The 72089-nt window shown below is 42.1% G+C and overlaps 1 protein-coding gene across 3 annotated transcripts; it reads left to right on the top strand.

Annotated features, from left to right (window-relative positions):
* Positions 1-13178: 13178 nt before the first annotated feature.
* On the top strand, positions 13179-66379 carry Sh3tc2 (SH3 domain and tetratricopeptide repeats 2). 3 transcript variants are annotated; one of them, XM_047556981.1, is made up of 17 exons: positions 13179-13301; positions 25786-25884; positions 27642-27769; positions 30719-30824; positions 32429-32572; positions 33640-33841; positions 34591-34664; positions 36820-37015; positions 43223-43356; positions 45844-45885; positions 45996-47696; positions 47802-47982; positions 58801-58951; positions 59633-59755; positions 60950-61100; positions 62920-63116; positions 64694-66379. In XM_047556981.1, the coding sequence occupies exons 1-17, from the start codon at positions 13250-13252 to the stop codon at positions 64883-64885; spliced, it is 3873 nt and encodes a 1290-aa protein (XP_047412937.1). In that variant the 5' UTR covers positions 13179-13249; the 3' UTR covers positions 64886-66379. The 3 variants fall into 3 exon arrangements, with proteins under 3 accessions (XP_047412937.1, XP_047412936.1, XP_047412938.1); XM_047556980.1 differs by having other exon boundaries at positions 62905-63116; XM_047556982.1 differs by having other exon boundaries at positions 62905-63116; positions 64648-64830.
* The last annotated feature ends 5710 nt before the right edge of the window (positions 66380-72089 follow it).

The following is a 72089-nucleotide window of genomic DNA, read 5'->3' as shown; positions in this document are numbered from 1 at the left end:
TTTCTGTTCTCTAGAGAGGTTATTGAATAAAACTGTGTTGATGAATAACAAAAAAAAAAAAAAAAAAAAAAAAATTCTGGTAAAGTCCCCCTGCTATTTTTGTTGTTTTTCACCCACCTTGCTGAAAAGTTATCTGCTTTCTTGGTTTCACTCCACAGAATAGCCAAGAAAACGACCTCCTCTATTCTGCCATCTTGAAAACCCCATTGTTTGCATTCTTGATGACTGCCATTGTGACTGCTGTGAGATGAAAGTTCAGGGTAGTTTTGATTTGCATTTCCCTAATTGCTAATGATGTTGAACACTTTTCCCATATATTTGTTGGCCATTTGTATTTCTTCTTTAATTTACCTGACCATTTATTAATTGGGTTATTTGGAGTTTAGGTGTTTTTGAATTCTTTATATATTCTAGACATTAATCCTCTGTCAGAAGAGTAGCTAGCAAAGATTTTTCTCCCATCATATAGGTTCTATTTTCACATTCCTAATTGTTTCCTTTGCTATGCAGAAAATTTTTAATTTGATGCCCTTCTCCTTACTAACTCTTGGCATTATTTTCTGAGTTTTAGAGATCCTATTGAGAAAGTCATTGCCCGTGCCCATATGTTCCAGGAATATTTCTAGTGTTCTCCTCATGACCACTCTGCCAAATAAAGAGGGCAGAAGTTGCATGGGCATTGTATAGTTGATGACCCTTGGCCTTGGATGAACTTCTCAGCCTCCCAGTCCCACCACGAGGCAGGGGCAGCATTAGGACTTGCATGTAGGCCTTATACCATTCTTTGTCTAGAATTCTCTTCACCTCGTCCAGTTGGGGAGTGATAAATTCAACTCTTGGGAGAGATCATTGAATCTTGGAACATAACAACTTCTCTCATGGAAATAGTCTTCTTTTCTCTGCATAGTTGTAAGGATGTAGAAAGGGGTCAGTAGAAGTAAAACGTTTCACCCAAAGGATGTCCACAACAACCAGTAGCCAAGGAGGTGTGTGAAAAGGAAGCCTGGGGTGGGATCTCTATGGGGCTCATCTGGAAAAGTTGTCAGGAGAGTAGAATCTCAGCTCATTCCTCTCAAGGGAACGGAGTTGAGAACTGTGAGCAGAGGATCCCTTTGTTTAAGGTTTTTGTTTTGCTTTGTTTTTTTAAAACTTCTTTAGATTCCAGGAAGGGAGATAAATAGCTTTCACCTGGAGAGTGGGAAATATTTCTAGATGTTGAAAAACCATATGGCAAAACCATTGCTGCACAACTTCCTTGCTTTTGTCTGGGCAAAGATGGAACTTTTTCAGAATGGCTTCACCCAGGACAACTGCTCTGCTCCTTACAGGTTGCTAACTGCCACCTCAGTCAGGTTCTCGCCTTCCAGAGGGCTCCTGTCTTTCTCACTTGAAAGACTCAGCAGCAAACAAAGTGAAACAGACAAAAACAGAGCTCCTATTCTTACAGTGTGGGGTAATTCAGTGCCAAGCATGAACTGGTGAGCACATTTAGAAACGTGTGTGTGTGTGCATGTGTCTCTATGAATGTGGACATATACAGTTATGAATTGGATCTAAAATCAATCCAGAAGTTCATGTTGAAAGCATGGGTCCCAGTGCAGCAAGGGTCAGAGGTGGGACTTTCAGCTGATGTTTGGATCATGAGGGTTCTGACTATTAATTAATTAATCCATTTGGTGGATTAATTCACTGACAGTTAGATGAACTAATGGGAAGGGAGAACTAGTTGGAAAAAGTAGGTCACTGGCGCTGGCCCTGACCCATGCTCATGAACTGAGCAACTTTCCTGTGCCATGCTCTTCTGCCATGACATCTCTGCCTTGGAACTTGCTGACCATGGACTGAACATCTGAAACTGTGAGCCAACTGTAAACCTTTCCTTTTCTAAGTTATTCTTGTTAGGTCACAGTAAAAAAAAGTTGACTATCACACATGCACACACACAATATGTATATAATCTTTCTTACAGAAATGGGATCACATAAACACATGTCTAGAATGCAGAGCTAAAGGTCTGGAAGTTCACTGTAAATAATCAGTAGTTGCCTTCTGAGAGGGCACTGAGCTTTGGTTAGGGGTGAATGGCTTGAAGGAGGATCACTTTTTTTATTCAATGTCTAGTTTCATGCACATGCTACTACTTATATTGTCTGTTTTTCATTTGTGTTAGCCATGGGCAGACTACTTTATAAAGACAAGATGCTTATTTTGGCTCATGGTTCCTAGTACAAGGTTAAGGGGCTGTATCTGGTGACCATCTTCATGCTGGCAGAGCTCTGAGGTGGCATAGGGCATCACCTGGAGAGAGATAGGGAGCACACGAGTGTGTCCATTTGTGTGTCTGGTCTCTCTCTTTTTAAAAGTCTTCAGGATTCAATCATGAGGGTTCACCCTAATGGAATTACCCAATTCCAGTCATATCCCAAAAGATTCTACCTCTCAACACCATAGTCTGCTTAACACCTCACAACGGGGATTAAATTTCAGAACATGGAGCCCTGGGAGACACCCAGATTATATACAAACCATAACACTTGTGTAATAACACCATTTTGAACCGGTACTGTTGCTGATTTCCCTCGACACCCTCTGTAGGGTCAATGGCTCCTTCTCTCTCTCCACCATTAAAATCTTGATCTCCGACATTGCCTTCTGCACCCTCTACCTTTGCTGCCCTTGCTCTGACTCTTCCCGAATCTGCTGAACAGTCTTCTTCTGACCTCACGTCATAGTTCATCCTTGTTCTTATGTCCCCGTCTGTCCTCTTGGCCTCCCATCCAGCCTAACTCTATGGTTACTGATTACAGAGACTCTCTCCAGCTCCTGGCTTCTGTCACCCACTGTCCTCTCACCACACCTGCCCTGCCAGCTCCCCATCATCTGGCCGTCCCTGATTCATTTCAGTGAGATGAAGGAGTTTCATCAGCAGGGAATCCCTGGACAGTTCTAAGACAGTTATTTGTGAATGCCGATCCCTGGGAATCAAAAAGGCTTCCTAAGATTATTTGTATTTTTAACTGACAGAATCTGAATGTTCCTGCACATGCTGCTGGTTCAGGCTTTTAATTAACATTGGTGTGGAGCTGAAGACTCAGGAAGGAGACTTGGGCACTTAGACTTCTGAAATTTGTACCTGGGCCTATACCTCATCCCTGACAAAGAAACCTCAGGGTTGAAACACAGTAGAGTTATTTGGGATGAGTTTAAAAAAAAGATCTGCTTATGAAGTGGAGAGTTTTATTTAGCTTATGATCACGAGGTTCAAATCCAAGACCAGGTGGCCCCTTTTCTTTGGGTCTTTCATGAAGATGGTGAATGGCAATGGTCAGAGTGGTTGGTAGAGCAAGCAGCATCTTGAGCCAGGATGCAGAGAGATAGAAGAGATGGAATGAGGTCCCACAACTCCTTGGAGGACTCACTCCAGTGACTTAAGGTCCCATTTTATAAAGGTCCTTAGCACTGCTTAATATTGTCATCCTGGGAACCAAGTTGTATTAATAGACCTTTGGGGGACATTCAAATTACACACAAATCATAGCACTGTCATATGGAGACACTTGATCAGGATGGGAGAGTGTGGGGTCACACATGGAAGGTGGTCACATTCTTGGAAGATGTGTTGCTGCTTCATGGCTTCAGAATGTGATCCTGGTCTTAAACTGTTGCTTCCTCCAGGGAGTCGTAATGGTGACAGGCAGGGCTCTATGAAGGCCACCAAGACACTGTGGAGTGGGGGAACCATTAGTCACTGGAATATGCCTGCTATAAAAAATGTTTCTTGTTTGTGCTTCTTCCTTCCAAGGGGCCTTGGACACTGCTTGGCATTGGGAACTGGTATCATCTTTCCATGAGGCTTGGCATGAGAGACCATCCCTTAAGTCAGGTCAGGAGTGTAATAGCCTCTGGGGCACCCAGACCTCTCTCCTATGGCACCCCTGTCGTGCCCTGTTCACATATGAATTTCTCCTCCTTCTCGGCTCCACCTTTTTCTCCTCTTCCATCACATATTTTTGTATTTATAATGATATCATCTTGAAACAATCTAGTTGAAAAACTTTTGATACCACAGAAGATTATAAAATAATAGTGTATCTTTTCCTCTTACCCTCATCCAGGTCCCATGTTCTGACCCAGCCATGAGAGGGCGTGGATGTCACCTGCTCTGTCCCCTGTGAGGTCTGTCTCATCATCATTGATGGGAACAGGGTGCATATTGTGGGCACTAACACATCTGTACAAACACCTCTGCACACATATTTATGATGGTTTTCGTTTGTGTGTGCATGTGTGTTTTACATAAACAGAATCAACTGTGTACACCGAACTGCAAGTTCCTTTATGTTTTGCATAATAATAGGTTTTGGGGTCTTTCCTTGACTCAGTGGTGACCTACTTCTCTTAGCTGCTAAATTACCTCTCCCACATTGGTGGGCACTCCCATTCGCCCCATTCCTCACTGTTTCCAGCACTGTCTCTGGCAGCCTCCTTGCACAGGTCTCTGGGTCCCAGCTGTGGGTCTTTCCTCCTGGAGGGACACTCCAGGTGGGAGTGGGCTCCTGGCTGGAAGGGCCCCTCCTTCCTAGCCCATTTGCTGGGTCAGTCGCCTGAACCCTAAATGTTTCTAGAAGATCAGCTGAATGGAGGGAAATTCCTTTGCCTGGGAGTGGTCAGGAGTGTCAGTCCTGGGCTGTGTCATGAACTTGGCACTTGTGTGCACACAGGATCCTATCCCAGCCTGCTCTCCAGGGAACCTAATTTTAGAACAGAAACTACATATGTTAGCAAGTCGTGTGGAAGCACACTGAGCTGAGGGGTCCTGAGGTCTGAATCTAATAAGGACAGACTCTGCCACAAAAGTTGCCTGAAAGTGTTGAACTAATGAGTGTCACTATGGACCTCAGTCTCATTATCTTCAAAATGGGTTTGGAGCAGGAGGAGGCGGGGGGCTGGCACACTGCTGTTTCAGGCCACTTTCAATGCTGGCTGTCCAGGGTGAGGCTTCAGTTGCCTGCGCTTGCTCACAGGTTTGCTGTGGGAGCCCAGAAATGGGGGAGCTGATGTGTTGGAAAGAGCAGTTGGCTCTTCCTGGTGAGGTCAGAGCCAGAGCTGGGGGACCTCTGCCCTGGTCAGCAGCCCCACCTGCCCTCCTGGAGCTGCCTGTTCCTCAGCTGACCCCTGTGAGGGTGTGTGCCAAGTCTCAGAGGAAAGCCTGCCTGGCCCCTGGCCTGTGGTTCAGGAGCCTCATTGCTGCCAGTTGCAGGGCTGCTCCCCACGGATGCCTGGTGGATCCTCTGCAGAGCAGTAAAGCAGAGTGGTGGGGACAGAGGCCCTTGGTCACACTGCCCAGGTGCCTCCCTGCCTTGCTCTATCCTGTTGGTGAGAGAGCTGCAGATCACTGACCCATTCTCCTCATCTTTAAATAAGGGGGCGAAGATTAAAAATGGGTTTCTCATGTGAACATATCATCAGAACTCAGTAAGCCTTTATCATTATTATTAATGTCCACAACAGACGCAGCTTTTAAAGCCACCGATAACGTTTGGTGAATCAGTAGACAAATGCAGGAAGGAGCTGGAAGTAAAGAGTCCTACATCATGGTCACGTTTCTGCTATGGGCTCCCTCTAAAATGAGTCCTATGGCTCATTTAACTGAAGGGTTGTTTCCTAAACTAGCTCTCAGTGCCAATCCCAGCACCATGGGTGATGACTTTAACTCAGTCTGGGGTTCTCTTCCCACATATTTCTTCTGTCACAACTCTATCCTTCAAGACCTACCCCCAACTCTCCCCCACTCCCCGCCCCCATCACCTGCCACCTCCTCCTTGGAGTTTCCTTGTTTTTCTCTTTGACAAGTGCCAATCTGTCCCTCAGTCACCAACACTCCTCTGTATGCCAATGATTTCCAAGCTTACCTTTCCAGGGGAGACCTAGCCTCTGAATGTGTGTTCCACAACCTATTCAACATCTTCAGGTAGACTTCCCAAACCCAGTAAGACTGCCCTCCCATTCACTCAGCCAAGTCTGTTCCCTCTTTCTTCCTGCTATAAGGTAGATAAAAATTCAATTATAAAAGGCAGGAAAAACCAAACCGTTCTCTATACTAGTGCATAGTGCAACACAGTACGGCCCAGAATATTTTACTTCTGGTCACCAAAATAGGTATGGGTTTTTCCCACCCACCAAGCAATTCTCCAGACCCCAGTCAAGTGTCCTATAATTTAGTTCCATTTGGATACTGTCTGCCTGGGGATGGTGTCAGATTTCATAGTTTAAGGGCTTAGTCTCCCAAGACTGCGCTGTCTTCGGATGTCTGACCTGTACTTGTGACAGCGGGTTATAAACCAGAGGGTCCAAGAAGTCCCTTACTGGGCTGGATAATTTGCTAGAGTGGCTCACAGAGCTCAGGGAAGCATTTTGTTTGCATTTACCTGTTTGTTATAAAGGTTGTCACAAAGGATACAGACGAACAGCTCGAGGAAGAGATGCCCAGGGCACAGGATGTGGAAAGGGGAGCCGCGCCTCCTGGCCCTCTCTGGGTGCCCACGTGTTCAGCAACCAGGAAGCACTCTGAACCAGTCTTTCTGAGTTTATGGAGGCCTCGCTACCCAGGCATAAGGGACTAAATCATCGGCCACTGACAACAAACTCAACCTGCAGTCCCTCTCCCCTCCCCAGAGGTCATGGGGTGGGGCTGACCTCTCCTCACATGGTTGGTTCCTCTGGCAACCAGTCCCCAACCTGAGGCTCCCCAGGATCCCACCAAGAGTGGCCTCTAGGATGAGAGGCTCCCATTACCCAGGGAATTCTGAGGGTTTAAGAGTTCTGTGTCCGACGCTCTCATCATCAGGAAATCATAGTTTTAAGTTCCGTGTGGGGAATCAGGACGGAGACCAAATATATATTCCTTGTTATATCACAGATCACACCGCCCATCACTGCCACTGCCTCCTTCCCAGGGCTCAGGCCTTCTCAGCCCCAGCTCGGGCATCAGACAAGTCTTCCTCTACCTTCAAAATAAACCAGCCTCTCACGTCTTCTCACCACCTCCACCGCTGCTGCTCTGGGCCAAGCCACACTCTTCCCTCGCTGCCTCCCACCAGTCTCCCTTCTTCTCTCCCGGCCTCCTCCCACCAGTCTATTCTCAACACAGCAGCCAGAGGATCTTTTAAGCCTTAAGTCCTATCATATTCTGCTCAAAACTCCCCAGTGGCTGCCATTTCACTCAGAGTGAAAGCCAAGGTCCTTGAGGTGGTCTAGCAAGCTCCCGGTAGGGAGCCCTGTTGCCTCTGATCCTCTCTCCTGCTCTCTATGTGCGGGATCATCGTCAGTTGTCCTCTGAAATCCACCCTCCACCCTCTCTGCCCTGCCTGTGCTCTCAGGAGGATGGTCTCTCCACGCCTCCTCAACATAGGCCTTCTCCTACCCCTTTGGCATCCTGTGGTGTTCAGTCAGTGGAAAAATGGGAGGCAAGAGCAGAGAGTATTGGTTGCTCTGGTCCCTTGGTGTCTATGGTGTTGGACAGGCGACAGATAGGTTTCTCTCTCAAAGACTCAGCTCAGGTGCCTCACACTTTGGCTGCGGCCAGTTCTTGCTAGGTTCCAATAGTCACTTCCTCTGCTTGAGTCTTCAGACCTTGGGATAGCCCATTATGGCTTCTCATTACTCTGACCTTCAGGTTCCTTACATTTGCTGATTTACTTAACCCTGCCCATGTGCATTTGGAAATAGCTCCTTCTTTGTTCTCTTTAATTACTCCTTTAAGGGTGCCCTCTGCTTCCTGCCCATTTCTCTGCCACTCAAGTTACACTCTCATCTGCTCTCACTCTGACACTTTGGGTACAGTCCTGCCACAGGGCCTTTGTACTTGCTCTTCCCTTCTCCTACCATGCTCTTCTCCTGGATGCCCATGGACGACCTCCCTCATGTCCTTTCAATCTTTGTTCAGTTGTCACTATCTCAGTGTCAAATTTTCTCTCTGTCTTTTTGAAAATTTCACTTCCTATATTCTGACATTCCATCTTTTCTTCCATAAAGCTTTCTGCCATCTGACACACTGCAGGACTTACTTGTTTAGTATCTTTCTCCATGTTCCCTCTCAGTGGAAACTCTCCTACGAGAGGGAGAGGTTTTGGTCTGTTTTGTTCACTACTATACCTTCACGACTTTTATTAATGCCTAATGTAGCAGGTGCTCAATAAATATTTGTTCAGTGAATGATGTGATTGGATAAACAGCAAGCCCTTATCTCTCACGGGTGTGAGTTGATTTCTTAGGGTTGCCCTAACAAAGCACGTCAAACTGCATGACTGAAAAGAGCAGAAATGCACTGTCTCATAGTTCTGGAGGCCAGAAGCCCAAAATCCAGGTGTCAGCAGGACCACACTCCCTCTGAAACCTGGAGGGAGACTTTCCCTGCCCCTCCCAGCATGGGTGGTTTCTGGCACCCTTCATGTTCTTTGCCTGCCAGCTGCCTTCCCTCCAGCCTCCACTGTCACAGAGAGTGCTCCTTACACATCTCTGTCTCCACACACAACGGTTGCTTTTCTTTTCTCTTCTTTTTTCTTTTCTTTTCCTTTCTTTTCTTTCTTTTCTCTTCTCTTCTTTTCTTTCTCTTTTTATATGAACACTGGTCATGTTGGATTGGAGGCCTACCCCACTCCAGTATCCTATCTTAATTTCAATAAAGACATCTACACCAACCTCATTTCCAAATAAAGCAGGTTCTGAGGTACTGGGGGGTCAGGACCTAAACATACGGGGAAGACATAGTTCGACCCATAAGAGGATCTTCTCGGTTCTTCCCTGTGATTATAGTATTCAGGTTATTATTGCCCCAATTAGACTGTAATTGTTCCAAGGGAAAAGCGTGAGTTTTATATCTGAAGGTGCAAACAGCAGCTCTCGGCTGGATGTGCTCTGCAGGCCTCCATCTGCCTTGCAGAACTGGCCATGCAGAACTCTGAAATTTTTTTGGATTAGTTTATGAACATTTAAATGTTAGGAAACTTCACCTATCAATCTGGATTCCTGGTTTCTGTGACAAATCAGAACATCTGGTCATTAGGACCCACATTGCACCATTTCCTCATCCCCGGAGCCCAGCAGGGGCTTCCCCTCAGACCAGGCTGTGTCCTTCTCACCACAGCTACACCTCTCCCTGTGTTGCCCCAACCCTGGAGCTGGGGTCAGCTGTCCCTTGTCACCTGGCAGCTTCACCAACTTCCATCAGCTGCCAGCTCGTCTGAGCTGCAGGCACCGAGCACCAGGCAAACATGGAGGGAACACGAGTAGCGGTGGGACGTGAAGTGTGGTCGGGCTTCCCCCTTTCCTTTTAACATATGCTCTTGAACCTTCCTCAGGCAAACTTTGACCTGCACTACTGCACTGAGATGCCCAGAGGCAAGCTCTCCACCTGCACCTGGCTCACAGCAGCCTTGGCAGCAGGTCACCTGGGGCTCTTGAGACACTTTCTTACTTCACCTCTGTCCCACCATGTTCTTGGTTCACACCCCCTCTCTGGCCACTCTTGTTTCTTTTGCTGGTTTCGCCTCTTCCCTTAGTCCTATAAAAATTATTGTGCTTGTAAGACTCGGTCCTCTATATTCTCTCTTCCTGGCCCTCCCTCAGAAGGTCTCTTCTGGTCCTGTAACTTCAAATACCACCTTATACACTGACAGCTCCCAAATACTTGCCTTCGGACTTAAAATAGCATACTACAGAGACACACCCACATCAATGTTTATAGCAGCTCAATTCACAATAGTTAATCTATGGAACCAATCTAGATGCCCATTAACAGATGAATAGATAAAGAAAATGTGGTACATATGCACAATGGAATATTACTCGGTGCTAAAGAAAAGTGAAATTATGACATGTACTGGTAAATGGATGGAGCTGGAGAATATCATGCTAAGCAAAATAAGCCAATTCCAAAAAGTCAAAGGCCTATTCTCTGATATGCAGATGCTAATTCACAATAAGAGAGTGGACTAGGAAAGAATAGAGGTACTTTGGATTAGACAGAGGGGAGTTAAGGGAGGGGAAGGGAATCGGGGTGGGTAGGACAGTGGAATGCATTGGTATTATTCTATGTGCATATATGACTACAAGACCAGTATAATTCTACATATACAACCAGAAGAATGAAAAGTTATACTCCATTTATGTATGATGTGTCAAAATGCATTCTACAGTCATGTATAACTAATTAGAACAACTAAAAAAAAAAAAAAAAAAGACTTGGTTTGGCTGGTGAGATCTTTTGAACTCCAGACTTCTACATCTGTCTCTGCTTGGCTCTAACTGAAGGACTCTCCTATGTCACAGTGGAAAAGCAAACTCTTGGTTTCAATAACAAAGCAAAGCTTCTCTCCCAGGGTTCAACACTGGGAGAGAATATATGACACTATATATCAGATTTATGATTCCAGTTGTTCAGGTACAGAAATTAGAAATACCCTTCACTGGGTTTCTCTCATACAGTCAATACATCTTGACATGCTTTTTGATGGTTAATGTTCTGTGTCCACTTGCCTGGGTCAGGGTGCCCTGTTGTTTGACAAACACCAGTCTAGATGTCTTGTGATGGAATTGCTTCTCAATAAACTCATTATAAGATGAAGATAGTGTAAGTTGGGCCAGAGGTGTGGCTCAGTGGTACAGAGCTTGCCTAGCATGTTTGAACCCTGGGTTTGATCTTCAGTGCTGAAAACAAAACAAAACAAACAAACAAAAAAGCAATAACAAAACACCCAGTAAGACAGAAAGGAAAAAGAAAATATTTTAAGCTGGAGTTGTGATTCAGGGGTAGAGGACTTTCCTGGCAAGTGTGAGGTCCTGGGTTCAATCCTTAGCAGCACATATAAATAAATAAGTAAATAAATAAATAAAAGAAAACTTATAAAATAATCTGCATTTTTTTTGTTTTTTGTTTTTTTAAAGAAATACATTTTGAATCTACTGAACATCCTAGCTCCACCACACGAGCACTGCAGAGCCTTGGTTGTTTACTGGTTGCCCCAGGGTTGACTGGGAACTGTGGCTCACTGCTGCACCCCAACATCAGGGGTATCGCAATTTGGCCTGCTGCTGCTTTCTCTGACCTCATCTCTTTACTTTTCCCCACTTGCTCTTCCTTACTCATGCCCAATAAATTCCTGCCTCAGGGCCTTTGCTTCTGTGGCTCTCTCTGCCTATAAATCTCGTTAGTCTAATAAACTTCTCTGAGCTACTCACAAGCAGAACAGCACTAAGTTCTTGCATCTCAAGAGAAGCAGTGGCTTTGAATGGACTATTCATTTCAGATTTGTCAAAATCCATATCTCAACCAATCGCTTTGTGGTGTCATCTATGACAGTTGGCCTTGGTCATTTATAATTTTTGATTGTTGCTGCTCTAATATAGCAGACAAATCAAGGGGAAATGAGAAGTCTGAGTATCTGAATATGCAAGTTAGATCATGGCTTCTCTTCATTAACTGATTCTCATGTAGCTCCCAGAGTTTTGAGTGACTGCCTTTGCAAAGGAACACCTGGCCTTTTATCTTGGGCCCAAGAAAACATGCTAATTCATCCTGTGCTTTGGTGAGGAAGGACATGGGACGCATTGTAGGAAATGGATACTTTAGATAGATGAGCACAGAGAAAATGTCCACTGCAGCAGGAACATGATCAAGTGGCCATGTACCCCTGAACCTCCTACCCCACTCCAGCCCTCCTCTCCCGGACCTTCTGTTAGTGGTTGGCTGGCTCCAGAGGTCTCAGTATCAGACTACTTAGTCCTTCCTCGCTGTGTGTTCTTAGCTGTGGGAGGAGTCCACATATCAGAAAGTTGCTGCTCCTGGGCGATGGAATCAACCAGCGCCGGCTCAAATCCTGACTCTGACATTCACAATGTCAGAGGGGCATTGGACAAGTTATATGCCCCTCTTTATCCATTGCCTACTTACCAAAAGGAAATGATGTTGCTTAAATTATTGCGCTGCTTTGGTGTTTAAATAAAGTGATGCATACTGAGTGCCTGACTCATGGGGAACATTCCATACCTGTGACTCAGGAGTGAGCACTGACCCTATAGCGGAACTTCAGAGGCATGCTAGAGACCAGGCTCTGGGCTGAGGCGGGTGTGTGCTGTGGCCACTCCTGGCCACTCCAGTAGGATAGACTCCAAGCCTGTTCTTCACAGGGTCACCCCAGCACTCCTCCCAGAATATAAGCCTAATTAGGCCACTGGTCTCCTTAACATGCTGTGAACTGACGCAAATCTCATAAAGCCTGCAACCCAAGCTGTCAGGACCCTGCCTCCATCCCACCCACGACTCCTCATCTTTGGATCGCTCACCATGGATCTTTGCTTTAGGCATGAAAGAACCATTGAGTGATCAGTGATCCTTGGGCTTGACTGTTAGGTCACCATGCCTCTGTGTAACTGTAGGCATTCAGTTGTGTCTTTTCCTTTGAAAGATCTCATGGGAGATTTTCTGAAATTCAGCCACACTGTGTCAGTTGCACTCCCCAGCTTCCCTGCCCATCTGAAACAGAAAAGAGATTAGTTCGGTGGGGTGAGTTTTCATGCATGCCTGTAGCCTTAAATGTGTGTGGTCCTCCGTTCCCTCACCTGTCATATGCTACATCAGGTGATTTGAGAAGAAGTTGGGAACCAGTGGCTGAGGGTTTGTGCATTCACTGGGGCTCACCAGTGAGGAGCTGGCTCACTGAGGCTGTGAGGGGCTGCACCCACAGCTCCAGTGTTATCAGATAGCCAAGGGAGGCTTTGCAGAGAGGGGCTGGGTGGGGATCAATTTCCAAGGGGTGGCAGAGGAGTCTCTTTGGGCCAAATCAGTCAGGGAGGGAGTCAGAACCAATGGCCTTGATTCTTGGAATGCTATCTGCCCTCCTCCCCCGCTTTGACTGCCCCCACAAGACCCACAGTGCATCTCAATCCCAGAATGTGAGGAATGTGCCACAGCCTGATAGGCATGGAGCAATCTGTAGAGAGGCAGGAGGAGGGTGCTCCCTGGGCAGAGGCCTGACAGGGCAAGGACTATCAGGCCTGCTGGCTGGGTGGCCCCTCCCACCCTCCTTGGCCTCCTGCTACAGACGGGATATCAAAAGCTTCATTGTGCATTGAGCAGCCTTGGTCCCTAGTGTGCCAGGGAGGAGGCGGGAGGAGGGACACCGTTGGGAGGCTCCCAAAGCTCTCTGGCCTGTGTTCCCTGGGGCCCTGGCCCAGGGAGGATGGTGCACACATGGGTGGCTGTTTCTGCATCCCCGGGGAGCGGAGTCTGCCCTGGAGCTCAGGTGAGTTTCCTGGGGGGCTCTGGTTTGTGACTTGACCAAACTGGTTGGTACAATGAAATCTCAGGGAGCTGCTGGGTTGGGGAAGTTGCTCTTTTAAGGATGGGGAGATGGTGGGCTCTCTGGTGTCTCTCTTACCTCTCTAGGCCAGTATTTGTCGGTCTGCCTTTGTAAAAATGGAGTGAAGCCTGAGAAGCATCTACTTTCCTGAAGAAAGAGACTTTGAGCTCACTCTGCTGAGGGGGAGTGCGGGCTGCTCTTGGCTGCCACTCCTAGGGTGTGACTAAGCCCTTCCTTCCTTTCCTCCCAAGATTCCCTAGGACAGGAAGAAGGTTCCGGCAGTGAGTTCCTCTGAGCCCCATGGGTGGTCATAAATTTGGCCTCTGGTCACTCAACCCTATTTTTGTCAAGATTATGTTACTAAAAAAACAGGCATTTTCCTGCATCCTACCTGTTACAGTGATATTTGGCACGTCAAATTGAGAACAAAAAGTTGTGGCTCTAAGAAGCTGTCAAGTCATCTGAGACCAGGGTGAACAGCCATCCTGGTTTGCCTGGGACTGAGGGTTTTCCTAGGTTACAGTCAGTGCTAAAATCTGGATGGTCCAGGAGAACCAAACAACACATTTGGCACAAAAGACTGTGTGTTGTGGTGCACACCTGTAATCCCAGGGGCTCCAGAGGCTGAGGCAGAAGGATTGCGAATTCAAAGCCAGCCTTAGCAACAGTGAGGCGCTAAGCAACTCAGTGAGACCCTGTCTCTAAACAAAACACAAAATTGGGTTTTTCAATTCCTGGTACCAAAAAAAAAAAAAAAAAAAAAAAGGAGAGAGAGAGAGAGAGAGAGAGAGAGAGAGAGAGAGAGAGACTATGACATATTTTGCTTCTCCAGATTTCTAGGATTTACCAGCTTTTCAGACCCTTCCCTGAAATCCTACTGTACTTATATCCCACGGGAGCAGGCATAGCATGGGGACGGACATAAGCAGGATCACTGGTCTAGAAGTCAGGGCTCAAGTTCTAGATCTGACCCATTCTACATCCCATTAGGTAGGCCTCATTGCAGTTGATCCTCGGGTCTTTAAGGTCAGAGTCATTGGGTTTGATCTTTGTTCTTTTACTTGCTTTGGGAAATTTACTTAACTTCTCTGTGCTATAGTTTGTGCATTTATAAATTTTGTGAAAGAATTGTGCTTTTCTGGTGGGGTAAAGTTTACAGGTGAAATACTGGAAACAGTCCAGCCCATGGTTACTTAAGCATAGTAAATATTAGGCCTTGTTAATCACACTTCTATGGCCCTGGCAATGGCGTTCTCTCTCAGGGTTTCATTTGGCCATCTGTAAAATTTGGGGGTGGTAAATTGACTTGGGAGTTCTGCTTCTTCTGCCTGACCCCAGCTTCAGGTATAGCTGCTCTGCTTTTGCTGGACAAAGGTCTCATGCAGAACAGAGTTCTGTAGTTCAAAATAAAGAAGCCAATGTGGAAGAAGGTGAACTTGAAGGTCCATGACACACTCATTCAATGGTTTTATTCTGTTACCTGTTTTTTATTTTATTTTATTTTATTTTATTTTTTTTTGCCATTGACAACTGGTTGGCCCCTGGATTCTCTTATTTCACCAAGTCGGCCTACTAGTTATTTCTCTCGAAGTCTTTCTTGTGGTTCTCTCTACTGCTCTCCACGTGTGCCAGGTCCTTTCTCTGGGGGAGTGGGTGCGGTGTGTGTGATATGGGTGTCGCAGGTCTGAGGCCAGTTGATTAAAAAAAAAAAAAAAATCCCCATTCCAGCTTCCCCTACTCACGCTAGAGAAAGGGAGCAAAGTCTGAGACATGTCTGCAGTGACTTTGTCGTGGTGTGACTTGGGCAGGGCTCTTACATTCTTTGAACCTGCTTTCCTGGCTGTATATTGGATCTAGTGGTAGTATCTATCACATGGACCTTTTGGAGGGATTACATTAGGTAATTCATCTCACAGACTTGGCCTGGGGTCAGTTTTGGGTAATCCCAGTAACTAGGAGCTGTCTCATTGTTAGCCAACCCCGACCACTCCCACATCTCTTCTTCCGAATTCCACTGGAGCAGGAGTCCAGGCTCATGCTTCCCTGGCTGCCTTTGCCGTTGTGTTTGTTTACGTGGGAGTTAGCTGTGAGGACCAAACTGTGTTCTCAGGGGTGAGGGAGGCAGGAGAGGAGAAGGACTGTGGGGATGAGGAGCACAGGACAGCTGGCTGACTGATGGCCGTGGTGTGATGCCGAGGTGGATGTTGGCTTTGACGGTCCTGGGCGTGCTGCATTCTCTAGTGTGGGCTCTTCCTGAGGCATCTGTTCCTGTGGTGTTTCTTGTTTGCTCACAGAAATCTCCCACTTGCACATGGTGAGAGGGTGGGTCATGGGTCAATCTCCAGGCATCGCCTCTACTTCCCCTACTCTTTGAGTTTCTTACTGTTGTTTAATAAACTAAAATCACTCCCATCAGATCACAAAGTCATGTCAGAGTCTTTTGGTCTGAAAGCGTCTAGCCTTGCTCCCTTATCTTCAACACCCTTTTGAAGAACTTTGGCAGAAATTCTTAAATAGAAGGCGTGGGAGAGATATATGTGCCCGCATTGATCACTAGTGTTTGTAACATTTCTTTCAACATTTCTAGTAAATATGAATCATCAGTATAATAATAATGAGATCACAAATGCTGACAATGGTAAATGGCATGTCACCTTTGAATTCTATAAGAACTGGGAAGCATTTTGAACACAGTAATAGTTCAGAATATTAGAATAACAAGCCCTCCGCAATGGATTTCTACTTTATATCATGTTGGTCTCAGAATTTCTATATTTTTTCCCCTTACTTCTTGAAGAAACAAAACATTACAGATACAATTAGGGTCCCCTGCAGAACTCTTTCCAATCTCATTCCTCTCTCTCACCAAAGTTGATCACTTTCATGAGTCCTGTGGTTTTGTGATCTTACTGCATATTCATGCAGCCACCATTGTTGCAGAGAATTTGCAGACTTTTAAACTAAAACAAAATGATACCATTATGCAACTTGCTTTCTTCCCCCACCAACATATTCATCTGAGATGCATCCATATGGCTAGATGTAGCTGTAGTTCTAATTTGATATTTGTTCTAGCAAGGAGAATGTTGGTTTACATCATAAAAACTGCTGATGGTATGCCTGTTGGGTCAAAGAAGAAGAAAACATGTGGGTGGAGGAAAAAGGCATGCTGGGAAATGTTTACTGTATAGTTTTCTTTTTAAGTTGGGTGTGGTGGTGGTGGGTAGGGGCAGAGAAGCCACCAGAGGAGAAAGTGGAGTGAATTCTCATGTTCTGCATGTTCCTGTCCTTGAGATGTCTGCCTGATCTGAGGTCTTAGGTGGGATAATGTGGTGAAAATAGCAGGGTCTATACCAAATGATTCGGATGACCTCTGACTCTTGGTAACTTGCTATACGATCTTCTTCAAAGCACTACTCCTCACTGGGGCCCGAGGTTCTTGACAGTAATTTTAGGAGCTTCTTTCGTCTCTTCCAACTTTCATTTTCTCTGTGTATTGCCTCCTCCCTATCTTTACCTCTCACATTCCAGGGGTCATGATGCCTTCTCTTTTTTTACTTTAAAACACAGAGCCAGGCATGGGGTCACATGCCTATAATTCCAGTGGCTGGGGAGGCTGTGGCAGGAGGATCACAAGTAACAGGCTAGCCTCAACAACTTAGCAAGATCCTGACTCAAAAATAAATAAACAAAAAGGGCTGGGGATGTAGCTCAGTGGTAAAGCCCCCTTGGGTTCAATCCCAGGGACCAGAAAAAGAAAACAAACAAACAACAACAACAACAACAACAAAACCAAAACCACAGTATCATTTACTCTATCCTCTTACTTCTCATTGCTAAGACGGCAGCTCACATGCTCACACACCCCTGGGTTTCCCTAGCAGCGTTTCAGTTGGTCTTTTTGCTCTGATACTTGCCTCTCGCTGTTCTTCCTACACCACCCCAAGTGGAGTGCTCACTTTTATTATGTCATTCTCCTGCTCAAGGGCATTTTATGACTCCCAGTTGCTTAATGAATCCATTCTAAACAACTCTTCCTGCCTTAAAGCGACTTACCGATTTTCTCCTATAAACACCCACCTCCCTCATATGTACAGGCTGACCTCTAGCATCTCAAGTGCATACGAAGCTCATTCAAGCCTGTCCTGCTGATCTCTTTGCTGGTAATCTTTCTTTCTCCTCACCTATATAGATTTGCCAAGAAAATGAAAACCAAGCAATAAACTGGGTAATAAAATTTATAAGATGCATATCTGATACTTATATCCAGATCATATGTTTTAAAAATCTTCTTAAATCTCAAAAACAAGAGGACATCCCAATAAAAATGCAAAGTGTTGCTACATATACTTTCATGCAGAAAATATAGAGACGATAAATACACACATGAAAAAATGCTTAACATAATTAGTTATTAGGGAAACGCAAATTGAAAAATAGATAAAACTGCATACCTTCTGGAATGGCTAAAATTAGAAAGACTGACGATATCAAGTGTTGAGCAACTGGAACTCTTGTACATTGCTGTTGGGAATACAAAATGGTATAGTCACTTAGGAAACCAGGTTGGGCAGTTATAAAAAAGATCCCACTGGTTTTGTTTTGAATTGAGTATTAACAGCTTTTTCTGATCAATGTTACTAAAGATGAAACCAGCTTACATGAAAAGTAATTTGTTGATTCGTAAATGAAAAAGTCCAGTGGTATTAGTTTTCTTCAAGTAAGGTTTGATCAAGATCTTTAAGTGATATTCTCAGGAAGCTCTTTCCTCAGCTCTGTTTGAATCTGGATAACCTCAACCTCAGCAGATTTCACCCTGTAGCAGGATCCCACCGTTTCAGGCAGTCTTAGTCACAGTTTCAAGTGCCATGAAAAGGAATCTCATGTCTAAGAGTGTTGCAGTTTCTAGGACTAATCCTCAATGACTTAGGTCTCATGGACATGGCACAGTATAAGCTGATTTGTGTAGGCTTGAATCATGCGCGTACTTTTGGAGGTAGGGATGTAGCAGAGCCACAGGAGTTTTATGGACAGGGTTCACATGGATCACCTAGCTAATGATGAAGCCACATGATCCATATGAGTCCAGAGCTGTCTGATTACCCTTTGTTCCCAGCCATTTCTCTTCCTGCCTTCAGTGTTAGGAAAAAAAAAAAAAAAAAAAAAAAAAAAAAAAAAAGCATGTCCATTACAGAGTATTTGGTAAGCAGACAAAAGTTTAGTGAAGATAATAAAAAATAATAAGTGATGAAAAATAGCTCAGTAATAACTACCACAGGCCTTTGGTTTATTTTCTTTCAGTCATTAAAAAGTTTTATATTTTTTCTAAGGTACTTCATTCTGTGTGGTAGTTGTTTTTATTGCCTTGGATTGTCTCTGGTTGTTTTTCAAGGCCCAGCTCAAGTCCTAAAATTCCTTTATATTGAAATACAATTCCTTGTGTAAAGAACTCTGTAAACTGAAAATCCCTGTGCAACTATTACTCCGTTCTTCCTGCTGCAGAACTCACTCTAGTCTTTCGGTTTCCTTATTGTTTGTCAAGGAGCTGTCCTTCTGCTTCATGAATTTCAAGACCCGGGCTCCCAGTTGCCTTGAGGATTCTCACACTCCAGGAAATTTCAGAAACAGCCAAGGTGCTAATAAGATTGCAATTGTCCAGACTCCACCCCTAGATACAGCCAGGTGGAGTAGGTGGAGAAGAGCTCCAAGGATATTTTTAAATTCAGCTTTTTAACTAAAGTTCATGATTTGTATAGAAATGTGTATGAAATCGTGTATACAGCCCAGTGGATTTTAATGAGATAAATAAACCCATCTATATTATTTTGTATGGTTGTAATTAATTCGATCTCATTGAAGTAATAGATTTAATTATATGTAGCATCATTTACTTATTCATTAAGTGTAGATGGACATTTGAGTTGTTGCCAGGGTTTAGCTCTTGTGAATAGTGCTGTTCTGAATGTTTTAGTGCATGCTTTTGGTGAACATCTGTGTGTATTCTTTCAGGTGTATAGACAGGAGTGAAATTGCTGAGTCTTAGTGTATGCAAATTTTCAACACCAATTGATACTTTCAGTTTGTTAATGAGAAAAATTTCAGAGTTTATCCTCATACTTGTAGTGCACAGGAGTACCAGCTGCTCTGTGTTCTTACCAACACTTGCCTTTATCCAGCCCTTTCATTTTAGCTGGTCTGCATAGTGGTTTTCCATTGCAGTTTAATTTATACTGTTGGAATTGGGCACATTTTTATATCTTTATTCATTGCTTGGATATCATCTTTGATGAAATGCCCATTTAAGTCTCTCGTCCATTTTTCTAGCAGCTTGCCTACCCATTTCTTGAAGATTTTTAGCATTCTTTGTATACTCTAGGTTCAAATTCTTTAATGACCAAACATATTGTTAATATTTTCTTCCACTCTGCTACTTGCTTATCACTCTCTTACTTGCATCTTTTGTTTAATAGAATCTTAAGTTTAATGTATTATAGTTTATCTATTATTTTTCTGAGGGCAACGTTTTTACCATACTGCTTAGGATTACTGCCATCTTTCAGTCCTGCAGATAGTCTTCTATATTTTCTCTGTGTTTATTTTATTTGATTTATTTTTAATTTTTAAATTTGTTTTAATTACACATGACAATAGAATGCACTTTGATACATCATATATGATGGAGTATAATTTCTCATTCATCTGGTTCTACATGATGTAGAATCCCCTCGGTCATATATTGATATATGTACATAGGGCAATAATGTCTGATTCATTCTACTTTCTTTCCTAACACCCATACCTACTTCCCTCCCTTCAGTCCCCTCTACCTAATCTAAAGTAACTTTATTCTGCCCTAGATACCCCCCCGCCTGATTGTAAATTAGCAACCACATATCAGAGAAAATATTCAGCCTTTGGTTTTTTGGGATTGGCTTATTTTACTTAGCATGATATTCTCTAGCTCCATCCATTTACCAGCAAATGCCATAATTTCATTCTTCTTTAAGACTGAGTATTATTATATCATATATATATATATACTTATATATATATATGTATCACTTTTGTCTTAATCAATTCATCTGTTGAAGGGCCCTGGGTTGGCTCCATAGTTTAGCTATTGTTGAGTTGAACTGCTATAAACATTGATGTGACTGTGTCACTGTAGTATGCCAATTTTAAGTCCTTTGGGTATAAACCAAGGAGTGGGATAGCTGGGTCAAGTGGTGGTTCCATTCCAAGTTTTCTGAGGAATCTCCATACAGCTTTCCAGAGTGGTTGCACCAATTTGCAGTCCTATCAGCAATGTATGAGTGTACTTTTCCCCCCATATCCTCTCCAACATTTATTGTTGCTTTTATTATTGATAACTCCCCTTCTTATTGGAGTGAGATGAAATTTCAGTGTAGTTTTGATCTGCATTTCTCTAATTGCTAGAGATGTTGAACATTTTTTCATATATTTGTTGATCGATTGGATTTCTTCTTCTGTGATGTGTCTGTTCAGTTTCTTATCCCCTTTATTTATTGGGTTATTCATTCTTTTGTGTTAAGTTTTTTGAGTTCTTTATATATCCTGGAAATTAATGTTCTATCTGAGGTGTATGTAGTAAAGATTTTCTCCATTCTGTAGACTCTCTCTTCAAGTTATTGATTGTTTCCTTTGCTGAGAAGACGTTTTTTAATTTGAATCCATCCCTTTTTGATTCTTGATTCTACTTCTTGCACTTTAGGAATTGTGTTAAGGAAGTCAGATTCTAAGTCAACATGGTGAAGATTTGGGCCTACTTTTTCTTCTATTAGGCACAGGGTCCCCAGTCTAGTGCCTAAGTCTTTGATCCACTTTGGGTTGAGTTTTGTGCAAAGTGAGAGATAGGGAGTTAATTTCATTTTGTAATATGTGAATTTCCAATTTTCCCAGTACCATTCATTTAATAGGCTATCTTTTCTCCAGTGAGTGCTTTTGGTACCTTTGTCTAGTATGAGATAATTATATTTATGTGGGTTTGTCTCTGTGTCTTCTATACTGTACCATTGGTCTATATGTCTGTTTTGATGCCAATACCATAACATTTTTTGTTACTACGACTCTGTAGTATAGTTTAAGGTCTGGTAGTGCACTCTTCTTTTTAAGGATTGCTTTGGCTATTCTGGGTCTCTTAATTTTTCCAAATGAACTTCATGATGGCTTTTTCTAGTTTTATGAAGAATGTTATTGGAATTTTAATTGGAATTGCATTAAGTCTGTATAACGCTTTTGGTAGTATGACCATTTTGACAACATTAATTTTGCCTATCCAGGAGCATAGGAGGTCTTTCCATCTTCTAAGGTCTTCTTGAATTTCTTTCTTTAGTGTTCTGCAGTTTTCTTTGTAGAGGTCTTTCACTTTTTTTTATTAGATTTGCTCCCAAGTATTTTATTTTATTTTTGAAGCTATTGTGAATGGAGTAGTTTTCCTAATTTATCTTTCAGTGGATTCATCACTGATGTATAGGAATGCATTTGATTTGGGTGTTAACTTAATAATCTGCTACTTCACTGAATTCATTATTAAGTTCTGGAAGTTTTCTGGTGGAATTTTGGCTCTTCTGAATATAGTATCATGTCACTGGCAAATAATGATAGTTTGAGTTCTTCTTTCCTATTTGTATACCTTTAATTTTTTTCTCCTGTCTAATGCTCTGGCCAGAGTTTCCAGGACTACATTGAATAGAAGTGGTGAAAGAGGGCATCCTTGTCTTGTTACAGTTTTTAAAGGGAATGCTTTCAATTTTTCTCCATTTAGAATGATGTTTTTAGCATATATAGATTTTTCAATGGTGAGGTATGTTCCTACTATCTGTAGTTTTTCTAGTATTTTGAACATGAAGGGGTCCTGTATTTTGTCAAATGTTTTTTCTGCATCTATTAAGATGATCATATGATTCTTGTTTTTAAGTTTATCAATGTGATGAATTATGCTTATTGACTTCTGTATGTTGAACCACCCTTGGATCCCTGGGATGAACCCTACTTGATCGTGGTGCACTATCTTGTTAATATGTATTTGTATGCAATTTGGCAGAATTTTATTGAGAATTTTTGCACCTATGTTCACCAGGGATATTGATCTGAAGTTTTCTTTATTTGATGTGTTTTTGTCTGGTTTTGGTATCAGGGTGGTATTAACCTCATAGAATGAGTATGGAAGGGTTCCCTCCTTTTCTATTTCATGGAATACTTTGAGGAGTATTGGTGTTAATTCTTCTTTGAAGGTCTTGTAGAACTCAGTTGAGAATTTGTCTGATCCTGGGCTTTTTTTGATTGGTAGGCCTTTGATAGTGTTTTCTATTTCATTACTTGTAATTGATCTGTTTAAATTGTGTATGTCCATTGATTCAGTTTGGGTAGATCATATGTCTCTAGAAATTTGTTGATGTCTTCAAGATTTTCTATTTTATTGGAGTATAAATTTTCAAAACAGTTTCCAATTGTCTTCCATATTTCAGTCATGTCCATTGTGATGTTTCCTTTTTCATTATGTATTTTAGTAATATGAGTTTTCTCTTTTTCTCTTCATTAGTATGGCTAGGGACTTATCAATTTTATATATTTTTTCAAAGAACAACTTTTTGTTTTGTCAGTTTTCTGTGTTTATTTTATGCAGGTATCTTTTAAAAAGCAAGTACCTAAGAAATTCTGATGCATATAATCCAGTTTTGCAAAAATTTCAGTTTTCTGCCCCAAACCTCACACATCTTTTATAAGTCATGCACCCTCTGCCCCACACCAGGGTCACCACCCTGGGTTTCCCCTTTTGAGGTTGGATTCACTTTGCAGGCCCTTGGCATCAGGCCACTGTCTCTTCCCCTGGAGTTCTGCAAGGAGGCACTATCATGCCTGCTGGGGCTAGAAGTCAATGAGTAATTGGGTGGTGAAGTCCTGGTGGCTGGAGAACAAATGTCCTGTGGAGGAACAGCAATAACTTGACACCTGCTGATTGCCACAGAAGAAAGAGAACCCTAGATTACAGACCTATGTTTCAATGCAGACCCTAGCATCTGGGTTGCGCAAGATACTCTGACTTATAAATGTTAAGCAATACAAACTAAAAATTCAATGAGGAGAAGAGAGAGAGAGAGAAAGTGGGGGGTGGGTAGGGAGAGAGAGAAGACAAAGGGGAAAGAAGGGAAGCGGGGGGGGGGGGAATGGGAAAAGGAAAGATAGTGGAATGAATTTGACATAACTTTCCTGTGCACATATATGGGCATACCACAGTGAACCTCACCATTGTATGCATGCACAAGCAATTAATTTAGAAAAAAAATAACCATGGATAAATGGTAGAAAGATCAGTTGAGGGAAGGGAATAAGGGATAGGGGGAGGGAAGGGAAAGGAGAGTTACTGAGGACTGAATTAGAACAAGATGTATTCCATGGTTTAATCATTATGTCAAAATGAATTCTATTGTCATGTATAACTGAAAAGAACCAATAAATAAATCAAAAAATTTACGTAGAATGCAGCAAAAGCAAAATCAATAATTTAAAACTAAGACTGAATTTTTTTGCCAAATGTTAATTGAAAGAAAAAAAGAAAGAAAGAAAGACAGACAGACTTTGTAGGTTTGCTATAGCGTGTGGTCAAACTTTGCCCTAAGCGAGGCACAGTCAGCCATGTCAGGTGTCATCCTGGGATAAGTGGCAGAAGCATTACCTGGGAACATGTTAGCAAGGCAGAACTTCTGCTTTCAACGACTGAAGCAGAATCTGCATTCATCAGGATCCCAGGTGAAGCACCAATCCTGTGTGTGATTTCAAATTAAATCTATTTGGGGTAAAAACCAAACAAACAAAAAGCAACTATGGCCACACTATGGACCACAATAATTGGAATCTCTGGAGATGAAGCCTAGGTATTGGTATCTTTAGAAAGCAACCTGGGTGATTCAGACAGGCAACCAACATTCGGAAGCACTAATTTGGACAGGTCTTCATTTATAGATGGGGAAAATGAAAATCTCAAAAAGTATACAGGTGAAGTGTCTTTCCCAAAGTCATTTAGCTAGTGTTAAGAGATCTGATTTGTGCTCATTCTTGTATCTCATGATTCCCAAACCAGTGTTTTCTTGCTTCAGTTGCTTCTGGTTCCTGGGAGGCAGAACTACAAAATGATCCTGTTCAACTGTAGCTCATTACTGCCAGCTTTCCAGCTAAGCTGCTTGGCTTTCAGCACTGACAGCTAATAAGATTTACTGGATGAAAAGCTGTTAGCTGATGGGCTCCTCCTTCTGCTTATTCAAGCTGCAATCCACTTCATTCTCCCTGTACATCACCCCAAACTGCTAACTCCTCCCACTCTGAAGAAGGGAAGGACCTCCCCTCAGGTACCAAAATCTCCCTGCACAGGCACAGAATGGAGGTGAAAGCTCTTGGCAGCATTAACCGGCAGTGAGTGTGACTGCTCCGTCCCTGTTGCACTCTTGGGCTGTGTCATTCGTTAGAAGCACGGGTCCAGAACGCAAGACCTTGCTTGCCTGCTTGTCTCTGACCCAAAATTTTACAGGAACCTGGGAGGATAAAATGACTGACTCACACATGGCTGTTGAGCCAAGATTTATAAACTTATTTCCAGGACCAGGTTATGCTTACAGGATTCTGACCCCATGGTATAGTCCTCCAGTGACCAAATTTAATACTTTAACAACTTGAGTTCCCTTTTTGTAATTTGGGGATACCATGAAGGAGGCCCACATTCTCTGTGAAACTCCCTTCTGTTCTTTAACATCTTTTTCTTCCTGCTTTACAATTGCACTCTTCTCTTTTTGACATTTTGCCATCAAAATAGCACCTCTCACCCTCCATAGCCTGTGTCTTGGTCTCCTTTCTTTTCCTCCTCATCCTGCTTCTACAGCTTCAGAGATGGGAACTTTTCAGAGAGTAGGAAAGAGAGGTCCCAGATAGGATCCTATTTAGTGACCAGACAAAAGTACTGTCTGGGGACAATCACACATTTCAGGACCACTATGACTATGCCCAAGTGATCTCTCTAAAGATGCCATTCTTGCTCACTCTTCTCAAACCCTCCCATTATCTGTCTATTAACCTTGCAGTAATCAGATCCATAATAATCTTTGTAACTCTATGCAAATTGAGCACCTTTTTTGTACCAAACCTTAGAACTTGGTTTGACCCTTGGGTGGGAATCTGCTTTGCTAATAACATGGAGACACCCAGGCTGCAGGATTGAGATAGCATACATGACAGTTCTTTGATAACCTCCAGCTGCAAAATAATTTTAAGGCAATGGTGATAGCAATGAGAATTCTCCCACGTTACCAGTCTTGGGAAAAAAAATCTCACTGGACCAAAACTTTCAGTCATGCTTACAACTTGTTTATAACTTGCCTACCTTCTACCAATGAGCTTTCATTTTTATCTTCTTCAGGTAAAGAAGGTCCTTCCAAGGAGCCAATCATATCAAGTGAGGGTTTATCCTCATCCGAACACAAAGAAAAATGCTTCCTGCCACAGAACGTGACACCAGGTATCTAAATCCCAAAGATAAGCGCTATTTTTAAAGTTACCTTCCATATAGAACATTTCACTAACCTTCTTGTCTCTCCCATCAGCAGACTGCCCCCTCCCACTCTTTTCAGGCGCCGTCACCAAACACATCTTTGTAAACAAGACCTTCTGATATGCACCTGCTCACACACCTTCAACACTCTCCATTGCTTTCAAACTTAACCTTGCCCCAGCTGGTACTCAAAGCTCTTCATGACCTGGCACATGTTAGGAGCTCCATACATATTTTCTGGGTTAGAGAATGTATATCATTGATCAGATTTTAAGTTACTTGAGGGAGCCAGGTGAATTTCGAAAAATAATTACATGTTCAACATATCTCAAATAGTTGTTTGCACATAGTTGGGACTCAGGAAATGTCTGATAAATACACAAATCATTAAGTGAACATTTGGAGGTCACATTTACATTCCATAATACCTAACAGTACCTTATATGTAATACGTTTTGGATAAATATTTGTTAAATAAATGAATAAATGAGCAGAGTTGAATATGCAGGACAAGACTGGCTGAGCAGAAGGGCATCTGTATGAATCTTTGAGCAGCAGAAAAATATTTGGAAATCAATGTGAGGAAGATTTTATTCTCAACACATGTCTTGCACAGGACCTCTTTAAGAGACTTCAATGAGGCCCACAAAGCAAAGGTTGCCAGTAGAGAAAGCTATATCTGTGCTGAGCCCAGTGACAGAAACTCTGAGGTCTAAACTCTAGAAGATATGATTCCTGTTGTACCGTGGCAGGGACTATTTTTGAAGGCAAATCTCAAGTCAGGAAATCCCTTGTATGTTTCTCTCATTTTCACGTGCTCACTGATAAATGGAGACACCAAAAGTTCTACTTAATAGGTGGGAAACAGGCTCTTAGGAAAATAACTTTATTGCTACAGAGATGTGATGAGGAAGGGGATTCAAACTGTAGTCCTTGTTTGTAACCATCATGTACCACTAAATAATGGGCTTTAATATAATAATCAATTACCTTTCCAAAATATTTTTTCCCCTGGGATATAAAATACAAATTTGTGGGAAAGTTACATCTTGAACCATGGAAATAGATATTGTATAATTATCATACCAGGTTCTTTCTATTCTGTTTCAAATTCTGTCAAACTGCTTGGTTGATAATGAGACAACTCTTGCCTTTTGTTTTTTGCTATTGTGTCAATCTGCTTATCATCTGTTAGCTTGGGCCCTGGGGGTGGGGGACCACCTGAATTACCATCTGTTGTTTCACAAATGCAGTAGAGTCAGCATTTTGCCTTATAATGCATTAAATCAATGAATGGATGGTATCTTTAGGTAAACCAAACCGATTGCAGGCTGAACTTGTTTGGCTTTCAGTGTTTTTCATCATGATGCTGTTTCTGGGAAGGTCGAGGCATGAGGAGGGAAGATTTGGCACTAGAGCAGTCGCAGACAGAATCAATCAGACACATTACCATGATTACAGGACTGGCTTCCAGAAGGACAATAGGGCACAATACACTTCACACTAACATTGGAGTGAACTTGCTTTACTGCCCGCCTGTCTATGCGCAGGGTACTGTGGGTTCCCACCTACAGTATTCTGCCGTATCAGTTCCCAGTGGCTGAGATCTCAAAAGCAATTTGCTTGTTTGAATCCTTACAGGGTTTGGGGAAACACTGGGGGCTCTCTGATTATTTTTTCTTTTATTGCACGTCCAGCCTGACCTTTCTCCCTCTGTTTTTCAGATCTGACGCTCTCCTTCTGTGTGAGGAGCCGCTCCAGGAAGTGTGTAAACGGACCCTTGCAGGAATCTGCCCGGAAGCGGCTCTGGGCGCTGGAGAACCAGGACCAGGACGTGCGGGCGTTGTTTAAGGTGAGTGAGAGGTAAATTCTGAGAGCCTGGCTTGTGTTCTGCGGGGTCCTTAGCATCTAGGACAGAGCCTGGAACAAAGTAGGCCCTCAAAAATACATCTGGTGGACAGGCAGAGTGAGTGAACAATCAGCTGCACAGTCTCTGAATGAACATGTATAATTCTTTGCTTAATAGGAATGAGAAGAAATTCTGAACAGGGCAACTAGAGGTTGCTGAGTTAGAGAAAATTTGGTTTCAAATCTGCTACTATTTGTTGTAGGATCCCCAGCAAGTTACTCTGTGGAACGGGAATCATAACACCTAACTCATGAGTATACATTTTTCTAATGTGGTAAATTTGAACTTTATTTTTGTTACTGTGATACAATATATGTAACATAAAATGTTCCATTGCTGTCATTTTAATTCACTTATAACATTTGGTACACTCAACTTGTTCATCTTCAGAAATGTATTACCCCAAACTGAAACACTGTACCCATTGAACAATAACTCCCCAATGTCACCTTCTCCCAAGGCCCTGGTGACTGCTGAGCATATATGTTTAAAGTAAAAAAATTGCCAATCAAAAATCAATAACTGTAAACATTAGGATGAGAGGAGAAAAATGCCATAAGGTAAATAAATTACTTCATTTTTCATAGTGGGTAGAAAATATCTTCAGTTGTTAAACCAAGGGGGAAAGGTATGACTAAATTATCTACAGTTCGAGAGGTACTAACTGGGAGAACTAAACTCTGAAATGATAAAATTTGTTGCAACTAGTGGTGAGGGAAGGAGAATATCACTTTGTGCAACAAAACTAATATATTTATTTATTTATTTAATTTTGGTAGTGGGATTGAAGCCAGGGGTGCTTTACCACTGAGCTACATCCCCAAACCCCTCTAACTTTTTATTTGGAGACAGAGTCGCACCTATTTGTTTTCACAGCCTCTGTATTAATTTAGTACATGAAAGGATAAAAGTGCTCTGTCATTCAGCGAAAAAGATAGTGTCTGGTTTTTCAGGAGGAGAAAAATGAGACAGTACCTGTAAAGAGCTGGGTACTGTGCTTGTGTGGAAGTATATACTCCATAAAAAGTAGCGAAAGGTTTTTACATTTTATTTTATTATTTCAACCCTGAAATTCAGGAACTTTTAGATATTGGATGCCCATTGATATGTTTGATTTCACTTTAACTTGAGTCACATTTGATTGGTCAGGAGCAGGTTACATTAGAGAGCTGGCCTGCTGGACCAAGGCTTGGGCTGGAAAAGCCTGGGCCTGAAGCTGAGCCTGGAGCCAGCTAGATCTGAGATCCAGTCAGAGCTCTGCAGCTTACTCACCACAGGTGACTTTGGGCAGGTTTCTTCACCTCTCTGAACCCCTGCCTCCTTGTACTTCAAATAGGGGCTAATGCCATTTTTAATTAGATCCAAGATATCATGGATTATAACATGCATCATTCTTTCCTGTACCTCTAAGAGAAAAATGGTTAACTGTTATAAGAGCATATCTTAGAATGGATTAAATGTAATTGCACTCTCTTCTAAGGGTTATTGTGGGTATTAAATGAGGTATTACTCATAAAGCTATTGGTGGAGTGCCTGGTATCTAGAAGATCCTCTGTAGATCGATTTTTACCTATAATCCCTTCCCTGATTACAAAATCAATATCCTCCAAGGATCTGGGGCCTCCTGGGATCTGACATGGAGGAAGTACAGAGCCTAATATTGCTGAACTAGGGGCTCTTCTTTTGAAGCCTTCTGTCTCTTCCTTCTCTCTAGTCAGGTTCCCTAAGGATAGGGGTCAGGAGGTTGGTTTTGATGGCAGGACTTGGCCTGGAAAAGGGATGTTCTGACCATAACTAGTTATAGTCAACTCCAGAAATTTGGGAAAGCAACAGAGAAAGATTTAGGGAAAATTAAGTGTGGGCAGTGATTCAGGAATAGGTTTATTATTATTATTATTATAAAACAAGAGGCTCATAGGCCTTCTCTTGCTCTGCTTTTGAAAATGATGTAAACTGGAAGAGTCTTTCCAGAGGGCAGCTGAGTGCCTGCATTTGGAATAGAAACTGCATATCCTTGCATTCCCACTTGTACTCTGTGAAATTATTTGTTTCAGAAAAATCAAGGATGTACACAAATATTTAGCTCTAAGAATGTTTATTCCAGCACCATTTCTGATATTAGCAAAAACTAAAATAATCCAAATGTAAAGCCATAAGAAATTTTAAGAATTAATTGCATTAATACAACAATGGCATATGTAACCATTAAACCTTATGTAGACTACTTAATGGCATGAGAGATGTTTCACTACATATCATGTAGCAACAGAAGAAGAGTGCAAAAACAATTTATGTACTATGATTCTCTTTATATAAAATAATTACATGGCAACTCTTGTGTAGAAAAAACAATTTATTAGTACAAGAAGGTGTTAACATTGATAATCTCCAGGAGAGATTATAGATAATTTTTACTTTTGTGTGCTTTGGTTTTTCTGTTTGTCAGCTTTATAAAAATAATCATTTGACATAGGTTCACAATCAAATTTGCTTCAAGGTTCCTTCTATGATTAACCCTCTTTTCCCACATAACCTTTTTTTTCCCCCTACACAAAAGGTAGTATTCTCTGTACATGGTTCTATACCCTGGTCTCCTTGTTGCTGCTGTTGTTCCATTTATTTTTAGAGTCTGTATTGGTACACAAAGAACTTCTTCATTCTCCTTTAATACTGAATAATGTCATAATATTCCACACCATGGATGAGTCATATACCATTTTAACTACATTTCTTTTGATTAATATTTAGCTGTTTCTGTTAGGGGTATGTGTGTGTGTGTATGTGTGTGATGTAAACTTCCACACCACAGTCAAGAAGTTCATCCAGTCTTGGGTCTACAGCTGAGTTTGTCAACTTTGGTCACACCAGGTTAACTCATTACTCTCTTTTCAGGACCTTTCAGCAAGGTTGGTGAGTATCCAGTCCCAGAAGGCCCAGTTCATCATCACCTTCAAGACCATGGAAGAAATCTGGAAATTCTCCACCTACCTGAATTTAGGTATGACATGACAGGCAGGTGGAGGACCCACTGTATAGTTCAGTCAGTCTTTAGGGCTTGATATTAAGGAAGTGGCTTGGTCTGATAATTAAAAGTGAAAGAGTACCAAAGACAATGGTTAACTTTTGAAATATCACAAACTGCCTGAATCTAAATCTAAAGCAAATACTAATTATTACTCTAAAATGTCAAGTGAAGAAATTCACTTCCTTATATCCAGGGAGAGATTTCTTTATTCGATGATCAATCAATTAACAAGAATTTGGACATCTACCAAACTGAAAGTACTGAGAGATGTGAAGTTGATGTTTTAAAATGGAAAACTGGTCTTGAGTAAGACCAAATAGGTGCTCAAAATATTAAAATTTTAGATGCTTACCCCATGTATTTGGAAAAGATCAAGGAGGTGAGAAATTTACCTACTAATGTGGCCTCAGCAGCTGAGTATTCTAAAAGGTAAAGAAAGATATGGGTGTACCATGGCAGTATCACTGTGGTGAGCAGTGGTTCACCTGTTTCTTCAGGGAGAAGATGCCCAATTGGTTTCAGAGCCAAGCCAAGTCTTACAAAAAGTCCCCTGATTTGATGAACATTGGATGTATCCCAAAAAATTCTGGGCTCACCACAACATACACAGGGAGAGACAAGGTACAGGGCTAGAAGGTCAAGATGACCCATGGCTAAAGGTGTGACTTTTTTTTTTTTTTTTAGTTGTAGTGATTTTCTCTCTCCCCACACTACACAACTCCTGTGACCATAAAAGATTCTCAGTATCCAAACTGTGCTCCACAAACCAGCAGCATCTCTCTCACATATGACCTGTCAGAAAAGTATAACTTCGGTCTCCATCCTAGACCTACTGAATCAGCATCTGTGCTTAATAAGATTCCCCAGGTGTGCAGTTTCAAGGTCAAGAAGTGTTGTTATAGGAGTGCACAGGCCTACATCAGTGTGATGGGCATTTAGGATAGAAAGAGGTTTTTGTCTCACAACAGAGAGAGGACACCTCCAAAGAAGCAAAACATTAACACAAATAATTCATGTTTAGAGACATGTTAAATAGCTACATATAATTTTTCATATTTTATATAGCTTTTAGTCTGTTTTTAACAAGACAGAGCTTACTGAGCATTGGTTAAGGGGCAGTGTCAGAACAGGGAAGATGAAGCCTATCCATGGACCATGGAGAAACTTCACAGCCTCTATGTCACTGGGGACATGGAAATTTGAACCTCAGGTCAGGAGCATTGAAGGGTAGACCAGGAACCCCCAGACTCAACATGGTAAACTTGGAGACCTCTGTGACTATTAGAGAAAGTAATTTGGTTTGGTCATTTCAGTGCATTTATGGAGACCCACAGTATGCTGAAAATGGTAAAAAATCACTTAAATGTGACTTGTATTTCCCAACAGATGCTGCGAAGAATCAATTCATTCCCTAGAAGTTTCTAAGTGGCCTATTTTGCTGTCCCATTTTACTTCCCGTTAGGTGGCAGGTTGGGGATGGGGCCTTGGGTCACGCTCAGGATGGAGCTCACTCACTTTGTTCTGTAGCCAAGCACAGAATGCATCCAGCTCAGGAACCTTGTTGGCTTGACTTCTAGGCTATGTGTCCACTTGTTTGGAGCACCTTCTCTTTGACCACAAGTACTGGCTCAACTACAGATTGGTGGAGGACACAGAGATCCAAGTGACTGTAGATGATGAGCACCTGGAAACCATGTACCTGAGTCTCCTGATACAGGAAGGTGAGGCTGGCCATAGGCCTGGGGATGGGCTGTCATCTAATTATTTGTTATGGGAGTCCCTGAAATAAATTGGCTACAAAAGGGAGGCAAAAATCATTCAAACAGGGGAATATTCACAGATAAACCTACTGTTGTAAATGTTCTAACATTCCTTTCAGTTCAACACTGACATTACAGCAATAGCCATGTTGGTCAGTCTCACTGATTGACGTTAGAGCTACCTGGGGAGTTTTCAGAAGATGCCCATGCCAGGGCCCCCCTAGGCCAATTTAAAATTCCTGAAGTTGGGGCCCCAGTCATTGGCAATTTTTTTCTTTTTAATTTCTCATGTAATTCTAATGGTATATCTAAGATTGAGAAATACTTATCTAAACGTGTGATATAATTTGATTGCAAAATAAAATTGCAAATCTTGAAAAACATAAAGTATTTGGTGAAATTAACTAAAGCGATGTCAAAGAATTCCTTGAAGCACTCCAAGATCTGTTTACAAATGAAGACACCATCAGATTGGCAGATGGTCAAGTCAGATGACTTAATAGACACATTGAAAGAGCCATTTTTGCATGATATTTTTACATCAATGCATCTCTTTATGATTGCATTGCACAAATCATGCATGAAAGAAAGAATTTAATCTTGCATTATTACAAAACTCAGGGTAATGAATTTACCTGAATCAACTTATGCTTTGTTGGGTCTAAGCTTAAGTGTGAAGTTGCAATTATAATTCAAGTTCTGTTAAGTGAAAACATATTTTTGTGTTTTTGTTTTATCTCTTTTTTAAGTAAGGACCCAATTAAGCCTTCCTTATTTTCACAAATTTCTCAGAAATGTTGGTGTCTATTTTAAGTGAATTCCTTCTCAGTGGCTTTTTGTTTTTTTTTTCTTTCTTTCTTGCCAGTGTTCCTGAGATCACAAATGACCTCTTACAGTGCCTCCCCCAGGATAGTCCACTTTACTCTCAGGAAGCAAAGCATTTGGGTTCTGATAGAAATGTTATTGTACATGATAATCCTTTTTCACTTCCTGCAACTCATTGGAAAGGGCTTTTCTCATTATTAAAGGCCACTTCTTCTGCAGAGCCCTGTGCTCCTTGGCTCAGCCAGCTGAGAAGGAAGGGGAGTGTTTGACACTTTGCAAGAATGAGTTAATTTCTGTGAAGATCTCTGAAGGTGAATCTGAGTGGGAAGGTGTGTCCTTGGTGACTGGTCAGCGGGGCCTGGTGCCTTCATCAGTCCTGGAGCCTCTGCCTGTCCCTTTTCATCAGTGAGTAGCCACCCACTTCCTGGGAGAGGTTCCCAGAGCAGATTGAGGTCTGCACAGAACAGATGAGGCATGCTTTCAGAAATGGGCTTCCACAACACTCGGAAGAGAATAAAATCTGAGTGGATTTTTCTCGTTTTATTTTTTTAAAAGTCGAGATTTGTACAATTTGATAAAATTGGAGACAACTATAAATTTCAGATGGATCTTGTACCTAAGAGAAAATATACCCCATGGCCTCCCATGCAGTGTTTTTTAATGTATGGACTGGAGGACACTTGTATTGGCATGACCTGGGGATTTCATATAAATCAGACTCTCTGGTCCCCCTCAGACTCTCTTGGGATTGGGCCCTGAATCTGTATGTTTAAATAAACTCCCCAGATAATGTTTTTTTTTACTGAAATTTGAATCCCTGTTGAAGATACTGTAAAAGCAAACATATAGTGTGATAATAAACACTGTCCCAGACCGTGGACTCTAGGTTTGTCTGGCAGAGAATCTGTCAGTGAGAATGTAAAGGGATCATTTGTTAGTTATTTAACTGACAAACTAATTGCAGGACCAGAAAATACCCCAGGTCTGCTGGACCCCTCTCCTTTTCACAGTACCTGGTAGAGAGTAAGTTTTCAATAAGTGTTTGCCCTCATTAAAATAAGACAAATAACAATACTCATGATCCTTATTATCATTTTCCTAATAGACTATTATTGCTCATTCTAATTTTTGGAAATCTATGTTTCCATTGGCAGATGGTTCCTAAAGAATTATCCAGGAAGCTGTGGTCTTTCCAGGAAGAGGGATTGGACAGGCTCCTATCAGATCGGTATGACTGAGTTCAAAACACAGTATTATTAGGGAGATGATGTTGTCCTGCCTCCTAATTTTATCTGCAGGTTTGGAGTCAGTAGTGAATTCCTGTCTTGTTTCTGCTACTGACTGGATCTGGGGAAGTCATGTCTGTCTGTACATATGGGTTTTCTTGCCTGTGGAATAAGAGGTCTCAAGTCAGGGTTGTAGCTACAAATGCCTGAAGGGACAGGCAGGATCCAGGGATGTGTACAGGGCTTAAATGGAAAGCATTAGGAAATGGCAGGATGATAGGGATTTAAAGATGGACAGGTGAAAAAACACAGACAAACCCTGTTGTGGGCCAATTTAAATATTTTGTGAGCCAATTTGACTGACAGATGGTCTGTTTTCAATCTCTGGGTGAAAATTTTTCTAATTTTTCTTAAAATTGTTTGAAACCTTGAATTCAGGAAGAATGTGAATGCCAGGCACATAATGGAGACTAAGAAAATATCTGTGGAATGAATAAATGAAATAAATGAACACAGACATACATGTATATTCATCTATGCCTGTATTATAGGTGATCTCTACCTGTATATGTGTATACACACACATCTGTGAGCATGTATGTATCCACTGGCTAATGAGTACCTAGACTATACCTTCCTATCATTGTCATCCCTCAAGTTCCCTTCCCCACATGTTCCCGGCCACACATACCTAACAAAAAGTGTAATTGTGTAAGTTCTAAGCCCCAAAAAAACTTAAGAAAAAACTAGAAGGAATTAAGGAACTCAGACATTAGAGCTAATCAATAACTGACCATAAACAAGATTTTTAGCTTTCTGAGGCAATACAGCCTTGTAGTTAAGAAGAAGGGAGTTTAAAGTCTTTTCTGGGTTCATATTCTGCTGCACAACTTAAAGCCATTGGGCCCTTGGCCATTCACCTGTCCTCACTATGCTACTACTTCCTCAGTAATAAAAATGAGATGAAAAGTAAAAAACAAACAAACAAACAAAAAAACCCAAACAAACCTTCAAATGTTGTCAAAAGAACTAAACAGAATGACCTCTGTAAATCACTTAGTACCTTTCTTTTCTCACTATAGATGTCATGGTAACTCATGTTGGCCCACAAAATGGGAATTTCTGATCTTGAAGACATAATTGATAGAAACTTGATGGAAATGTCTGAAAAGAATTGAGCCAGTAGTGTTAGCAAAGGAATAAAAGCAAACATGGAAATGGAGGCTGTTATCTCCAGCAGAGTAGAATTAGTGGGAAAAAGGTAAACATGTAGCTGGAAGTTCTAGACTGAGTTTGCTACCTATAAACTTCTTGCACACATCATGCTTAGTGCTGCTTCTACTTTGTAATCTATACAAACGGTTTTTTAATGAGTACCCTACCTAAATTTTAGGACTCTTGAGAAAATCTGAGAAAATGACATAAATGTGCTTTTTAAGTTGGATAGTACAACACTCATAAAGAATGTCATTATTAGATCCTAATTTGGTAGCAAACTGGGCAATTCCTTTTGTCAGGAGAGACTTTCAGTCCCTCTGATCATCAGCACTTTCCATTCTCTAAGGAGGCTGACATCTACTGAGGGTTGACTAGATATCAGGCACTGTGCATATTGTCTCTTTGACTCTAACATTTATAAGCATCAGGTTATAAATCACATCTTAGCTGTTTTTTCCCCATTTCACAGTTGGGTAGTCTGAGAGTCATAGTGACCAAAGCAGCTGGAAGGACCTGTAGAGAGATTCTGGTTTAGTGATCCTTACACACTGGTCCATGGAATTGTGCCATCCATGGCCAGGTGTTTACATGACAGTGGCAAAATCAAACCAGGACAATGCTGTGAGCTTTCCAGTTTTCCATAGGCTACATTTATCCAGTTTTAAGACATATCCAGTTTTTGGAGACTATCTTTCTTATGTGTGTTAAAACATCTTTTCTAAAACAATGATGGAAGTGCATTGTAGTTCCTCTTTTTCAAATGTCCTACTTTGACAAAATGAGAAGCCAGTCACCCTGTGTCATTCTTGGCAGTTTATTTTTTGGGGAATTTTACTGGTCTTTTAAAGTTGCAAAGCCTGGGTCCCCTGTTGCATTGGCAGGTAAGGTAAAGCTTGGCTGCTGGTGCCTTATTTATGACCTCTGCCCCATTTTCCACAGGCAGAGGACGATGCAAGGCCTCAAATGATTATGAACGGAAAGAAAAGGATGAACTGAGTTTCTGCCAGGGAGAAAGCATCGAGATTGTGGGTTTCATCATCCCTGGGCTTCAGTGGTTCATTGGGAAGTCAGTGAGCTCAGGGGAAGTGGGCTTTGTCCCCACCAGGAGCATAGATCCTGATTCCTGCTCTCCAATGTGAGTATGCATGAGGGTGTCATCATCTTTGAGAGCCAGTTTTAATAGGATATTAGAAACAGGTGTGAGTTAATAGATTATATTTGGACTTAGGCAACTCACATCTTGCCCCACAGGGCAACAACTTTCAGGACCATTAAATTAATTTAGTCAACACATGTTAGCTGGCTTGGTTGTAAGGGTTGCACTGCTCCCATATCACATTCTCCTTACTCACAGTTCCATCCACTGGTCTCTGCTGCTACCTGTGGGACCCCATGCACCACAGTTTGCACATTTGGTAGGGAAGGGGAAAGAGAGGAAGGAGATGGGGAATAATAGACGGGAACAATATACCTCGTATACCTTGTATACCCCCAAACACTCTCTGGATTGCAGATGTTCCTTTGTTTTGTTTTTGGTACAGGGAATTGAACCCAGGCATGTTTAACTACTGAGTCACATTTCCAGTCCTTTATATATATTTTACTTAGAAATAAGGTTTCACTGAGTTGCTTAGGGCCTCACTAAGTTGCTGAGTCTGGCTTTGAACTTGTGCTGCTTCTGCCTCAGCCTTCCCAGCTGCTGGGATTACAGGCGTGTGCCACAATACCCGGCTGGGTTGCAGATATTCTTGAGCTACAGAGGAGGGTGAATTTTGAGCTCAAAGGAATGGCAAGCCCAGTAAGTGGCCTCAAGCAGTGGGCAGTGGCCTGGGGTCTCATGGGTATTGTCCCTGTGCGCTGTGCCTGTGGCTGCCACTGGGTGTCACTCTGAGCCTGTGTTCTTTCCATTGGGGATTTCTGAGGATGGTCTCAGCTTTTTTGAAGTTCTCTTCTACATGGGTTCCCTCCATATTCTTCCATGAAGTGTGTGTGTGTGTGTGTGTGTGTGTGTGTGTGTGTGTGTACCAAACTGGCACTATATTGAGAGAGGAATTCCTCCAGAGGTTGTTTCCTGTGTCAGATTAGCCTATGCCTCTGATATATCGGGAAGGGCCCTTGTTGGTCGAGGAAAGTAAAATTGTGAGTTTCCTTTTCTCACAGTACAGATTTTAACTCCAGCTCTCTAGTTTCACAATAGTAGCAGCTGGAAAGCTAGTTCTTAAAACTTGCAGCAAGCATTTTGCCCAAATAGACATAATATTTGGGTTTGGCCAGAGTCACATGGGGGAACTTGGAGCTTTTGCGTGTGACAGAAAGTCACATCCTTTTTCTTTTACATGTTGAAAAATATTTGAGATTTATTTGTATATGTTTTATAAGGCAAAAGACTTCAGATATCTTTTTACCCCTTCTTACTTTTTATCTTCTGATCTTGATTCCTGCTCCAGAGACAAATGCTGCTTGAAGTTGCTATGTTATCTTTTCAATCTTTTTTCCTGATACTTTAAAAAATAGGTAATTGTTTAAAAGGAAAAATAGAATATGATTTTACCTACTTAAAATTTTATATAATTTGTTTTCTGCAACTGGCATTTTTTCAGTTAACATTGTAAATTGAGGATTTATTCACATTGTGATAGGTATAATTCATTTTAATAGTATTACTTAAAGGAAATGTATAAACTTGCATGCCCAAATTAAAAAAAAAAAATAAACAAGATTGGCAAATTAGTGCACTCAAGATCAGGAAAAAAAAACATAAAGAAAAGCCAGTATTTCATAGTATTAAAAGTTTTAAAAATTCTATCTTTTGTTATATCCCCACTTTAGTCTTCATATTATTTGTGTCTTTTTTTAATAATTCCGTTTCTTGTGGCAGCTATTTTTGCTGTTGAGAATTTCGTTGTTGGTTTCATAGCTGTTTCTTTGCTGGTAGGCAGTATTTTTTTCTTAGTTTCTCATTTCACTCTTTGTCATTGATGATTTACAATTATACCATGATACATCTGGATGTGTTATACTCTATCAAAAATTCATAGCAGGTTATTTACTTCCTTCTTCAAAAACTACATATTTTAGTAGTTATTTCAGAGAAGATGTGTAAATTGTAAATACTTCTAGTAATTAGTTCTTGTTTGTCTCAAATATACTGGAAATATACTCTTGGATGATAATTTAACTAGATACAGACTAGCACCTTCAATGTGTGAGGGAAAATTTTACTATAAATTTGTGAGCCCATTTTTTCAGGGTTTTATTTTATTAGTCTTTTTTTTTTGGTGTTTATTTATTTATTTATTTATTTTTATTTTTTACAGACTGCATTTTAATTCATTGTACACAAATGGGGTACATCATTTCCTTTCTATGATTGTGCATGATGTAGATTTAAACCATTTGTGTAATCATACATGTACATAGGGTAATGATGTCTGTCTCATTCCACCATTTTTCATACTCTCCCTCCCTCTCATTTTTATTAGTCTTTTTAGACAGCCATTTTTTCTTTTGTTAACCCTGTTTTCTAAATTACACTAATTATAACATTTACCTTGATTTTTAATTTTTTTGTTTTTATTTCATTAGTCTATGTTCTTATTATTTATATTTAATTCTTTCATCTCATGAAATTGAACAGTGAAGTAATAGATAATTGAACCTAGAAAGGAAAATTAGGAGAAATAGAAAATGTAAAAAGACCTATAAACATGAAGAAATGGACCTCCTGTTAAAAGTGATACTATTTTTATTTATTTTGCTTAGGACTTGGTGTGCTTCTTCAATCAGAAGACTCATATCTTTCTTCAATTCTGGAAAATTCTCAGTCATTCTCCCTTTGAAATACTGCCTCTCTCTCATTCTTTAATCTCTCTTGTGGAGTTCCTCTCAGAGGTACGTTGGGCTCATTCTATCCTCAGTCTTATTTAATCAGTTCTTTTTTATAGTTCACCCTCTAGGCCACATTCAGGGTGATTTCCTCAAAATGATCTTCAGTTTCACTAATTTTTTCCTCTGCTATGACTAAACTTGCTGTTTAACATCCTCAACCCTAAATGCCACATCATCCTTAATTTCTATGCCTTTGTTTTCTTTATGTATTTTCCTAATGTTCACATATGGTTGTTTCTCCTTTTGAAATGTTTCATATTTTCATTGAGGTTTCTATTTATTCTATTTATTTCATTGTTTTAACTATGCTTACAAATTACTTTTTAGATTAGTGCTATTTCTTTCCTTTTTGGGGGGTTGGTACTGGGGATTGAACTCAGGGGCACTCGACCACTGAGCCATATCCCCAGCCCTATTTTGTATTTTATTTAGAGACAGGGTCTCACTAATTGCTTAGCACTTTGCTTTTGCTGAGGTTGACTTTGAATTTGTGATTCTCCTGACTCAGTCTCCCTAGCCACTGGGATTACAGGTGTGTGCCACCGCACCCAGCCAGATTAGTGCTATTTCTAGTTGTGTAGTATATATTTACCTGGGTATGCATCTTCTGGGTCTTTTTGTGGGTAGTTCATTTTCGTAATTTGTACTTTTGGATTTGTGTTTTTGGTTATGTGAACTAATTTCTGGCATTTAGAAGTGTAGCATGAATCTTGAACTGGAGAAAATCTCCCTGTAGAGTAAGTTTTGTACTTGCTTCTCTTAGAATCCAGGGAACTCATGATCCAGAACTAATTTTTTAAATGTTGTTCTCTGTGGCACCTTCACTGTGCAGTGTAAATTTAGATTCCACACCTTCAGTGGTATAGGCCTTGTTGTTTACTTTTTCCTAGGGACTCAGGTAGATGAAAGTTTGCTCATGGCAGGCAGTGAGAAGTTTTCCAATCACCTCTTTGAGGAAGCTGTTATCCTTTTAGAGTCCAGACTTAATGAGTAGAGTTTAATTCAGCTCCCTATCTGACACAGGTCCAAAGTCACATCTCCTATCTCTGGGGGTCATTGCAAGGTGAGTCCCAGTTCTGAGGGCCAATGTCTCAGTTGAGGGTTTCTGGGCCAACTGCTCTCACCTACCAACCTGGGTGTGGCTTCTGTTTAGTTTCTGGATCCCAGGGATTTCCCTTTCTTTCTTTAGAGTTAAAGCATGGATCACAGTAGTTATCTCTGCTGCATGTTATCCAGGATTTGTGTGTCCAGGGAGAAGAGCCCTTTAGAGCACTTCCGTCTGTCAGATTGCCAGAAGCTTTGCCATATCCTTCTAACCAAGCTTTCATTTTGGAAATCCACAATGTCATTTGTCAGGTGCCTTGAACTCTCTCTAAATACTTCAAAGTCACAATGCTAGCAGATCAAGTCTAAGGCAGTGGACCTCAGAAGTACAAGACCTCAATTTCAATCTCAATTTCATCACTTTGTAGCTGTGTAATTCTGAATGTGACATGAAATCTTTCATGACCATTGTCTTCACCTATGAACATGGATTTAAACACCTATATCATAGAGTTATTATGAATAGTAAATGAGACTGGCAGCTCTTTGTGGAGAATCTGAAGATCAGGCCAGACAAATGGGGGTAGAGTGCATATGGTGAGATGAGCTCTAGGCCAGATATCAGGACATGGTTCTAGTGCCAGTTCTGCCACTAATTACTGCTGTGGTCCTTAGCACTTCATTTAGTTGCAAGTTTCTTCTTTGGCTTTCAGGCTGCTCCTACCTGAGCTATGGAGACAAGGGGTAAGTGACTGACCATAGCACACCCCCTCCCTGAATTCTGCTTTATCTACAGAATCTCTATTATTCCCTGATCTACCATTTCCAAAACACACACTTCATTTTTCTGTGCCTCCATTTCTTCTCTGTAGAAAAGGTGTACATTGTACCTGCCTTGAGCTCACAGGACAAGGGACCAGACAGGAGAAAAGATGCACAGAGCGATAGCTCTGGAGATTTGCGAGGAATCTTTTCTGTAACTGAGGATCATATGCATGGGGGAGAATTCTTTGGGTCTGGTGAATTAAAGACAGTACTTGATGCTGACTTAGTGCCAGGAGCAGGGCCTGTTTCTACGAGCATAATGCAGCATCTTGGGGTAGTTGATAGAGCACTTAAAAAGTGTTTTGCTTCCATAGTTGGAAAAACTATCCCTGGACTACTCCTTGATGAAGTATACATTGACTCCTTTTGATAACATTTTCTCCTTATAGATGAAAATATTGCTTCATTAAAAATAAAAAAAAAAAAGAAAAAGATTTGTACCTGCTTCAAAGAGCAATGGTGGGGACTAAATAAGATAACTGTGTGATTCATCATAAATCATCCAAAAGTATTAGCCATTATTATCTCTTGGGTTTCCAAGGTAATTGTTTAGGATGAGGAAAGACAGTGGAATGAATCTAATATAACTTTCCTATGAACATATACGAATACAATACAGTGATCTCAACATTGTGTGCATCCACAAGACGGGAATCCTAATTAGAATAAGATGTATTCCATGTTTGTATAAATATGTTGAAATAGAGTCTATTGTCATGTGTGACTAAAAATAATAAAGAAAAATATTTAAAAAATTGGCCCTGAGGTTAAAAAACATGATCTTAAAACATGTTCAACCCAGGAGTGGATTGAATGCTTCCTAAGACATTTCTAGTTGCAAGTTCTTAACTAATTCCATGTAAGTTGCTGACAATTCCATAACAAATCTCTAGTAAGCAAACTAGTCTTAACAATCAGGTTACACAGCAGGATGAGTATAAAGACCCTTTTGTTTATGATCATTTCTTCCAGGCCCCTAACTCCCTTCCCATCCCTTAGCAATGCCTTTCCTCTCTTCATATTACATAATGTTGTTCTCTGCCATGTAATCATGTCTCAGCATCTGTGAAAGATTCCTTCCCACCACAGTGAAACTTTCTTCATTGTTCCTCCAGACTGTACTACTTGTCCCTAACTTTTTCCTCAAATAGCCTACGGGCAAAGCAACTTCTTTTAATGGTTATTTTCCAATCTTTCTACTTAGGACAACCTGATACTGTTTCTCCCATTAAAATTGGGCATCATGGGGCCCCAAAGAATGGGTTCTGGTTGAGAGAGGGAGATCTCTTTTTTCTGTTTTGTGGGGGGAGGCAGAATGGACTTTTAGTAAGAGGGGTGCTTGCCTTTCCTCTTTGACCTACATGGCAGCCACACAGCCCAGTTCCCTGTGCATGAGGTGCTAATAAATCTTCTTCCTTGGTAGGAAAAATATAGTTTGCAAGAGTGAGTTGAGGAGTCTGATTTCAGCCATGAGCAAATAGGTTGATGGCCTCTCTAAGTTCTTTACTGCATCTTAAGAATGAAGAGAAGGAGGTAGAGTCTGGAACCTTGCATTGACCTGTCTCTGTCTTCTGCCCCAATGCAGGAGCAAGACCTCTGCATTTTTCAGTGATGAGGAAAGGTACTCTCTGTGGACCTTGGGAAGTGACAAGAAAGCTGAGTATGCCAGCTTCCTCCACACGCTGGCTCAAACTGACATCACGTCTGTCTACAGGCTTAGTGAGTATTTGGTCTTCAGCCCCTCATGAAAGCTCAGGCTCCTCAAGATTAGGAGGGTGTCCCTAACCAGGAATAGAATGCCTCTAAATTCTAAACCCATCCAGGAATTTGGGATTGTGGCCACTATTTAATTGATGACTGGACCATATTTGATTAGTTGTATTTCACTTCAAATTTCAGATAATTCTGGGGTTGCACAGGACACATTGCCTAGAAACTATGAGATAAGATGAAATCCACTTGCCTATACTGTGAGTGGTCAGCTGCATTGGCCCTTCCCATCCTAATCTTGGAAAAGAACTTCCTGAATTATGACTGAAGTCCCTCTTTCTAGGGCTGAAATTAAAAACTAATAAGAAAGGTGGGGTCATAGGATGTCACAGCTAGAAGGGCCCTAAGAGATGATTTCTCCCCTCATTTTACAGATTGGGAAACTGAGGTTCAAATGAATTAATGCCTGAGCCAAGATAAGAACTGCCCTCTTCTAACTGCCCATCAGGACAGTCCATTTCACCACACTGCCCCAGACAAAATGATATTGGGCTCTTGGATATATTAGCCTTGCAGGTTGAGGGGCCTCAGTGCCTGGCACATTTTCCTCCATTTCTGAGTGATTGGGTGAGCAAATGAATGGATGATACTGATTTCCCTTGTGGTGGGAGAGCCCCACCACCTTATGTCAGAAAGCACATTCACTCTCTGATGATGCTTTGAAGAAGGATTCTTTGTTCTTCTACTTCCTCAGTGATGGCCATGTTGTGTCCACTCCCGGGTAGACGGATTACATGGGCCGTATTTCATGGGTACATGAAATGTGAGATTCTATACAAGGCCCTGTCAGGTCAGCTCCCAGGATAGAGGAGGGTGATGGAGCTTTTCTCCATGCATAAGGAGGAAAACCTACCCCTGACATCAACACCTGGCCTAGCTTTGCTTTTGAGCAAATCACACTGGTCCACAAGACAGCCAGGCAATCAAAGCTGACACTGCCTAGTAGATGTGGGTGAAGAGTAAAAATCAAGGAGAGCTTAGCTTGTGCCATGGAGGGTGGGAGGTGGGGGTGGCAGACTGGGGTCGGAGGTTATCTGCTACTCTTGATTCATTGATTCTAAGATCCAAGAGCAGGTCCAGGCAGCATGTTGCCTTTTGTTAAAGGCCAGGAGTGTAGCTCTGCTGAGCACAGGCTGTGCCCTAGAGTCATGCAACTGCCCTGGCACTGAGGCAGCTAGCAGAGGGCCATCTTATTGGTAGATTCCAGCTTTCTTGACCTAAGCCTTGGGAAGAAGTGTCCCTCTGATTCATCTTCCCCTCTTGTAACTCAAGCACCGTTTGTGCTCTTGGTGCCCTGGCCCCAAGAGAAATGGCTGTGGTAAGATGGCACACACCCCTCAATGTCACACTGGCCAGGGCATGTGAACAGTTCTCCAGAGCCGAAGTTGCAGTCCTTGAGTGTCTGCAAGTGACAGTCCCAGCTCCACTTTACCTCCTCAGCTCCATGGTGGCTCTTTAGGCAAGAGTGTCTGCTTCCTCACTGTCAAACCCAATGTATCTTCTTGGTTCTTTCCTCATTTTGGTTCACTTTTGTGATATCCATGGCCACACCCTTGGGTCTTTGTGACACTCCTTCTCTCAGCCTTTTTGGTCTCTTTCTGCCAGGAAATGCTAGTGTTCTTCAGGCTTATTACAAATCTCCCTCTCCTGTTCTCCCTCCCTTCCTATTACTCTACTTCCAAATGCTTTGCCTGTGTGATCACATTCCATCCTGGGAGGTTGGCCAGCTCCTGGTGACCTGCTGTGGGCCCCAAATCTGTATTTTCAGTCTTTGCTTTTTTCCTTCACTCGAGGCCTACTTTATTTTCTGCCTAGAACTCCTACCAGTAACTCAAAGTTAAGATGGCTAAAACTGTACTCAGTATTCCCCTTTCCTCCTCTCAGTCCACCAGTGTACTTTGGGGAACGAAACTGGGGATCTCAGAGGCATTTTGCTCTTTTTTCCTCACCCAGTCCCCTTGGTCTTTCCGCTTTAACAAAGCACAGTGTCCAGCACATTGTACACACTAAGCCAATGCCTGTCGAGTGGATGGGTGACGAGTGAATGGAGCATGTGATGCACGTGGAAAGGGAGGCAGCGTCACATGTTGCCAAATGCTCTGCACTTGGAGTTCTGGCCTGGCTCTGTGGAAAACTTGAAGAGAGGTTTGGCACTGCATTTACTGGCCTTTGGATTTTTATCATCCCAATACTGGCCTTTTTATATAGAACTTGTTTCCAGATTTTCTCCTCTGACTCTGGGTCTTAGTTCCCAGCTGTAAAGTATGTGGGTTAAACAGAAAATTCAGGTCCATGCAGCTTTTAAACTAATGTGGAAGGGGCAGATTCTGCCATTTTCAAATGATACTGATGGTCTGAAATTCCCTAGGGGTTACTGGTCTGGGCCCCTGGAGGCATTCTGACCTAACACTAGGTCTGTCCTTCCTCTCTACCTAGGTGGATTTGAATCCATCCAGAATCTTCCAAATGATTTAAGCGGTGAGTAGAAATTATGCTGAACCTGGCCTTTCCTCCTTCAGGTCAGCACGCTTGTCCTCTTGCCTAAGTTGCAGGTGCTTAGGGTTGCTCAACTCTGCCTGTCCTTATAGCATCCCAGCCTGAAGGCTTCAATGAGGTCAGGCCTGGTGGAGCCTGGGAGGAGCGACAGGTCGTGGACTCCAGACAGTCCAGCAGCTCCGGGGACTCCCACCTGGAGGAGGAGGAGCTCCTCTCAGCCGCCTCGGACAGCTATCACCTCCCAGAACCTGATGACCTTGATGACCCGGAACTGTTCATGGATCTAAACACTGATCAGGATGAGGAGGAGGCTGATAATTTTGGCTCCATATTGGCTTTCCTGGATCATGAGGGTTATACTGACAACTTTAAGAGCCTGTATGATTTCTCCTTCTCTTTCCTTACTTCTTCGTTTTACAACTTCTCTGAGGAGGATGAGCTTGTGGCCTATCTGGAGGCCTCGAGGAAGTGGGCCAAGAAGAGCCATATGACCTGGGCGCATGCCCGACTCTGCTTCCTCCTGGGCCGGCTGAGTGTCAGGAAAGTCAAGCTCTCCCAGGCCAGGGTGTACTTTGAGGAGGCCATTCACATTCTCAATGGAGCCTTTGAAGACCTATCTTTGGTGGCTTCTCTGTACATCCACTTGGCTGCCATCTATCTGAGACAGAGGCTGATGCATAAAGGCCCAGCCCTGCTGGAAAAGGCAGGTGCTCTGCTGGCTTGCCTGCCAGACCGTGAGTCCAGTGCCAAGAGTGAGCTTGATGTGGTGGCCTATGTGCTGCGCCAAGGGATTGTGATGGGCAGCAGCCCCCTGGAGGCCAGGGCCTGCTTTCTGGCCATCAGACTGTTCCTGAGGCTAGGCCGGCATGAGGAGGTCCTGCCCTTTGCTGAGCGCCTGCAGCTCTTGTCTGGACACCCTCCTCCTTCAGATGTTATGGCCACCATCTTGAGTTTTCTCTATGACAAGAAGTATCTTCCACATCTTGCAGTGGCCTCTGTCCAGCAACGTGGTTCCCTGAATGCCCAGGGGGTGTCTTTTCCAATTTGGCAGGTCTACTTGGTCCTCCAGAATACCCCCAAGCTCCTTGGCATTTGCTCCTCAAGCTTGGGTGAAGTTTCTGCCCTGGCCTGCCCGACACTCAGGCAGGCGCTGGTTGCCTGTGAGGAACACGCTGACTGGAGCACCCAGAGGGCTCTGTGCCTCATCCTGTCCAAAATGCACCTCCAACACAGGTCTCCTGATGGTGCCATCCACTACCTGAGCCAAGCTTTGATGTTGGGGCAGCTGCTGGGTGAGCCAGAAGTCTTTGAGTCTTCCCTCTGTCTGGCATGGGCCTATCTCTTAGCCAGACAGGCGAAGAAGGCTCTGGACATTCTTGAGCCACTATTATGTTCCCTGAAGGAGACAGAAAGTATTGCCCAAAGGGGAGTGGTCCATAACCTCCTGGGGCTAGCCCTTCTAGATGAAGGCTGTGTGAGCAGAGCTGCTGTGAACTATCTCCAGGCCTTGAATAGAGCTTGGGAGATGGGAGATGTACGTAACCAGGCAGTGATTATGGCCAATCTTGGTCATCTGACCCTTAAGTCCTGGGCTCCACAGCCAGCCAGGGACTTTCTTCTACAGGCAGTCCAACTCTATTCTGAACTCCAAACCTGCAAGGAGACGGACATGGAATTAGTACAGGTGCTTCTCTGGTTGGCTCAAGTGCTGGTTTCTGAACGCCAGCTGACCCACGGTCGCCTTTGTTATGAAATGGCATTGCTGTTTGGCTTAAGGCATCAACATCTGAAGAGTGAGTATGTCCCTGCTGCTGGGGAGCATTAGGGAAAAGTGCTGGAACATACTTTGCCTGTTTCCTATCTCAAGACATCTCATTCATGTCCTGCTTTATGTTTAGGTCAGCTTCAGGTCACCAAATGCCTCTGCCATTTCTACAGCTCTGTGTCCCCAAATCCTGAGGCATGCATCATGTACCACGAGCGCTGGCTGACCCTTGCTCAGCAACTCAGGGACAGGGAGATGGAAGGGAGACTGCTGGAGTCCCTTGGGCAACTCTATCGAAACTTAAACACTGCTAGGTGAGTAATGCTTAGGGACAGTCTTTGAAGCAGCTTTCTTTCCTTAAGGAGAAACAGTAATCTTTTCTTCAGGAAGTCAAGTTCAAATGCATATGACAGATGCATTGCATCATGGAAAATAGTTCTGTGTTCTTCTGCAGCCTCCATATAGTGCCATACATCATTTGAGCTGTGCAACACTGGGAAAGTGATATATTTTTTAGAAATTATTTTTATTTTATTTGTTCTGATTAGTTGTACATGACAGTCTTAAGCCTCAGTTTTCTCATCAGTCAAAGGAGGATCTTAATGGCTTTATCCTGTAGTGTTATTGTGATGAATGAATGAGATAACTCTCAAGACATGTTTGGAACAGTGCTGATGTACAGAAGGGCTGGGGACTGTTGACTACCTCACTATTACTTGTATGTTTCCGTTAACAACCCATCACATGACCATAGCTGAGGGTGTATAACTCAAAAGAGATGGCATCATGCTGAGGACCATGGAACCTTTAGAAGGTCTTCATTATCTTCATTAAGGGACACAAAGCAAATAAATTCACTGAAAATAGAGGTATAAAATTTTATGGTGAAAAGTTTGATTAGGGCCTTACCTTTAAAATGAAACTGGAAATTATGAAACAAAATTTATTTTCACCTATACACTAAGTGTTAGCATATAAAATTGAGGGAGGACTGAATGTTTTATGTACTATATGAGTATCTATGGACATGCTTATATGCATGGGGATGTAATATTAATGTTGATTAAACATATTATGTACTATGTACTTTTTACATTTATTGTTCTGGACCATTAATTAATGTGGATAGTGCATTAATGCACGAATTACATACAATAAGAGTTGACTGCTCAGTTGTGTGGACAAAATTGTATAATAGCAGGAGACATGTTTTGTTTTGTGATTGTCTTTTTGATACACTCTTAAGCTTCATTTTTTGAAAAATATGCCAAAACTTAACTGTATAATAACCCCAAAACATCTTTTAACTCTTTGATTTTCAAATTATTCTCACTTGAAATGTCTTGCTATCTGCTGTGGATATTCTCTGTCTCTTCACTGGTCTAAGGCCACTTGGTCCTCCCTAGCCAGTGGGCAGTCTGACAGTCTGTTTTATAACAAGCCTTTTCACGATTCCATTAAGTCCTGTAGGCCTTGCAAGATTTTCCATTTCACTTTGCAACTTATTTGCATTGTAACACTGTGTTCATAATTACAAATAACTTCTAAAATAGAGGGAATGGGTACTTGAAGTATTAAGCACAGAGAAGCACTCGAGGAGAGGCTAATTAAGTGACAGCTTTTGCTTTTAGGCAACCTCAGGTGCCTGGACAATCAGATAATAAATGATGACATAATGAACTCTCTCTCTTTATATCTATATCTATATCTATATCTATATCTATATCTATATCTGTATCTGTATCTATATCTCCCCCTCCTTTTCTCTCTCCATTACCCTTTTGGTCTCTTAAAAGAATCAGGTGTCCTCCAAACTTCCCACTATCTTTGCCTTCAGTTCCAGTGGGGAGTTTTGGATACATGCAGCGTGTTGGGGGACAGGAGGGAGGCCTGACCCAGCCTGTCCTTCTAATGCAGGACACCCTATGAGTTTGGAAGCTTCTGGAGCAGATCCAAAAGACAGGTTTCAATGAACTTTTGAGATGAAACAATCACATGCTCACGGCAAGGCACTGGAGAGCCAGATTTTAGAAAGTTGGATATGAGAGACAGGAGCAGGGGTGCCAAATATTTTCCGGACTTACTGCCGCCTCTTGCTGCTATGCAAGCTCAGTCTTAGGTGAATCCTGCTCCTGGCCTTGCTAGCCATCCTTTGCTCTGCAGTCCCCCACCCAACCACATTTGCCAAAACCATAGATGTCCTAATAGGGAACCCAAAGAGAAAGCCCTGGATGCCATCTGTGTGACTGTAGAAGCTGTATCTTGGTGTTCAGAATCACCATCCTTCTTAGATGGTGGGGTTAAGGAGTAGGATGAGGGAAGGAGTGGAGTTGCAACTGGTCCCAGAAGAGCCTGGGAAAGGTAGAAGCTGTGGGGCTGAGAAAGGGACCATCACAACTGGATTAGTAATCGGGAAACCAGATCCTGCTGTGACCTGATAACATGTCCTGAAACAGTCACTTTTCTTGGTTGCTGCCTTTACCAAGTTAAGCTGAATCAGGAACCTTCTAGTTCTAAAATGTTGACTCTGGGACTGGGTGGCTATGCTATTTTGTCACTGACTCTCGGTACCAGAATTCTTACTGCCTCCTAAGAGTCTTGATGCTGGGGGAGCAGATTCTTAAAGTTGTGGGTATTTTAAGGGGGCTTTGAGATCAGAGAGAGACCTAAGCCTTAGAGATCTGAAAGACTTTGAAGTATGTTTACAAGTTCTTGCAGGCAGACATTGTGTCTAGCATGGAGCTAGATGTACTGTAAGTGTCTTTGTGGGCAGTCAAGTGGTAAATCAGTTACTTAGTCCACTAACTTGTGACCCTTGAGCCACAGCTACATGCCATATATGACTCCATTTATATAAAGTATCCAGCGTAGGACAATTCAGAGAAATGGACAGTAGATTTCAAGGACGGAAACCACATGCCACAGTGACTACAATGGAAATGAGGAGTTTTGCTTGAGGGAGTCTCTGGCTCTTTTGTTCAGAGCTAGATAAGGAAAGAAAGCTTAAAGGTAGGCTCTCTGGTCTTTAGTGACAAATACCGAGTTCAGATTGCCATCAGTGGAAGCTCAGATGCTTATTCCAACAGCTTTTTGAGTTCACTGGCTGATATAGGATTAGCCAGAGAACACAGTGGGTCTTTTCTTCAGGAGTATTCACTGGTAAGGATTCAAGTAATGCATAATACAGTAGGACATAGGAATTTGCACCCAAATGAGGAATGTAGATTTTTCTTAAAATTAAACATTTGCTTATGGCGAGCAAACAAACATTAAACCAGAACTGAAGATGGTAAGTTGAAAAATAGAGGTCTCCTTGCCCCAGTCCCCAGACTTCCCAGAAGTAATATGTAAGCATTTTAATATCTATAAATTAATGTTTTATGCATATGAAAGATTATCTATGATGAATATTCTCCATAGTAAATATTAGATGTGTTAAATATAATATGCACATATCTAGTCACATAAATGGGTTCATGATAATAGTTCTGTTGTATAATATACTGTTCTGTTGCTTGCTTTTTCATTTAAAAATGTCACCATGAAATGTTCCAGCATTTTATCACACCGTGGGAGTCCTTCTGATGTGTTAGGCACCGTGGTTGGTGCTGGGGAATTTACTGGTTAGGAAAGAAAAGCCTAAAATAACTGTTCCCAAATGGAGCAGCCTACTCTATGTGGGTGTGAGCATCTCATCATCACGAATGTTCAAGCGGAGGTTGACTATTCAGGAACTTATAGAAGAGTTTCCTGAATCAATCTGGACCTTTATTGAGGTATTACAGTCATATGCCAAAAAATTCATCCTTTATGATGCAGCATACAATTTAGTTTTGAGTATATTCACCAAGTTGTGTAACTGTTACCACTATCTTACTGCCGAACATCTTCATGACCTCTCACCAATTCCTGAACCCATCAGTGGTCACTGCCCAGGACCCCTCCTCAGTCCATTCTTGGAAACCACTAATCTACTATTTATCTCTATGGATTTTCCTATGTTGGATATTTTATGTAAATGGGCCATAGAATATATGGTCTTTTGTGCCTGGCTTCTTTCACTTAGTATGATGTTTTCAAAGTTCATTCAGTTTGTCACATGTACCAGTATTTTATTATCTTTTTCATTGCTGGACAATATCTACCACATACATTTATTAAGTGATATACCACCTTTGTTTACTCATTCCAAAGTTGATGGATATTTGACTCATTTCCATTTTGTGACTATTATGAAGAATATGACTATGAACATTCATGTAGGAGTTTTTGTGTGAAGACATGTTTCTAACTCTCTTAGGAGTGGAATTGCAATCATGTGGTAACTCTGTTGGAGTGTTTGGGAGAACTGCCCAACTTTTTTTTTTCCAAAGTGCTGCCCCATTTTATCCCCATAAGTGATGGATGAAGGTTTCCACATCTCCACTCACCCCCATCATTCCTTGTCTCTTTCACTTTCTATCCCAGTGGGGATGCAATGGGAGCTCATTGTGTTTTTCCCCCACTATGGTTTTAGTGTGCACTTCCTCAGTAGCTAAAATATTGAGCATCATTTCATGTGCTCACTATCCATGTGTGTATTATCTTTGGAGAAATGTCTATTCAAGTCATTTGTCCATTTTAAAATTGGGTCATTTGTCCTTTTATTGTAAAGTTTTAAGTGTTTCTCTCCCACCCCCCCACCCCCTTTTAACTTATTTTGGATGCAAGTCCCTTATCAGAAAGCATTTTCTTCCAACTCATGGGTTGTTTTTTCACTTTTTTGATTGCCTCATAGGATGAGTTGGGAAATGGTCCTTTCTCTTTTCCTCTTTTTTTTTTTTTTTTTTTTGGCGGTGCTGGGTATTGAACCCAGGTTCTTGTGCTTGACAGATAAGCACTCTACCAACTGAGCTATATCCCCAGTCTACTTCTACATTGTTTTGGTAAGAGTTTGTGAAGGATTGGTGTTAATTCTTCTTTACATTTTTGGTAGAATTCTATCATGTTTTTCTGCATGTAATTTAGGGCACTATCATTAGGTGCACACATATCTATAATTCCTTTCATATCTGTAATTGTGTTTTCCTGATGGATCTTATCACTATTATATGTCCTTTATTGCCTTTAGTGGAAATTTTGTTCCTTTTATCCAATTTTGAATAGACACTTCAGCCCCCTTTGATTACCATTTGTATAATACATATTTTTCTGTACTTTTACTTTCTAATCTATTTGTTTTTGAATCTGAAATATGTTTCTTATAGACATCATAAAGTTGGATCATGTAAAAATTGATTCTTTTTATTGGAGTGTTTGATCTCCTTATATTTAATTAGCTACTGCTTAAGACAGTATCTACATAACCATTTTATTATTTCTTTTCTTTTTTTTCTCTCTCTTTCTTTTTTTTTGTGGTTCTGGGGATGGAACCCAGGACAGGCCTTATGGTAGGTGAGCGCTTTACCACTGAGCTACCTCCAGCCCTTGCTATTTGTTTCCTATTTGTCTCATGCATTTTTAGTTTTTTGATTCCCCCATTACTGCCTTCTTTTGTATTGGGAGGAAATAAAAATGCACTTCTGCTTTACCATCAATATGAATGACATTAAGAGGAAGTTCAGGAAGTACTTTAGGTATTAGAGGAAACTTCTGCAGACAGAAGGTCATTGTCCTTTTGTAGGATGGTCATTTCATCAAAGAGAACATGCTGTATTGCCATGTTTACTTAGCATGTGTAAAACCTATACCACTCCTATAGTGTGCTAAAAGAAGAAAGAACAAAGACCTGCTAACAGACACAAATAGGTGTTTCCACACACCTGATTGTGGTTACTGTAATTTCTCACTGAACTTCCTGGTAGCTGGGGCAGAGAGGGAACTGCCACCTAAGGTTGTCTCTGTCTTGTAAAAGAACATAAGCAAATGTACTGTCAAAGCAAATTTTTTCCTGACACTGATCTCTAGGAGTAATTTGTTAAGTGGGTCTTGATGGACAGAGTTCTCCAACTCAACCTCCCTCAAGGGAGCTTAGAATCATAGCAAGCAAAGGCAGGAGTGTTCATGGAAGAAATGTCGGGCTCAGAGGGAAGGGAGAGGGCACTTCCAGCAGTGGGTGAGGGAACCTGTCAGGGAAGAATTCATCCTGGCAGAGCATTTGAAGAGGTCCCTGAAGGACAGGTAAGATTTTGTAAAGTGCAGAAAGGGAAGAATAACACTTCAGGTGGAGGGAAGAACAGTAGCCATGGAAACATGGGACCCATTGGAAAGACATTTTATAGATTTAACAGATGGCATTGGTGATCAATTGGATATGGGTAGAGAGGAGACTGAGCTTGCGGCTGAGGAGCCAAGAGGAGGCTGAGTTGGAGTAGGCATGGCAGTGGGCCTTTAGGTCTGCACAGTGAGCACCCGGGATGCAAATGACAACAGAAAGCACTCAGTGAGCATGCCCTGTTTGCTAATAATGTGTACATATCAGGGCAACCACCCAAGGCAGAAGGACTTGTGGAAACTTAGAGTTAATGGTGTCATGAGCCCAATGGCAGTGATTTATGTCTAAACAATCTGTGTCCAGAACAGGATTAGCAAATTTTAAAATAAAGGTCAGGTAGTTAATGGTTTAGGCTTTGTGGGTCATATGGTCTCTGTTACAACTTCTCCTCTCTGCAGTTGTGTGCAAAGACATCCATAGATGATACATAAATGAATGAATGAAGCTATGTTCCAATAAAATTTTATTTACAAAAGCTAGTGGGCTATGGTTTGCCACCTCCTGGTCTAGAGCACTTACTCTTTTTCTTTTTTACTGGAGGATTGAACCGGGGGTGCTTAACCACTGAGTAACATACCCAGCCCCTTTTATATTTTATTTAGAGATGTGGTCTCGCTGAGTTGCTTAGTGCCTTGTTGAATTGCTGAGGCTGGCTTTGGATTCTCAATCTTCCTGCCTCAGCCTTCCAAATTGCTGGGATTATAGGCATGTATTACTGGGGCCAGCAAGAGTGCTTATTCTTAAGTACATTTTATATATTCTGCCTGATTGGCCAATAAGCCTCTTTCTAGATAGATGATATGTGCAGATGGGAATATAGTGAAGTCTCATGGAATTGCATGAATGAACCTGGCCACTTGTCTGCTGCAGAGGGTCTAGACAAATTACACCACTTGGTTTCACTGGCATTAGCTCAGATTACCAACTTTTCAATTTAAGGCAGTGTTTTCTCTTCCATGCTGCCTTTATACTGATTTTAATTCCTTCTCTTTCAAAGTTTTCTGTAGTGTTTAGAGATGGGAGATTTTGGGGTGGGGGCAAGTAGATGCTTCAGACATTGGCCGACCTTCAGGTTTTTGCCTTGGTATACTCTACTGTCTTTTGTTCCAATATTATGTCCATTCTGCCATCTGGGTGACAGTTAACAGAATATAGTTTGATGAAATTTTCAGTCTCTCACTGGGAGGGGGGCTTTCTGGGTCCCATCTTTGGTCTTTGGATAACAATTCAGATTGGTACCTTGCTGTAGAGTGAGTCAGATGGGGTCCATGAGAACTTTGTGACTCAACTGAATCAATTCAATGAACATTTATTGAACATTTACTATGGCCCAGACACTATGTTAGAAACTGGACAAAGGAGTTGTAGTCCCTGAAGTCACTGCTTGCATGAAAAGTCACCAAAGACATCACATAAACTGTGGTAAGTGCTAGAAAGAAAGTGCATAATAATATTTTGAGAAAGAGAGAATGCCTTCCATGCACTCGTACCTTAAGGAATAATGATTTATCTTTTGCACATGAACACAATAGCAGCCTAGAATCTATTGGTCCTGGCTTTTATTCTCATCCTTATACTTCTTATTTCTGTGAAACTGAAAAAAAAATTACTTCAATTGTTTCAACATTTGTTTTTTTCAACATAACTGATATGACTAATCCCTAACACTTCTGCTATCCTAAGGAAGGAAATGATCACTTTTTCCATGTCCTCCTTTGATCCTCCTCCAGGGCTGTGATCATGCAACTGTCCCACTTTTGCAGCATAGGAAACTTTGTTTAACGCTTAAAATCACTATGTCCTTAACAATTTCAGGGTTTTTGAAGTGGTAAAAAAAAAAAATGTCTCCCCACAGCTGATATCTAGGTCTGAAATTAAGCACTGCTTGAGTGTGGGGTCAGACTCTTTGGGTTAGATGCTTGTTTAAACAGGGTTTGTTAACTAGTCCTGTTTACTTACTCTTTCTAAGCTTTACCTTACTCTTTGGTAAAATGAGTGTATTAATAGTACTGACTTCTTGGGATTGTTGTATGATTAAATGAGATTATGTATGTAAAGCACCTAGCATATACTAAGTGCTCAATAAATTGCAGGTAATAATACTGTCATTATGATGATAAGAAAGAAGCAAAGAGTTTGAAATAGAGCTTTAGAAATGAGCATGAAAATTTGTGTAAGCTAAAAAAAATATCCCACTGAGATTTCTCTTTTTGAAAAATGAGCTAAAAATCTTTTTGGCTTAGAGTTTCTATGGGGATTGAATGAGAAAATGTATATTGAAAGTGCATGTCCCAATACCTGGCAAAGGTTCAGCTCTCAGAAATCGTTAGTCCCTATTATCAGAACAGGACAGAAGCAATTAGTGGAGGCTGGTCTTTGGCTAGAGGTCAGACAGACTCATTTAGGCTGGGCAGGGATTTGAGAAATTCTGAAGGATTGGCAGGACGGTGCATGGGATTATGTGCAGGTGTGTTGGGGTTACTTGGCCCACATGGCTGATGTTCAGGAAGGGTGAAGGAAACAAGGACTGAGACCTAGAGACTGAACTTTGGAAAAAAAAAATGAGAAGAAGGGAAGAATGAGAACCAGAAAGGAGGAGGCATAAATACCAGGGCCGGGCATATGCCGAGGATTCCCAGGAGTGCACGAGAGTGAGTCGGGCTGTTGGCTTCTCTTGATTGGGAAGGCACTAGATCTACAGTCTGCAGGTGGTGGCTGGAGGAACTGGGATGCTGGGCCATTTCAGGTCAAGCTAGTGGCTCAGCTGGTGAGTGACATAGTAGAGCTATTGGCAGATGTAAAATAGTGGAGTGGGGAGGGGTTAGAGGAAAGAGTGAAGGAAGCTGGAGACCAGCTCCCCAGTTCAGAACACAAAGGCACCTTTTCTTTTTGTCAGAGATCAGGGAGCAGAGGTACATCTTGGTGAGAAGCAGTGTCTTTAAAAAACCTTCCACTTGACTGGAGTCTGGATGTGTGAGTAACTGGATCCCCATAAGTCTTGTCTTCCTCCAGTGGGATGTTTCTTGGAAAGAAAATCTCCTTTCTTCCACAGTCAAGGAAACAAATGCCTGCTCTGTGAGTTGGTTTCTCCGTAAGAATCCAAATCTTGCTCCCTGAGGGTCTGGAGAAAACAACTTCAGCCCAAGGACATCCCAGGACAGCAAATGGTAACAAAAACACAGCCGGAAATAGGATCAGAATGAGATTTATGGGTCCTGACTTCATCAACTGTTCCAGGGAGAGTGGGAGAGCAGTGGAGGCCAGGCAGGCTGAACCTCTTAATCCTGCTTGAGGTCCTGGGGTACCAAGCAGGAGAGAAAAGACAGGATTCCCTCCAGTGAGGTTATCACAGCTCAACTGGGGTGGGAAGGGGGTCAGTGGCTACTTCCACATTGCATGGAGCTTCTCAGCTCTCAGAATAGTCTCAGTAACAAATTTGACACTCTAAAACTTGAGAGAGGCCAGTGCCCCTCCTGGATTGAAATAAATCTTATTTCAAGGATGAGGAATCAAGGAGAGCTTGAGTTCTTTCTTCCCAGTTCTTACACGGCCCAAATCCCTGGCACTTTCTTCAGAAGGCCAACAGCTGCCTTGTTTGTGAAAACAACGGAAGTCTCATCAGTCCCCGGCAATGCTTGCCTCCGACACTGCAGAGATGGGACCTGGCAACTGAGTTGTCTGTGATGAGGGAGTGTCTATTGCTACAACAAAATGCCTAAGGTTGGGTGATAAATAAAAGAGAGGTTTATTTAGCTCAATTTTAGAGATTCAAGGGAAAGGTCATTCTCAGCCCAGTTCTGGTGAAGCCTCATGGCTGATGGCATCAGGATGGCAGGAGAGTGTGGTGAGCCAGGAAGCCAGAATGCCAGGAAGGGCTGGCGTTGCTCTTTTATAACCACTCACTCCAGTGGGTCTTATAGGTGAGCTATCCTGAGGGTAATGTCCCTAGTAACCCAATGACCTTGGACTAAGCAACCCCTGTAAAGGCCACCCTGAAGATCAAGCCTCCAATACACGCACCTTTTAGGACAAGTCACATCAAACCCATAGCAGGTGGTAACTTCCTGTCTCAATGAGGACTCCCGAAGTGTCCACAGATGTGGTTGATGCTGATCATCGTTTCTAGAAGGATATGTGTGATTTGGGGCAGTGGTTCTTAAACTTTGGTGCGTCTGAGCACGAACTGGGTGTGTCTTAGGAATTTAGATTTCTGGATTGCAACTGTAATGATTCTGATTCGGTCTGTCTGAGGCAGCTGCTGGTCTGTGGTGTGATGAAGCTTCCCAGGTAAGGCCAGTGCAGCTGGGCCATGAATCATGCTTTGAGAATCGTGGGTGGGGTGAGATGAGTTTTGGGGTAGGACTCAGGAGAAGGGAGTTCTGGTCTTGGATCTTCCTCTAGTGTGCTGTGTAACCTTGGGCAAGTCGCCTTCCATTTTTGGGCCTGTTTCTTCTGTAAAATAAAGGGGTCGTACTGGATCAGCAAGTCTCATCCCAGACTGCACAAGAGAGTTCTGTGGTAGCTTGGACAAAATGCTGGTGCCTGGGCCACACTCCCAGAGACCCAGGGCTCAGGCTGGCATGGCTTCAACACTCTGGGTGGTTTGTGTGGTTTGGCCGCACATCTGTTTAGAAAGCTGCAGGTGACCCTAATTGCTGTGGGATTGAGGACTACTGTCTCTCTGATTCCCAGTTTTCCTTCCCGTTGTCGAATTCCGGACCTGTACAATGCCACATTTTCTATGCCTCATTTCTTCATTAATCCTTGTCCCAGAGGAAGGGTTTTCTGTGTAATACAATTCCCCAGCAGTGAAAGGGTACTGAATAATGAAAGCATTTCCAAATAATTAAGACATCATTAAAGCACCTCTGCCTCCCAGGTCCCTCAGGAGGTCGCTCACCTGCATCAAGGAGAGCCTGCGCATATTCATCGACCTGGGGGAGACAGACAAGGCTGCTGAGGCCTGGCTGGGGGCCGGGCGACTCCACTACCTCATGCAGGAGGACGAGCTGGTGGAGCTGTACCTGCAGGTTGGTAGGGATCTGCTGACATGGGCCACTTGAGAAGGCAGCTGTTCTCTCCAGATTGGCTGGAACCAGAGAGGGCGATGCCCATGCGGAGAGGTCCTGGGGACTGGGAGAAGGGGACTGGGCTAGGAAGATAGGGCATTTGTTTGCCGCTAACTGTTGTTGTGAACTGAAGAGCCTTTGTATTCTTTCCAGGTATTACTGTCTCTGACCAGAAAGTGCAGGGTTTTGGATTAGATCCCTGATTTCCGGTTTCAGTCATTTATCCATTAAGCTCCTGGCTTTGCTATGTCTTTGTGTCTTCTGTACCATTATTTACTCATTTTTCTTTGATTCAACTTACTTTTTAGACTTAGCTTTCTCCTAAATAATACCATCTGAAACCACTGGTTTGATCTGTTATTAATTTTTTTCCCTTCCTTAAAATACTTCAAAATAAATAATTAATTATTAAAATTCACTTCTTGTACCCCTAAAAAGAAATCTCTCACGTGTGTTGGGGAAATGTCGGACCAAGACTCCCTGAGTCTTCTTCCATACCTTTGTGTGTACAGGCTGATACCATACATGGGGGAACTTCAGCAGAGGGTGAAATGTAGGTGGGATTTGGGTCGTATTCCTACCAGTCAGTGGAGGTTTGGAAGCCCTTCTCTCTGCCTTTGACAGCCTCTCTGTCCCACCTAGGCAGCCATTCAGACAGCTTTGAAGTCAGAGGAGCCCTCCCTGGCCCTCAAACTGTACGAAGAAGCTGGCGACGTGTTCTTCAATGGGACCCGTCACCGGCACCGCGCGGTGGAGTATTATCGGGTGAGTTGCTGACTGTGCTGTGGTTGAGCCAGGCCGGGCACAATGTGCGCAGGCGCACACTAGACTTCAGCCCAGGTCCCTTGTACCCTTTCTTGTTGGTATTTCTTTTCCTTCCCTTCCTTTTCCAGTGCTCACGTATTCACCCTAACTTAAATCTGCAGAGATATATGATAAACTCAGAGCCATTCTCAGCCTTGATAAGTTATCCTTATCAAGGCTAATACCCCATAACGATCACATCTCATGGGTGCACGGACTTTATAACACACAAACTTGTTTACCAGTGTTCACAACTTTGCTCATGGTGGGGAGAGGGTGGTGTGGCGGGAGATTATGTAAAATGGTGCATAGGTGGACACCGAAAACATTTTACTATGTTATTATTAGGCATGCATTAAAATGTTCTTTTAAAATTTAAAATGCATACTACCAGCTCGTCAAATTAATGATTTCACAAATATTATTGCAAAGAATAAGGCAGGAAAATCAGAATTGATGTAAAAAATAGTGCTAACTAAATAAATGCCCAGATATTAAGCAGATGCATTCATTGTTGTTCATCGCTGGCTGATGTTTGGGCAATCTCCTTATCTTATTTGATCCTAAAATTTTATTCATTCAGATATTCATTCATTTGTTCAGTTATTTACTCTTCAGGCATCTAGGATGTGCCAGCACTGGACTAGAGGTGGGCAGAACAAGAAACATAGCCCTGGCTTTCAATCTGGGCACTCTTTCATAGGCATTTTGTAGATGAGAAAATTGAGGCTCAGAGAGATGAAGTGACCCACTTACAAATCCACCATCATAAAATAACAGAAATTAGCATTTACTGAGCACCATATGATGCTATGCACACACTTCACTTGTATGTGTCCTTCACAGATGAGCGCTGTGTACCAAGGGAGCACACAACTGAGAGCCCAGGTGACCTTAGGAAAAGTCACTTCCCTTTCCTGTGCTCCACTACCCCATTGTGGGAGGCCTAATGACCTCTTCAACCTCTTTGCCCAGATCTGAGAGGTTCTTCAACCTCTCAGATCTGGGCAAAGCACCAAAAGCAAGCATCAGGAGAATGAGTTGAAAAGAGCCTCACCTGTAGACAGAGCCGGCTATCCCCTATCTGAGCCAGGAGAGTACAGGACTTAAGAGTGCATGTACCATAGACTAAGGTTCCCGTACCTATGTCCTCAGGTTGGGGCTGTTCCTTTAGCAAGGAGGATGAAGGCGCTGAGAACTGAGCTCCGGATTTTCAACAAGCTGACAGAGCTGCAAATCAGCCTTCAGGGCTATGAGAAGGCTTTGGAATTTGCCACGCTGGCTGCCAGGCTGAGCTTAGTCACAGGTAGGTGGTCCCAATGGGCAGGTTCATGGAATGGGAGGGGCAAGCACTGGTCAAGCATGGATAATAAAGCATAGGCTTTGGCTCTGGATTCAGACTTCATGGGTTTAAATCCCAGGTCCAACTGTCAGGGAAACTTTAAGCATTCTGCTTAACTTCCATGAAGAGAACCTTTTCTTTAGGGAATCATCCCAGCAAACCCTGATCAGCAAACTCACTCTACTTGAGTTTGTTATCAGCAAGGCAGGATTAAAAACAGTGCCCACCTTGTGCATTTGTTAAGATGCCCAGAGATAATTCACACAAAGGCTGTTAGCACAGTGCTAGGCACAAGAGTCCATGGTCAGTGTTACCTCTGCCACACTTACCATACGTTATAATTGATACCATTTCTGAGTGTAAATTAAATGGTATTTTATCCATGCATAGACAAATCCTCCATTACCTATGGACTTTGCTCTGAATTCTTAATTGGTTGATAGTCAAAAGAATATTTTCCCATGGAACAGAAATGTAAGTGAAGGCTAGGTTCCCATTAGCCTAACTCACAATATAGTTGAAATAGCTTACATTTGCAGCAAAAGCTAGTAGAAACAATCTAAGTCATTAAAACAGTAAAGGCAGAATAAAAAATTGTGTTAAGAAAGCTTGCCTTGAATGTTAGTGCTTGAGGAAAAGCAGGTCTGATTAGAGAAGGCCTGATTTGATGGAGGGGTAAGTCGAGTCTTCTGTGGTGGCTCTAGAAGGCACTTGTGAGTACTTTCAAGGACATCTGATGTGGATGATAGTGGACTTTATTGTATCTAATTGCACTTGGGAGCTCTTGCTCTTGTTTTCTTGCTACTTTTTTTAACTGCAGAAACCTCATCCAAATGACTGTCTGCTAATGTCAGGAAAGGGATTAGGGGCCCTCACAGCTCTGTCTGAACACTCTACCCCTCCCAGACAGGGGCTGAAGGGAGGCTCTGTACACGCCTCATACATGTGCATCTGTGTCACTGGATTTTTCCATGTCAGAGAATTTTATCTCCTTTGGAAACTTTCTCTTCTAATTTTGACTTTTGGCTTTGAAGCTTCAAAGTAATGTTTTTAGGGGACATCCAACAGCCACTTGGCACATATTCCAGAGATCCAATAATAAGCCTTTGTACCCTATTAAGGGCTATTTTGTATTAGAGAGGTTAGTTATTAAAACAAGCAACTCACCAACCCCCCCAAAAGAAGTCACAGGTCCATTAGAAACCAGGGTTGTAAAGTGCGTGGGTCTCTGTTGGAGTACATGAGACTGAGAGTTGGTCAAGGAGCCAGGGATTGGCTGCTATTGGTGGTACAAACAGGGAGCTCTCTGAAGAGGCTTTCATGGGGAGAAGACATTTGTTATATAGCTATTCATCATAAGGAATTCCTAGTTGCTTAATGAAGCTAGTCATGTCACCATGTCCCATCACAGAGGTTTAGAAATAATTCTGCCCACAATCCTGAATGACAGTGTCATCTGCAATGAGGAGAACCTTTTCTTTAGGGAATCCTCCCAGCAAACCCTGACCAGCAAACTCACTCTACTTGGTTATCCTCAGAGAGCCCCATGTTTTCCTTATAGCACTCTTTGCAGGTACAATTTTTATATTTGTCTATGGAGTTATTTAAGGAATGTCTAATATCTACCAGACCATAAGCCTCATACAGGCAGGGCCCTCCTCTGTGTTATTTCCTCTGCCCCAGGCATCTAGTAGAGCTTCAGAAAATCTTATGGAATGAATGCGTGATCTAATGACGCAAAGTGCTGGCCACGGGCTATCTGTCTCAGTCTTCCAATCCCTAGGAGATCAGAAGCAGGAGCTGGTGGCCTTTCACCGCCTAGCTACTGTGTACTACGCACTGCACATGTACGAGATGGCCGAGGACTGCTACCTAAAGACTCTGTCCCTTTGCCCACCATGGCTGCAGAGTCCCAAGGAGGCACTGTACTATGCTAAGGTGTATTGTCGCCTGGGCCAACTCACCTTCTACCAGCTGAAGGTAAGAACCAGACTTCCGCAGTCATGTAAACGGCCACCCAGCTGTACCCTTCCCCCACCCAAAGATAGTGAGGAATGTTTGGGGTGGAGCTGAGGGGATCAGAGGCACCAAGATGAGGAGTTTTGGTTCGCCATAGGGAGTGGCTCCACAGGGGACACAATGGCTCTTTCCACTAAGCCCCATGGTGACCTCAGAAGTGCTCCTATCTTACTAAGGAGATAGATCCCAGCCCTGCTGTAACTCCTATGGCTTCCTTATCTACCAGATACTCTAGGCACATTGCCTAGTGCCTGTGAATCCCTGGAGGGCCTGCAAAGATATGTGAGCCCTGCTACCTGCAAGGAAAGCAAAAAAACAAACAAAGAGCTCCCCAAAACTATAAGCTCCAAAATAAAAATCAAAATTAATACTTAATTGTCTGTCCACAAAATATCATAGCTCAACTGCAACTCATTTTTATGAAGTTTTACAAAATTATTTCATGAGAAATGCAGGTGTGTACTAATGTATTTGAGAAAATGAAGGATGGGACCCTTGGATGTAAGTGTGCCTAGGTCCTAAGAAGGCTTTAACCCAAGAAGGCTTGCTAGGCTGGAGTTGAAAGAACTTATTTTACCAGCCACTTCTTGAATCGTGTTGGTAGTCTGCAATTCTGTTACAACTCTGACCCTAGAACTGTGTCCCCAGTTTTAGCTTCCCCTTACCAGAGGTCCCTGTCTTCCCCAGCACAATCCCTGATCTCTCAGTTCTGATTCTCACCTATGTTTGACTCGTGGGAGCCTCGGTGCCACTCTGCTGTTCCTTTCTATGGACCAGACTTTGTTTTTGGCTTGAATTAATCATTCACTGATGAGGGTTAATGAGAACCAGACATCTCTTTATTAATCTCCCTCAAAGAAGCATCAGTTTCTCATCTCTACCATGTGGGAAGGGACAGGGGAAGGTTCGGGGACAGAGTGTGCATGATCTGATTGAACCAACCACGGGATTGCAAAGAGAAGAGCTCAACTAAATCAACCTTAAGCAGCCTGTGTGATCCATTGGTAAATATCTGGAGAACTGAGGCATAGGTTTAACTTCAGGTAGTTCTGGGTCCTGATACTCTAGCAACATCATGGATTGCCTTATCTCCTGCTGTATCCCTTGGCTCTGTGTATTTTTTTTCTCTGTGTTTTTTGACCTCCTTTCCCTTCAGCTACTGGGAGGCTCAAGCCCATGCCCAAAAGGATGAGTGACCATTTTCCCTGTTGGTTCAAACAGAAGAGTCCTGGAGAGTGATGGATAGGTCAGGTTGGGCCATGTACACACCCTTGAAGCACTATGTCCAGGGCAGTGATGTTTCATGACTGGCCCAGCCTGGGTTTCATGAGAGGCCCAGATGCTGCCTCTGTCTGCAGAGGAGGGGGACTGTGATTAGCAGTGCCCCTGGTACCACAGTGGAGTGGGGGAGGAGCTCTCCAGGGGAACCAGGACATGGGGATGGGATGTGAGCAGAGAAGTAGTTAGTGTTCCTCCAAGTTTGTCCTCAAAGTGTTTGCTAATGCTGTTTCTTCTTTGCCCCCATATTGTGGGGTTAGGATACCCATGATGCCATTGAGTACTTCCTGTTGGCCTTGGCAGCCGCAGTCCTGCTTGGTGATGAAGAACTGCAGGACACCATTAGGAACAGACTGGACAGTATCTGCCAAAGCCCCTTGTGGCAGAGTAGTCCCTTGGGGTGCTCCTCAGAGAGGGCATGGTGGCTGAGTGGCAGGGGTCTGGCCCTCTGAGGAGAGCTGTCCTATCTCTGACCAGTTGGTATGGTCAGTTGCTGCCTCCTTGGCCTGGGCTCCTAAGTCCTAATCAGAAGGGTCTGGATCATCACCTGGCCTAGCCCCCTCATTTTACAATGAGAAGAGTGAAGCCCAGAGGGAGAGAGAATCATTCGGGGCCACCCAAGGAGCTGATGATGGAGCTGCAGCGAGAAGTCCTGGCTCAGGGATTTGCTCGGGAAACTTCTCCAGGCGACTGTGGCCCTACCACACAACCTCTGAAATATACTTTCTTGACACAGGATTCTGGAGAAAATGAGAAACTTGTCCCCTGGGAACCTTCCTTCCTTCCCCTTTTTTTGACTTAAAATCAGGTACCACGCTGGTGAAAAGACAAACAGATTGGAGTATGTATTCTTCACTAGTTTTCTCAGGGACAGATCCTGTCACTTAACAGTGGAGGAACCCACAGTTTCCTCTCCTTCTTCAAAACCAAAGGAGGTGCCACTCTGCAGTCTTGTGGGGACTGGCAGGAGAGAATTCACCGTGCTCTTATCTTGGAACGGCCAGGTCAAGCACACAGTGGGTGAGATCTGACTGGAATTCACTAACTATCCTTCTCTGAGTCTGTACTTCCACATAACATCCCAGAAATCCCCACAAAACTTTCAAAGGCCAAATCTTGAAAAATGAGCATTAAGAAAATTATCACATAAACTATTTGTAAATAGTGTACATCGTTACATATTGACCATTTATATTTACACACATATTTTGTCTCCTTTGTGGTGGGCACAAATGAAATGGGTTGAAGGATGGGCTAAACACCAAGGTGCTATACTGATTTCAGGGTAGCCCCTTCACAAAGCAACTCTATCAATTATCTGTAAAATACCGAGTGCTGTGAAACAGCATTTATTTATCATCTCTCAGTTTCCGTGGAGCAGAAATCAAAGTGTGACTTAAAAATGGTTCAGGGTACCTCAGGGTGGCTCACAGGCTGCAGTCAGGGTGTCAGCTGGGGCTGCTACTGTCATGAGTTAAGCATCTGTTTCCAAGTGCACTGGCATAGCTGTTGGCTGGAGCCCATTCCTCACTGACTGCCCACAGTCACTTGCCACGTGGGTTTATCCATGCAGAAGTTCACAACATGGCAGCTTGCTTCCTCAGAGTAAGTAAGGGAGAAAAACAGGAGGGAGAGTGAGAGAGAGAACCAAGTCGCAGTCTTTTCATGACCTAATTAGAGAACTGACATCCCTTTAGTTTTGCCTATGTATTCATTACAAGTGAGTAACTAAGATCAACCAGCCCACATAAAGGGAGACAGTTACCAACGGCATGAACACCAGGATGTAGGGAATCACTGGGGATCATTTCAGGAGCTGCCTACCATACTATCTGAGTTTTTTTTTTTTTTTCTTTGAGGGAGTTCTGGGGATTAAACACAGGGGTGCTTTACTGCTGAGCTATATTCCCAGTCTGTTTTACTTTTTTTATTTTGAGACAGGAACTCACTAAGTTGCTGAGATTGGCCTCAACCTTGCCTGCCTCAGTCTTCCAAGTTGCTAGGATTACAGGTGTATGCCACTGTGCCTGGCTACTGAGTTCTTTAATGGAATCAGGAATTCTCTAAGGCAGTATGTTCCAAAAAGCATCACATGTGAGACTATTGGAAATGCCAGTTCTTGGGCCCACTAAGACATCTAAATCAGAATCTCTGGAGACCAGAGCCCTAGCTCTTGAAAGCTCTCCAGGTGATTCAAATGCATATTAAAATTTGAGGAACCCTCTAAGATAGGGGTTCTCAGGTAGTGTGCATAAGAATTACCTAAGGAACTTGTTGAACATGAATTTACTAGCTTCTTCTCTTATAATTCTGGTTCAGTGGGCCAGGGATATCTCAGGAACAGGCATGTTAGGTGAGCAAGTCCAGTGATCCTGATGTGAGTGGTCCACCCTTGCTCTGAGTGGTGTGCACGTATAAGGAGATCAGGTCATCTGGATCTCCACCTGATGCCCATCAGTTTAGGTGTGACCGTGAGACCATCTGACCTTTATTTCTAGCTCTTTAGGCTGACCTGGTGTTGCTCATGTGATGAGCTGGGAAGGGAAAAGTACACTGAGCTTCCATTATATCTTCTGGTCCCCAAGGTGGTCTATGCATAGGCACATTTTTTTCTCTTAGGGGCTTGGTTGGTTGTCAAATACTTCTACTCTAGAAAGTATTTTTTCCTAGGAAGGAAATGAAATGATTTAATCCATTACCATGTAAAATAGATGCAGTTTTTCTTCCACCACAAGCTATAAAATCTCCAAGCTGGGAGGAATGCTGTGGTTGAGGGTAACCAGTCTAATCTTCCATGCAGAGTCCTTTCAACAACATTCTTGGGAGATGGTCAGGGGCACATGCATTCCAGAACAATTACACAGCTTGTATTTGAAGAAGGCTTGCTTGGTCCTGGAACCCTTGCTGCAAACCATTCCCAATGTGACTTGGGTTACAGATTCTTTCCCTTACCCACCGACTGATCATTCTCCTTTGACCGGATTTGATGCTGTTCCTCTGAAAGGTGATTCCCAGAACTGCACCAGAATTTTGATATTGGCTGGTGGGTGAAGAGTAGGAAGCGATATTACTTTAATTAATGTTAATTATGAGGTTGCATCTAACATTTGTATTAAGGGTTTTCTCCTTCCCAGCAGTCACATCTTAATCTTAGCTCACATTGAGCTTTATCACCACTTAAAGCCTCTATATCTTTTCACATGAACTTCTGTTTGGCCAGATCTTTCTCAATTGCTGCAAATACACGTGTAAGCAGATATATGCATATGCAAATGCCTACACAGGCACATACCACATATGTGAAGGGCATTATGTCTATCCAACTTACATTTCACCGAAAGTTTCAATTACATTTTTCTAATTCTGTGTGTTTTGATTCACCTGTGAATCTGGTAAATTTACCTCTAACCAGGTCAGATATAAATATTCAGTGTGCTTCCAAAGACAAGGGTAAGACTCTTTTTTCAATGAGCAAAACATTGTGCTATATAATTGCGATTACTACATTCTCTATGTTAATTCCTTGCTTAGTCTTTAAAAGTGTTTGAAATCTTTATTTTGAAAATGTCGACTGTTTACCTTGCGATGGTGTTGTTGCTCTTTTTCTCATGATCCACAGAAAGTGAAGTGGTGATTGAATCTGGTCTCTATTTATTATGCATTTATTATAGCCAAAGGTGAATTCATCACCTTCTTTATCTTATTCCTCCTCCCCAAATTTCTGTGGGTCACCTCCTTCCTGGCTCCTTGTATTCAATCTAAATAAAGAACAAGGACAGAATTGCAACATCATGGAAAACCCTGTAGCATGTTTTCTCGGCTTTCAGGTGCACTACTTCCCTATTCAGTAGTGTTAATATTCTGAATATGAATATTGCTTTTATGGTTTTCTTATTTGCTTTTCCATTAATTTAAGACCATTATATATATATATTGTATATGTCTCTGTTCTTTTAAAATACAATGTAACTAATTTGATAGAAGTTTATTTCGGGAAGGGAATATGCAGGAGAGAAGGTGTTGGCCTCAGGGTTGCAATTCACTAAATTATAGGAAGACTTTGGGTAAGTCACTTAACCTCTATGCACCTCAGATCTTGGTTCTTTAAAATAAGTTTCTCTCCAGGTTCCTTTTCTGTGATGTTATTTCCTTACTGCATGAACAGGATAAGAGATGGTATATGGGACATGAAATCATATCTTCTTATACCCTAATTTTAGTCTCTTCTTTTTACAGGCAAGTAAACTGAGAAACAGAAAAGTGATTTTTCTCCTAGTACCATGGACAGTTAGTGGTAAACACAGCAGTATGCTAGGTCTCATGACTTAAGGATGTAGTTGCATGAATGGCAGGATTTCTGTTATTCAGGGCCACCTTCACAGGTACATGGATATATGTGTGGCTTTCATTTATCTCCATATGCATCACCCAAACAGCTTTTTGCCAAAGTTTTAAAAAAAACTGATTTACATTCTTCACTAATATAGGTTCATTTTATAAAGGATATTGGTTCATATATGAGACAAACTTATATTGCTCCCATAAGTAGAATTCCTTCGATAATAACAAATACATTGGAAACAAAACAATGTACTATTTTGGAGCTAGGTCCTGTTGTTTGCTGCAAGTGCTCAGCCTGGGCCTGATCTGGCATTGTTGGAAAATAGATTAACAAGTGACAGGGAATGAAGAAGACAGACTAAAGCCAGTCACCTTCTTTTTGAGCACTACAAAAATGAAGACAGTGGCTAAGAGGACTGACCTCCTCACAAGGAAGGTCAGTGAATTCTAAGTTGTATCTGGGCACATACTTCCCAAATCAGGGAAGTTGGGGCCTATTTGGGGAAGAGAAAGGGGCAAAAGCTGTACTATACAGCGTGATTCAGGTTCAGAAACATTGTGATGGGAGTCAGTTGTGGGGTACTATGGAAGATAAGAGGAGGGATTTTAGAAGGCATGGGAGCAAGGGTATCCTGGAGAAAGTGATGTCTAAGTTGAGTCCAGAACAGAAAGATCTACTTAATTCTAAAGGTGGATCAGCAAGTTGGCATTGACAGACAGGGCATGTGGCAAGCAACGGTCCAGAGTCGGGGGAGGCATGATGCTTCCTGAGAACAGCAGTGAGTTCAGTGAGGCAGGAGCAGAGTGAGGGGAGCAGGGATGGGAGGTGAAAGAGAGGTTGGAGCAGGGGTGGAGACAGGCACACGGGCTCTGACTTCACCTTGAGGGCGAAAGTGAGCCACAGAAGAGTTACAAAGTAGCTAAGTGACACATGGGATTTGTGCTTTAGAAAGATGATTCTGGAAGAAACTCGAGAATGGATTAAGGACAGCGAAAGGGGAGATGGGAGGCCCGTTAGAACCTGTCTGTTGCAACAGGCACTCCAGACCTTATTTGAATTTCACCCTTTTCCCTACTAATGCCCTTTCCCACACAGGATCCAGCCCAGGGTACCACATTGCACTAGTCGCCATGTTTCTTTAGCCAGCTCAGACCTCTAACATTTTCTTAATCTTTTCTTTCTCAGTTTTTTTATGACCTTGAGAGTCCTGGCCTTCCTTCATTTTGATAGTTGCTCCTATTAAGATGAGGAGGAAGAAATTTAAGGAAATAGGTTCTGTACTCACCAGGTTGGCAGCAAGGGAATATGTTTTTGGGTTAGGCATCGCTGGATGAGATTCCGTTTCTTACTGGCTGTGTGATCTTCAGCAAATTAAATTCTCTGAGCCAAGCATTGTCAACATGTAAAAGTACCAAGTACACACAGTGCCTGGTGTAGAATGTAAACACTAGATGGTCTGTAAAAGACTTTTTTTTTTTTTAACCTTTATTTCATACAGAAGGAAATGGGTGAAGCAGATCTATCTTTAAAATTTTTTTTTTATTTTTTCTAACTAGTTGTATATGACAGTAGAATGCATTTATACATTTTGATAGATCATACATAAATGGAGTATAATTTCTCTTTTTTCTGACTATACATATTGTAGGATCACATCGATCATGCAGTCATATATGTACACAAGATAATAATGTCTGTTTCACTCTATTATCTTTCCTACTCTCAAGCCCCTTCCCCTCCCTTCACTTCTCTCTACCCAATATAAAGTAACTCTATTCTTCCCTATTTCACCCCCATTATAGTGAATTAGTATCCTTATATCAGAGAAAACATTCGACCTTTGAGTTTGGCTTATTTCGCTTAGCATGATATTCTCTAACTCCATCCATTTACCAGCCAATGCCATAATTTCACTCTTATTTAAATCTGAGTAATATTCCATTTTATATATATATATATATATCTCACATTTTCTTTATCCATTCATCTGTTGAAGGGCACCTAGGTTGGTTCCATAGTTTAGCTATTGTGAGTTGAGCTGCTATAAACATTGATGTGGCTGTGTCACTGGAGTATGCTGATTTTAAGTCCTTTGGGTATAAACCAAGGAGTGGGATAACTAAATTCAATGGAAAGCATCACCAATAGACTAGACCATTTGGAAGACAGAACCTCAGACAATGAAGACAAAATTTTTAATATTGAAAATAAAGTTGACCATGCAGAGAAGATGGTAAGAATCCATGAACAGAACTTCCAAGAATTATGTGATAACATGAAAGGACCAAATTTAAGAGTTATCAGGGTAGATGAAAGAGCAGAGATACAAACCAAGAGAATGCACAAACTCTTCAATGATATAATATGAGAAAATTTCCCAAACCTAAAGAATTAAATGGAAAATCAAATACAGAAGGCTTACAGAACCCCAAATGTACAAAATTACAGCAGACCCACACCAAGATACATTATAATGAAAATGACTAAAATACAGAAAAGGATAAAATCTTAAAGGCCATGAGAGAAAAAAAGCAAATTACATATGGGGGAAAACCAATTCAAATCTCAACTGATTTCTCAGCCCAGACCCTCAAAGCTAGGAGATCATGGAACAACGTATTTCAAGCTCTGAAAGAAAATGGATGCCAACCAAGAATTTTATATCCAGCAAAATTAAGTTTCAGATCTGAAGATGATATAAAAACCATCCATGATAAACAAAAGTTAAAAGAATTCACAATTAGAAAACCTACACTTATAGAACACTCTCAACAAAATATTCCATGAGGATAAAGTGAAAAAAAAAAAAAAAACCAGCAAAGGGAGGAACTACACTAAAGGAATAGTCAAAGGAGAAACCAAATCAAAATAAAAGCCAGAAATAAACCAAAATGACCAGGAACACAAACCATATCTCAACCTTGAATGTTAATGACTTAAACTTATTAATCAAAAGTCATAGACTTACAGATTGGATGAAAAAACAAGACCCAACAATATGCAAATTTATCTTTGGGGATAATCTTTTATCCAAGGAAGAAAGAAACCTAATTCAGCACTCAAAACTAATAAGGTTATTTTTGAAAAGAAGTCAATTTTTGTGTTCTAAAAAAATGCATATTATGACCCCACCCATCAGTCTACTTATTTTAAAGTTAAGCTCTAAACTTTCTTTCTATTCTAGGTTTTATCTCCTATTTTGCCATTTAGTCACATTTTGTTTCTTTCTGGAGTAAACCTTGGTGAGAAGAACTGTAGCCAGGCCTCTAGCGGTAGTCAGGACTCTGGTCCAGCATTCAGGGACATGTGTGTCT

Source organism: Sciurus carolinensis, chromosome 6, assembly GCF_902686445.1.
Source record: "Sciurus carolinensis chromosome 6, mSciCar1.2, whole genome shotgun sequence".
Taxonomy (NCBI): Eukaryota; Metazoa; Chordata; class Mammalia; order Rodentia; family Sciuridae; genus Sciurus; species Sciurus carolinensis.
The sequence above is the reverse complement of the archived record's forward strand: the minus strand, read 5'-3'. Positions and strand labels throughout refer to the sequence as shown.

Bases quoted from the DNA above. Each gene is read 5' to 3' on its own strand.
- Sh3tc2 (XM_047556980.1), top strand. From the start codon at position 13,250: ATGGGTGGCTGTTTCTGCATCCCCGGGGAGCGGAGTCTGCCCTGGAGC. The intron at 30,825-32,428 runs GTATGACATGAC...CTTGACTTCTAG, and splicing joins CTCCACCTACCTGAATTTAG to GCTATGTGTCCACTTGTTTG. The intron at 34,665-36,819 runs GTATGACTGAGT...CATTTTCCACAG, and splicing joins GACAGGCTCCTATCAGATCG to GCAGAGGACGATGCAAGGCC.